The 68198-nt window shown below is 51.8% G+C and overlaps 1 protein-coding gene and 1 long non-coding RNA gene across 3 annotated transcripts in view; one reads left to right on the plus strand and one right to left on the minus strand.

Annotated features, from left to right (window-relative positions):
- LOC116955042 (uncharacterized) overlaps positions 1-9975 on the minus strand; it is a 15472-nt gene extending 5497 nt beyond the window's left edge. Inside the window, exons 1-3 of the long non-coding RNA XR_012929727.1 lie at positions 8762-9975; positions 8241-8443; positions 1699-1860 (exon numbers count right to left, since the gene is read on the minus strand). This is a non-coding gene — a long non-coding RNA (uncharacterized LOC116955042). The remainder of the gene's footprint in view (positions 1-1698; positions 1861-8240; positions 8444-8761) is intronic.
- Positions 9976-32227: 22252 nt separating this feature from the next.
- Positions 32228-53791, plus strand: LOC116955053 (uncharacterized). 2 transcript variants are annotated; one of them, XM_032976002.2, is made up of 8 exons: positions 32228-32654; positions 34875-34965; positions 36617-36696; positions 37856-37961; positions 39406-39961; positions 40812-42684; positions 43564-43710; positions 45730-53791. In XM_032976002.2, the coding sequence occupies exons 2-8, from the start codon at positions 34916-34918 to the stop codon at positions 45816-45818; spliced, it is 2901 nt and encodes a 966-aa protein (XP_032831893.2). In that variant the 5' UTR covers positions 32228-32654; positions 34875-34915; the 3' UTR covers positions 45819-53791. The 2 variants fall into 2 exon arrangements, with proteins under 2 accessions (XP_032831893.2, XP_032831894.2); XM_032976003.2 differs by having other exon boundaries at positions 32228-32599.
- Positions 53792-68198: the final 14407 nt, after the last annotated feature.

The following is a 68198-nucleotide window of genomic DNA, read 5'->3' on the forward strand; positions in this document are numbered from 1 at the left end:
TCATCGTCATCATCACCACCCTCATCATCGTCGTCACGATCACCTTCATCATCGTCATCATCACCACCTTCATCATCGTCATCATCATCACCCTCATCATCGTCGTCATGATCACCTTCATCATCGTCGTCATCATCACCACTACCCTCATCATCGTCATCACCACCCTTATTAACGTCGTCATCATCACCACCCTCATCGTCGTTATCATCACCACCCTCATCATCATCATCATCACCACCCTCGTCGTCGTCATCACCACCCTCATCGTCGTCGTCATCATCACCACCTTCGTCATCATCATCATCACCCTCATCATCGTTATCATCACCACCCTCATCATCGTCTTCATCATCACCACCCTCATCGTCGTCGTCATCATCATTACCACCATCATCATCATCATCACCCTCATCATCATCACCACCCTCATCATCGTCGTTATCATCACCACCCTCATCATCGTCGTCATCATCGCCACCCTCATCGTCGTCATCATCACCACCCTCACCATCGTCGTCACCACTCCTATGCTCACGGACGCGACACATCAAGTAAACAGCTGATGCAATCGAATGCATCAAAAGCGACGTTCCGCCGTGTAGCCTGTCACAGACTGTAGGGGCAAGTGCTGTTAGCGAGTAGCAGCACCTATGAAGGCCGGCACGGCACACGAGGGGCTGGGTGGCCAGCACCACGCCCGGCCGCCTTTGTCTCCCCAGTGGCGATGTTTACACGCCTCACCACGTACTCATGTAAGGCTGAGTCGACCTAGGGGAAGCCCAGGACCGGTTCAGATAATCGTCACTGGTGCTTGTGTGTGTGCGTGTGTGTGCCTGTGTGAGTGTGTGTGGGGAGCGGTAGTGTAGTGGTTGGTGCGCTGTGAACCCCGGATTCCCGAGTTCGATTCCCGGGGGTGTGAGTGGCACCTCACCAGGGTGGGTGTCACGGGGGTCTGGGTGGCACCTCACCAGGGTGGGTGTCACGAGGGTGTGGGTGGCACCTCACCAGGCTGGGTGTCACGGGGTGTGGGTGGCACCTCACCAGGGTGGATTTCACGGGGTGTGGGTGGCACCTCACCAGGCTGGGTGTCACGTGGTGTGGGTGGCACCTCACCAGGGTGGGTGTCACGGGGGTCTGGGTGGCACCTCACCAGGGTGGGTGTCACGAGGGTGTGGGTGGCACCTCACCAGGCTGGGTGTCACGTGGTGTGGGTGGCACCTCACCAGGCTGGGTGTCACGGGGTGTGGGTGGCACCTCACCAGGCTGGGTGTCACGTGGTGTGGGTGGCACCTCACCAGGCTGGGTGTCACGGGGTGTGGGTGGCACCTCACCAGGCTGGGTGTCACGTGGTGTGGGTGGCACCTCACCAGGCTGGGTGTCACGGGGGTCTGGGTGGCACCTCACCAGGCTGGGTGTCACGAGGTGTGGGTGGCACCTCACCAGGCTGAGTGTCACGGGGTCTGGGTGGCACCTCACCAGGGTGGGTGTCACGTGGTGTGGGTGGCACCTCACCAGGGTGGGTGTCACGGGGGTCTGTGTGGCACCTCACCAGGCTGAGTGTCACGGGGTGTGGGTGGCACCTCACCATGGTGGGTGTCACGGGGGTCTGGGTGGCACCTCACCAGGGTGGGTGTCACGTGGTGTGGGTGGCACCTCACCAGGGTGGATGTCCCGGGGGTGTGGGTGGCACCTCACCAGGCTGGGTGTCACGAGGGAGCTCATGGTGTCGAGTCGTCTCTTTATCACTTTCATATTTCGAGTGCCGCCCCGAGGGGGCCCCGGGTAGCCCGCACTTGTCACGAGGTGGTGGGCGTCACATGCTCTGCCCTGGCTGCGCGATGTCTCACAATGAGCCTCCTGTGTGACACGAATGGAGTTGGCTGTGGTGATGAACCATCCGCCAACCAACCCAAACACCCCCCCCCCCCAACTCATACGAGGGGTGGCAGTGCGGTTTACACCACAACAAGCAACAACAATCGCTCCTTCTATTCCCTTTGTGTGTCGGGGGCTGCCACGTGGGGCGATGCGCGAGTGACGGTAACGTGAAGGGGAACACAGCGGTGGAAAGCGAACGGAGTGGGGGCGGACGGGGGAACGGGGGCAGAGATGCCACTGCTAGGAGGCGAGCGGTGAACGGGAGCGGTCGAGAAATTTTGTTGAAACTTTTAATTGTATTTCACCAGGCGTCAGGCCCCCACTCAGCTGCTACGTGGCTCTTTTGCAGGAGCGACCCTGGCTATCGCAAATGATGGCTCGGCGAAGTGGGCTCATCGTCATCATCACCACTATCGCCGTCACGTGGGGATGTATAGCAGCAGACAAATACTCTAAACGCCGCGTCTGTAAATGTGGAGGGGGAAAACCGGAGGGCTCGGAGAAAAATCCACGCGATCACGGGGAGATAGAGAGAGAGACACGCAAACTCCAAATATACAGCAGCGGGCGTCAGGGTCAGGATAGAACCCACGACCTCCTACATACCGGGCGAGGTAGTCAACATCTCATAGCCACGGTAGCGCCCCTGACTCTGACCCAAAAGGTCGAGAGGCTACAATAGCAGGAAGGAGACCCCCCCCCCCCCCCCCCAGCGATTGTAATGAGTTTGAGTCGCGATGGATTTGCAATCTGGAGGTCGCCGGTTCGACACGATGGGGGGGGGGGGGGTGTAGATGTTAACTACCTCGCCTGCTATACAGGAGGTCGTGGGTTCGATCCCGACCCTGACGATCCCTGCTGCTATATATTTGGAGTGTGCGTGTCTCTCTCTCTCATCATCATCACGGTGGCTAGGAGATGTTAACTACCTCGCCTGGTATGCAGGAGGTCGTGGGTTTGATCCCGACCCTGACGATGCCTGCTGCTGCTGCTGTATATTTGGAGTGTGCGTGTCTCGCTCTCTCTTACACGGTGGTCGTGTGGATTTGTCTCCGGGTCCTCCGGTATTTCTCCCTCCACATTTAGAATCAACATCACCACACGTTTAGGGTATTTTGCAGCAGTAAATTTCCACACGACGATGATAAGCCACTTTGTAGAGCTACCATTTGTGGCCAGGTCGCTTCTGAAAAAGAGCTATACAGCTCAGTGGGCCTTACCTGGTAAAATAAAAATAGTTGAGTGTATTTTGAACATCCTTCGCACCGTACTAATAAAACTGTGCTAATCGGAGGTGCTATTAACTTTTAAACTATTAATAGTGTCATCGGTTTTAAGATATCCATCCAATACCAGCAGCTGTACAAATGGCTACATTCGCACCGTCGATTAGCACGGTTGGCTACGTACGGTGCGAAAGAAGTTCAACACGCGCACAAGACACTGATATGGGCCATACACGATTTGTGTTGTAAAAGTCGCGTTCAAATAAATAGATAAAGCGGCATGCGAGCGACACGTGTGTGTGTACCTGTGTGCATGTGTGTGCGTGTGTGCATGTGTGCGTGTGTGTGCTGGTGTGTGTGTGTGTGTGCGCGTGTGTGTGTGCGTGTGTGTGTGCGGGTGTGTGTGTGTGTGCGCGTGTGTGTGTATGTGCGCCTTCATAGGTGCTCGCTAACAGCACTTGCCCCTACAGTCTGTTACAGGCTATATGGGGGATCTTTGTCTCTTTGTATGTGCGTGTGCGTGCGTGTGTGTGTGTGTGCGTGCGTGTGTGTGTGCTCGGGGCTCCTCCAGAAACAACAAAAAAAGTACTATGGGTGGCAACATGGAATGTTCGAATGCTCATTGCAAAGGAGAGGCTGCCACTCCTCTGTCGGGAGCTGGACCGGTAACGTCTGGACCACTGTGGTATTCAAGAGGTCTGGTGGAGCGGCTCTGGCTCCTGCCACCATGAGGGGTGGACAGTCCTCTACTTGGGGCAGGAGACTGCCAAACAACAGGGTGTGGCTCTTCTTTTGAACAAAATAATGAAGGGGGCGTGGGAGCGTGGCGGAGAGGTGTGGGAAGCCCCAGGCTACTTTGGGCTCGCCTTCCCATCACCCAGACACGAGGAGTGGTGGTCGTGGTTACTTATGCCCTCACCGAAGACGAACATTCGTGGAGGGATGCAGGCAAGGCCGATGAGTCAGATGCCTTATATGACCTCCTGTCACAGGTGCTAGCTAAAGTGGCCCCTCGGGGCAGAGTCATCTTGTTGGGTGACTTCAAGGCCCGAGTTGGTCATGATGCTGGCACCTGGTCTGGAGTGATTGGAAGGGATGGGCCAGATCAGCTCAATAACAACGGCTGGAGGCTGCTAGATTTTTGTACAGTCCATGGGCTTGTAATTACCAAAATGCTGTTCCGGCATCGGCGCATCCACACGAACATCATGGATACATGCCGGGTCCAAGCAAGAACATCTGCTGCACTACATAGTGATAGAACAGCGGATGCAGGCCCATGTACTTGACACCAGGACCTGCTGTGGAGCTGATCTGCCACCTGACCATCGACTTGTCATCTGTAAGATGCGCCTGCTATTATTCCACTCCAGTGGTGGGTGTACACCAAGGACCCCATTCAAACCCATAGTGGCATGGTCTCAGCTAGCTGATAACAGTTGCAGGCGAGAATTTCATTATCGCTTGCGGCTGGGGTTGGCATCGTCCCCCACTCCTCCTGATGTCGAGGGTAAATGAGAGAGGTTTAGGACTGTGGCTAATGCAGCTGCAATGGCTGCTTTGGGTACATGGTACAGACCTCTCCAGAGACCCTGGCTGACAGAGGTGTTCAGGCTGGCTCAGGAAAAGCGACAGGCCCACTGTCATCGTCTACAGCATCTCACGTCAGAGAATGAGGAGGCTTACCACAGCCTTCGCTCGGCGGGTCGGAGAGCCGTGAGGTGCTGCAAGGATGGGTGGTGGTCGCGAGTTGCTGAGGAGATGGAGTCTGCCTCAATGGCCCCCGATCGCAAATCTCTATTTAACTCCATGAAAAAAGTCACCTGCGGCGCCACATCTATTACCATCATTAGGGGAAAAAACGGTGATCCAATTTCCGACCCCCAGGAACAGGTTTACAGATTTGCTGAGCATTTATGTGAGGTCCTGGGGGAGGCAAAATCCCTCAGCCTGGAAAAACTTCGTGGGACAAAGTGGGGATGACCCTGCTGAGGCTGCGGTGTCTCAAATATTGGAAGAAGAAGTCACCCCCTGTGAGTGGCTGGCTGAGGTGCCATCTGTTGAGGAAGTACTGAAGGCGATCCAGAGTCTGAGACCAGGAAAGGCACCGGGCAGAGATGACCTCCCAAGCGAAATGCTGAAGGAGGATGGCGTTTGTACACAGACTGCCTTACATGACATAATAACAACAGTCTGGACCACTGTATGGGTTCCACAGTATTTGAAGGATGCCCTGGTGGTCCCCCTGTAGTTGTTACAGTCTGTGCGGTCCCCCTCTTTAAGAAGTAGTACTTGTTACAGTCTGTGCGGTCCCCCTCTTTAAGAAAGGGGACCGCACAGACTGTAACAACTACAGGGGCATCTCACTCCTCAGTGTGCCAGAAAAGGTCCTGGCAAGGATTATTCAACATTGCCTTGCCAGGCAGGCTGAGGAGAGGCTTGCGGAGTCCCAGTGCGGTTTCAGGAAAGGGCGGTCCTGCACAGATGCCATATTTTCTGTCCGTCTGCTACAGCAGAGGTGTAGGGAATGCAAACAAGACCAACATCTCGGCTTTATTGACCTAGTCAAGGCCTATGATACCATCAGTAGGCCTGGGCTTTGGGTTGTTCTTCGTTCTTTCGGAGTCCCTGACCCTCTGCTCACAATCATTAAGGACCTTCTTGATGGTGAGCAGGCCCGGGTAAAACTACGTGGCCGGGAGTCCGAGCCATTCCCTGTACACCTTGGGGTGCGACAGGGATGTCCTCTGGCTCCCACAGTATTCAACATCTATTTCGAAAATGTATTTCGTGAAGCCTTCAGTAGCTGTACCAGAGGAATTTCCATCTGGTACAGATACAATGGGAGGCTGATCGATGCCCGCGTGCGGTCAAGCGATGTCTCCCTATTGCTCAACCATGTTATGTTTGCCGATGATTTGGTAATTGCTGCTCACTCAGAGGAGGAGTTGGAGGCGCTTCTGCTGAACCTGAAGCTTGCCACTAAGAGGTGGGGCCTGACCATCAGCCCCACCAAAACTAAGCACCTGCCTGGGTATTTTGTACCATCGGACACTCCACCCCCACAACTCCCAATTGGTGATACGGCAGTTGTGGAGAAAGTGGAAAGTTTCCCATACCTGGGCAGTGTGCTCATGACCGGCTCCGGTTTAACAGCAGAGGTCTCACTCCGAATCAGTCGAGCGGCATTGTCTTTTCATCGGTTGCGTAACGCTGTGTGGAAGCTACCTGGTCTGTCGCTCCGCAGGAAGCTTCAGGTCTTCTCGGCCACGGTCATTTCCTCCCTTCTCTACGCTTGCGATACGTGGACCCCCCTAATGGAGCATCTTCGCCTGTTAGAAACATTTAGGCTGGCCTGCCTACGATCCATCCTGGGTTTAACCAGGCTGTATTGTGTGAGGAGCTCACAAATCCTTGAAAGATCTGGGCAAGGTCCCATCGGTGAGCTCCTCCGGCGGGGAAGGCTGCGTTGGCTGGACCATGTAGCCCGCATGCCCAGCCACCGCATGCCGAAACAGCTTTTGTTCGGCCGGATCGAGGGGGATAAACGGGCGCGGCACGGACTAGAGAAGAGATGAAGTGATGTGGTACAGGAGGACGTGGAGCTGAGTGAACTTGCCGATGACTGGTACCAGCAGTGTCATGATCGGCCTCAGTGGAGGAGGCTCGTGAAGGACGCTACTGGGCAGTTGGAGGGAGTCGCCCTCCAACAACAACGGAGGGCGGAGGAGCGACGCTCACAACAACGAGCGGAGCGCCGGGTGGCTAAAGCACAGCAAGCTGTCACAGTAGGGGGCACAGGTGGTGCATCAGCCAGTCATCTCAGTCATCTCAGTCAGTCGACCTGTGGCACCTGGGTCTTCTCCGTGACCTCCTGCCAGCTGGCGTTCGACACTTCACGTAGCCTCAAGGTGCACATGGCCTGGCACAAGCGTCGTGGTGACGTCCCCGCCACTTAGTGGCGAATGGCGGTTGTTGTTGTTGTGTGTGTGTCCCTGTGTGCGTGTGTGTGTACGTGTGTGTGTTTGCGTGTGACCTGTATTTCGAAACGCTCAAACTGCTTATATACACACACAGATATACACGCGTGTGTGTGTTTGTGATTAGAGTGCTCAATTTCTATCGCAGCTAACCTACTTGCTGCATTGCCCTACATCTGACAGCCATGCGACAACACGGACTGGCCGACAACGGTGAAGCCGTCATACCCCCGGGGGCGAAGTTCCAACTCACCGTCTATGAGATGGGAGTGCTCAATTTGCATCTACTTGCTGTGCTACCAATTCGCCGGTTTTCTTTCACCCGCCGGCTATGCGCAGATCCGACACGGCCATCGCGAGCCCCCTTGAAAAGAGGCTACGAAGCCCAGTGGTGACAATTCCACGTTCCTCTGGCAGGATCCGATCACTGTGGAATTTCTGCACCAGTTTAGCAAAAGGAATTTACCCACCCAGAGAGACCATTGAAGATCATGGCTTTGGCAAATCAGACCGGTGTTCGTTTTGCGCAGGCCATAGAGAACATGATGATGGTGTATAGAGCAACTTTAAAGCGCTTATCAGCTGTTTAATAATTACTACACACAAATAGCGCACTCTCTCGATTACAAGGTTCTCTGGAAAGTAAGACGCACCCCCCTCCTCCCGGAGTCAGCAAGGTTGTGTAGATGTCGTCACACGCGCACACAACACGCACACCGATCGCATTGCCCCAAACGTCCCGAGACACCTTTCGCTTGGAGTACAGAGGGGGTGAAAACAGAGCGTCTTGTAACACGGTATTAAGTGTCGTAACGATTGCAAAGATGATAAGCAGTTATATTGCTAGATCCATCATCATCATCATCATCTCTCTTGGGGGGGGGGGGTAAAATAAGTACCGCCTGATTGGTAACATCATCATCATCATCGGCTATCTCGTGGTATAAAAGTGCCACCTCATCATAATCTCTAGGGGTGGTTAAAGCGAGCGCCAGCTGACTCAATAATACGGCTGAAAAGTTCGGAATCAGCATCATGAAACTTTATGAATCCTGCAGGAGAAATCCGATGAGCTGTAAAGCTCTTTCTCTCTCTCACACATGTCCAGTAAGGGGCACTGGGCTCAGGAATGGCAGTGGGTGCGGCAACTCACCTCGTTGAGCCGTTTCGCACGGAGGTCGGTCGGAGCCACGCGGAGCCACGCGAAGCCACGCGGTCGTCAGAAGCCACGTGGTCTGGGACGGGATCCCCTTTGTATTCGACAAAGACAACCGCGTGGGTGTGCGGTGAGACGGAGGGGGCTGACGGAGCTGTCCACCGCAAGGTGAAGAGCAAAGCGCCTCGCATCGCCGTTCGCTTGGCACGGCGGTGGGGGAGAGGGGGGGGGTAAAAAACACAAAGAGTCAAACCTCACAATCACTGGAGGCGCTAAAATTTTAATAAATACTTTGGTTGTAATTGATAGGATAAAGAGGGTAAGTTTAAATCTTACTGAAAAGACTCAAGAAATATACACGCACATATAGAGACGAATGTCACCTGTTTGTACGAATGAAACCGACTGCACACTTAAAATAGACTTTTTCTTTTTTGAAACATTGGTTGTCATTTTGATGAGATGGATGGTAAAGAATGGAAGTGCATTGTGCGCTGTGCCCATGAGTTCAGTAGCACCTCGTGTCGTGTCAAGAAGGCAGGTGGCGAATTGACAAAATCACACACACACACGGGTCTGCCATCACCACACTCTGTCTCTCTCTCCATCACACACTGATCTCTCTCTCCATCCCACACTACTATCTATCTCTTTCTCTCCATCACCCACTTCTATCTCTCTCTCCATCAAACAATACTATCTCTCTCCATCACACACTACTATCTCTCTCCATCCCACACTACTATCTCTCTCTTCATCAAACAATACTATCTCTCTCCATCAAACAATCCTATCTCTCTCCATCCCACACTACTATCTCTCTCTTTCTCTTCATCACCCACTTCTATCTCTCTCTCCATCAAACAATACTATCTCTCTCCATCCCACACTACTATCTCTCTCCATCACACACTACTTTCTCTCCATCCCACACTGATCTCTCTCTCCATCACACACTAATATCTCTCTCCATCAAACAATACTATCTATCTCCATCCCACACTAATATCTCTCTCTCCATCCCACACTACTATCTCTCTCTCCATCAAACAATACTATCTCTCTCCATCACACACTACTATCTCTCTCCATCCCACACTGATCTCTCTCTCCATCCCACACTGATCTCCCTCTCCATCACCCACTACTATCTCTCTCCATCAAACAATCCCATCTCTCTCCATCACACACTACTACCTCTCTCCATCACACACTAATATCTCTCTCTCCATCACACACTACTATCTCTCTCCATCAAACAATCCCATCTCTCTCCATCACACACTACTATCTCTATCTTTCTCTCCATCACCCACTACTATCTCTCTCCATCCCACACTGATCTCTCTCCATCCCACACTGATCTCCCTCTCCATCACACACTACTATCTCTCTCTCCATCACACACTACTATCTCTCTCCATCACACACTAATCTCTCTCCATCACCCACTACTATCTCTCTCCATCCCACACTGATCTCTCTCCATCCCACACTGATCTCCCTCTCCATCACACACTACTATCTCTCTCTCCATCACACACTACTATCTCTCTCCATCACACACTAATCTCTCTCCATCACACACTAACATCTCTCTCCATCACACACTACTATCTCTCTCTCCATCACACACTACTATCTCTCTCCATCACACACTAATCTCTCTCCATCACACACTAACATCTCTCTCCATCACACACTACTATCTCTCTCTCCATCCCACCCTCTCGTCAGTCGCTCTTTTAAACAAAATCCCGGCTCCCTGAGCCCCCACCCCACGCAGCCCGCCCCGCCCACCCGCCCTCCACACAACAGCTCCGTCAAAGACAAAGATGCCCCGTAAAGCCTCAAACAGACTGTTGGGGCAAGTGCTGTTAGCGAGCACCTATGAAGGCCGGCATTGCACGCGAGGGGGTGGGTGGCCAGCACCACGCCCGGCCGCCTTTGTCTCCCCAGTGGCGATGTTTACACGCCGCACCAGGTACTCATTCGAGGCTGAGTCGACCTAGGGGAGGCCCCGGACCGGTTCAGATAATCGTCACTGATGTTGGTGGCCGTGAGCGGAAATTGAACTTGGGCGGTCGGGTTCGTAGCGCAGAGCGCTAAGCGCTACACTGGAGCACCCTCAGCAAACACACCCCACAATCGCACACACACACTGACATGAACACACACACACACACTGACATGAACACACACACACACACTGACATTAACTCTCACACACACACACTGACATGAACACACACACACTCACATGAACACACACACACACTGACATGAACACACACACACACTGACATGAACACACACACACACACTGACATGAACACACACACACTGACATGAACACACACACACACTGACATGAACACACTCACATGAACACACACACACACTCACATGAACACACACACACACTGACATGAACTCACACACACAATGACAGTAACTCTCACACACACAAACACTGACACTAACTCTCACACACACACACTGACACTAACTCTCACACACACACACTGACATGAACTCACACACACACTGACACTAACTCTCACACACACACACTGAAACTAACTCACACACACACTGACACTAACTCTCACACACACACTGTCATCAACCATCAAACACACTGACCCTCGCAAACACACACACTGACATGAACTCACATAGAGATACACATACACCCACACACACCACCACAATCGCACACACACACTGACTAGAACGGACACACAGACACACAGACACAATTTCACCCCACCAAACTCACTCACACTCACCCCACCAAACTCACTCACACTCACCCCATCAAACTCACTCACACGACCCACCAAACTCACACTCACTCCACCAAACTCACACTCACGCCACCAAACTCACACACTCACCCCACCGAAGTCACTCACACTCACCCCACCAAACTCACTCACACCCACCCCACCAAACTCACTCACACTCACCCCACCAAACTCACTCACACTCACCCCACCACACTCACTCACACTCACCCCACCAAACTCACTCACACTCACCCCACCAAACTCACTCACACTCACCCCACCAAACTCACTCACACTCATCCCACCAAAGTCACTCACACTCACCAAACTCACTCACACTCACCCCACCAAACTCACTCACACTCATCCCACCAAAGTAACTCACACTCACCCCACCAAACTCACTCACACTCACCCCACCACACTCACACTCAACCCACCAAACTCACTCACACTCATCCCACCAAACTCACTCACACTCACCACACCAAACTCACTCACACTCACCACACCAAACTCACACTCACCCCACCAAACTCACTCACAATCACCCCACAAAACTCACACTCACCCCACCAAACTTACTCACACTCACCACACCAAACTCACACTCACCCCACCAAACTCACTCACACTCACCCCACAAAACTCACTCAAACTCACCACACCAAACTCACACTCACCCCACCAAACTCACTCACACTCACCCCACCAAACTCACTCACACTCACCCCACCAAACGCACTCACACTCGCCCCACCAAACTCACTCACACTCACCAAACTCACTCACACTCACCCCACCCCACTCACTCACACTCACCCCACCAAACTCACTCACACTCACCACACCAAACTCACTCACACTCACCCCACCAAACTCACTCACACTCACCCCACCAAACGCACTCACACTCGCCCCACCAAACTCACTCACACTCACCACACCAAACTCACTCACACTCAGCAAACTCACTCACACTCACCCCACCAAACTCACTCACATTCACCCCACCAAACTCACTCACACTCACCACACCAAACTCACTCACACTCAGCAAACTCACTCACACTCACCCCACCAAACTCACTCACACTCACCACACCAAACTCACACTCACCCCACCAAACTCACTCATACTCACCCCACCAAACTCACTCACACTCACCCACCAAACTCACTCACACTCACCCACCAAAGTCACTCACACTCACATCACCAATCTCACTCACCCAACACTCACCCAACACTCACCCTACACTCACCCTACACTCACACAAAGTCACCCCCCACCAAACTCAGCCAGAGGCACCCTGAGGCCCTGTTCGTCACGTGATGGCAACTCGCTGATGCGCTCCCTAAATCGCTCTAATTAATTTGCACGTATTGATCTTCCGTGACGCTGTGTTGAGCATCCAGCGTGACCCCGGGGGCTCTGAGAACGGTGGGAGGTGAGGGGCATGAGGCATTAGGACGTCATTGGCGGTTCGCACAGTCAGTTTGTTCAGACTAGCTTGGTGATATTTCGTTGAGCCACTTTGTTGAGCGGCTGTTCTGTGTGGTATCCAAGTCGCTTCTGAAAAAGTAGTTAACACCTCAGTGCGCTTTTCTAGGATGGGATGGTTTAGTGTTGTAGTGTAGCTGTTAGCGCGCTGCGCTATGAACCTGGGGACGCGGGTTCGATTCCCGCTCACGGCCAACACCCAGTGACGATTATCTAAACCGGTCCTGGACCTCCCCTAGGTCGACTCAGCCTGAAATGAGTACCTGGTGTGGTGTGTAAACATCGCCACTGTGTATGTGCGTGTGTATGCGGAGCCCCAATGCGGTTTCAGGAAACGGTGGTCCTGCACAGATGCCATATTTTCTGTCCGTCTGCTACAGCAGAGGTGTAGGGAATTCCAACAAGACCTACATCTCTGCTTTATTGACCTGGTCAAGGCCTATGATACCATCAGTAGGCCTGGGCTCTGGGTTGTTCTTCGTGCTTTTGGAGTACCTGACCCTCTGCTCAAGATCATTAAGGACCTTCATGATGGTGAGCGGGCCCGGGTAAAACTACGTGGCCGGGAGTCAGAGCCATTCCCTGTACACCTTGGGGTGCGAAAGGGATGTTCTCTGGCTCCCACATTTTTTTACATCTATTTTGACCACGTAGTTCGTGAAGCCTTCAATAGCTGTACCGGGGGAATCTCCATATGGTACAGATATAATGGGAGGCTGATCGATGCCCGGGTGCGGTCAAGGGATGGCTCCCTATTGCTCAACCACGTTATGTATGCTGATGATTTGGTAATAGCTGCTCATTCAGAGGAGGAGTTGGAGACGCTGCTGCTGAGACTGGAGCGTGCCACTAATAGATGGGGCCTTACCATCAGCCCCACCAAAACTAAGCACCTGCCTGGGTATTTTGTACCATCGGACACTCCACCCCCACAACTCCCAATCGGTGATGGGGCAGTTGTGGAGAGAGTGGAGAGTTTCCCATACCTGGGCAGTGTGCTTATGACTGGCTCCAGTTTAACAGCAGAGGTCTCACTCCGAATCAGTCGAGCGGCAATATCTTTTCATCGGCTGCGTAATGCTGTGTGGAAGCTACCTGGTCTGTCGCTCCGCACTGAGCTTCAGGTCTTCTCGGCCACAGTCATTCCATCCCTTCTCTACGCTCGCGAAATGTGGACCCCCCAAATGGAACATCTTCACCGGTTAGAAACATTTAGGCTGGCCTGCCTACGATCCATCCTGGGTTTAACCAGGCTGGATTGTGTGAGGAGCTCACAAATCCTTGAAAGATCTGGGCAAGGTCCCATTGGTGAGCTCACTCCGGCGGGGAAGGCTGCGATGGCTGGGTCATGTAGCCCGGATGCCCAGCCACCGCATGCCGAAACAGCTTTTGTTCGGCCGGATTGAGGGGGCTAAGCGGGCGCGGCACGGGCTAGAGAAGAGATGGAGTGATGTGGTACAGGAGGACGTGGAGTTGAGTGGACTTGCCGATGACTGGTACCAGCGGTGTCAAGATCGGCCTCTGTGGAGGAGGCTCGTGAAGGACGCTACTGGGCAGTTGGAGGCAGTCGCCCTCCAACAACAACGGAGGGCGGAGGAACGAAGCTCAGAACAACGAGCAGAGCGCCGGGTGGCTAAAGCACAGCGGGTTGGCACAGTAAGGGGCACAGGTGGTACATCAGCCAGTCATCTCAGTCAGTCGACCCGTGGCACCTGGGTCTGCCCCGTGACCTCCTGCCAGCGGGCGTTCGACACTTCACGTGGCCTCAGGGTGCACATAGCCTGGCACAAGCGTCGTGGTGATGTCACCGCCACTTAGTGGCGAATGGCGGTTGTTGTTGTTGAATGTATGTCTGTGACCACCACAGTGGCTAAACGGGGGCTCTGGATGGGTGCAAGGGGCTGGTAACCCCTCCACCTTCAACTAATTACCACTAAACTACGACTAAAATATGTAACTAATAAGCTTGTGCCGGAGGCCCCGGGGGGACAGGCGTCTATGACGTCTCCTGGCCAAACCCCAATTGGCGGAGCCCTTGGGGCTCCTCCAGAAAAAACGAAAAGCCACTATGGATGGCCACGTGGAATGGTCGAACGCTCACTGCGGAGGAGAGGCTGCCACTCCTCTGTCGAGAGCTTGACCGGTACCGCCTGGATCTCTGTGGCATTCAGGAGGTCCGGTGGACCGGTTCTGGCTCCTGCCACCATGAGGGGTGGACAGTCCTCTACTCGGGGAAGCAGGCCGGCAAACAACAGGGTGTGGCTCTTCTTTTGAACAAAATAATGAAGGGGGCGTGGGAGCGTGGCGGTGAGGTGTGGGAAGCTGTAAGCCCCAGGCTACTTTGGGCTCACGTTCCCATAAACCGGAGGCGAGGAGTGGTGGTCGTGGTTACTTATGTCCCCACCGAAGACGAACATCCGTGGAGGGATGCAGGCAAAGCCGACGAGTCAGATGCCTTCTATGACCTCCTGCCACAGGTGCTGGCTGAAATGGCCCCTCGGAATAGTCATCTTGTTGGGTGACTTCAATGCCCGAGTTGGTCATGATGCTGGCACCTGGTCTGGAGTGATTGGATGGCATGGGCCAGATCAGCTCAATAACAACGGTAGGAGGCTGCTAGATTTTTGTGCAGCCCATGGGCTTGTAATTACCAACACGCTGTTCCGGCATCGACGCATCCACACAACATCATGGATGCATGCCGGGTCCAAGCAAGAACATCTGCTGGACTACATAGTGATGGACCAGCGGATGCGAGCCCATGTGCTTGACACCAGGACCTATCGTGGAGCTGATCTGCCCTCTGACCATCGACTAGTCATCTGTAAGATGCGCCTGCCATTCTTCCACTCCGGTGGTGGGTGTACACCCAGGACCCCATTCCAACCTAAAGTGGCCTGGTCTCAGTTATCTGATGAAATTTGCAAGCGAGAATTTCATCATCGCTTGCGGCTAGGGTTGACATCGTCCCCCACTCCTCCTGATGTCAAGGGTAAATGGGCGAGGTTTAGGACTGCGACTCATGCAGCTGCAATGGCTGCTTTGGGTACGCGGTCCAGACCTCCCCAGAGACCCTGGCTGACAGAGGAGGTGTTCAGGATGGGTGAGAAAAAGCGACGGGCCCACTGTCATCTGCTACAGAATCCCACGTCAGAGAATGAGGAGGCTTATAGCAGCCTTCGCTCGGAGGTTCGGAGAGCCATGAGGCGCTGCAAGGATGGGTGGTGGTTGCGGGTTGCTGAGGAGATGGAGTCTGCCTCAGTGGCCCGTGATCACAAATCTCTATTTAACTCCATCAAAAAAGTAACCTTCAGCGCCATACCTATTACCATCATTAGGGGAAAAAACTGTGATCCAATCTCCGACCCCCAGGAACAGGTTTGCAGATTTGCTGAGCATTTCAGTGAGTTCCTGTGGGAGGGGAAATCCCTCAGCCAGGAAAACATCGTGGCACAAAGTGGGGATGACCCTGCTGAGGCTGCAGTGCCTCAAATATTGGAAGAAGTCACCCCCTGTGAGTGGCTGGCTGAGGTGTCATCTGTTGAGTAAGTACTGAAGGCGATCCGGAGTCTGAGACCAGGAAAGGCACCGGGTAGAGACAATCTCCCGAGCGAAATACTGGGAGAGGGCGGCGTTTGTGCACAGACTGCCCTATATGACATCATAACAACAATCTGGACCACTGGACGGGTTCCGCAGGATTGGAAGGATGCCCTGGTGGTCTCCCTCTTTAAGAAGGGGGACCGCACAGACTGTAACAACTACAGGGAAATCTCACTCCTCAGTGTGCCGGGAAAGGTCCTGGCAAGGATTATTCAACATCGCCTTGCCAGGCACGCTGAGGAGAAGCTTGCAGAGCCCCAATGCGGTTTCAGGAAAGGGCGGTCCTGCACAGATGCCATATTTTCTGTCCGTCTGCTACAGCAGAGGTGTAGGGAATTCCAACAAGACCTACATCTCTGCTTTATTGACCTGGTCAAGGCCTTTGATACCATCAGTAGGCCTGGGCTCTGGGTTGTTCTTCGTGCTTTTGGAGTACCTGACCCTCTGCTCAAAATCATTAAGGACCTTCATGATGGTGAGCGGGCCCGGGTAAAACTACGTGGCCGGGAGTCAGAGCCATTCCCTGTACACCTTGGGGTGCGACAGGGATGTCCTCTGGCTCCCACATTATTTAACATCTATTTTGACCACGTAGTTCGCGAAGCCTTCAATAGCTGTACCGGGGGAATCTCCATTTGGTACAGATATAATGAGAGGCTGATCGATGCCCGGGTGCGGTCAAGGGATGGCATCCTATTGCTCAACCACGTTATGTATGCCGATGATTTGGTAATAGCTGCTCATTCAGAGGCGGAGTTTGAGACGCTGCTGCTGAGACTGGAGCGTGTCCTAATAGATGGGGTCTTACCATCAGCCCCACCAAAACTAAGCACCTGCCTGGGTATTTTGTACCATCGGACACTCCACCCCCACAACTCCCAATCGGTGATGGTGCAGTTGTGGAGAGAGTGGAGAGTTTCCCATACCTGAGCAGTGTGCTTATGACTGGCTCCAGTTTAACAGCAGTGGTCTCACTCCGAATCAGTCGAGCGGCAATATATTTTCATCGGTTGCATAACGCTGTGTGGAAGCTACCTGGTCTGTCGCTCTGCACGAAGCTTCAGGTCTTCTCGGCCACGGTCATTCCCTCCTTCTCTACGCTCGCGAAACGTGGACCCTCTTAATGGAGCATCTTCGCCGGTTGGAAACATTTAGGCTGGCCTGCCTACGATCCATCCTGGGTTTAACCAGGCTGGATTGTGTGAGGAGCTCACAAATCCTTGAAAGATCTGGGCAAGGTCCCATCGGTGAGCTCCTCCGGCAGGCAAGGCTGCGTTGGCTGGGTCATGTAGCCCGCATGCCCAGCCACCGCATGCCGAAACAGCTTTTGTTCGGCCGGATCGAGGGGGCTAATCGGGCGCGGCACAGGCTAGAGAAGAGATGGAGTGATGTGGTACAGGAGGACGTGGAGCTGAGTGGACTTGATGGTGAGCGGGCCCGGGTAATGTCACGATTGGCCTCTGTGGAGGAGGCTCGTGAAGGACGCTATTGGGCAGTTGAAGGCAGTCGCCCTCCAACAACAACGGAGGGCGGAGGAGCCACGCTCACAACAACGAGCGGAGCGCCGGCTGGCTAAAGCACAGCAGATTGGCACAGTAGGGGGCACAGGTGGTGCACCAGCCAGTCATCTCAGTCAGTCGACCCGTGGCACCTGGGTCTGCCCCGTGACCTCCTGCCCGCGGGCGTTCGACACTTCACGTGGCCTCAAGGTGCACATGGCCTGGCACAAGCGTCGTGGTGACGTCACCGCCACTTAGTGGCGAATGGCGGTTGTTGTTGTATGTGTGTATGTGTATATGTGAATGTATGTATGTGTATGTGTGTATGTATGTGTATGTATGTGTATGTATGTACGTGTGTATGTGTGTGTGTATGTGTGTGTATGTGTGGGGAGCGATAGTGTAGCGGTTAGTGCGCTGCGCTATGAACCTGGCGACCCGGGTTCGATTCCCGCTCACGGCCAACACCAGTGACGATTATCTGAACCGGTCCCGGGCCTCCTCTAGGTCGACTCAGCCCAAATGAGTACTTGGTGCGGTGTGAAAACGTTGCCACTAGGGAGACAAAGGCGGTCGGGCGTGGTGCTGGCCACCCACCCCCTTGTGTACCGTTCCAGCCTTCATAGGTGCTCGCTAACAGCACTTGCCCTACAGTCTGTTGAGGCTATACGGGGATCTTTATCTTTATGTGTGTTTATGTGAATGTATTTATGTGAGTGTGTGTGTGATTTGTTTACCTTTCTTGTACTTTGCACTCTGATCGTGTTTTTGTGTCACTCTTTGCTGTTGTAACGTTCCTACCTCATGCCCCCTACTGGACATTTGTGAAAAAGAGCTTCATAGCTCATCGGATTCCTCAAGAATAAATAAATATTCTGATTCCGATATAAAAAAAACAATCTAAATTTTCGCAATAATTTTTTATTTGCCGCGATTCGCAACCCCGGGTCAGAAAATCTTCCGGGGTTGGTGGTGGTGGTGGCGGTGGTGGTGGCGGTGGTGGTGACGGTGGTGGTGGCGGTGGTGGTGGCGGTGGTGGTGGTAGCGCTGGCGGCGGTGGCGGCGGTGGTGGTGGCTGTGGCGGTGGCGGTGGTGGTGGCGGTGGTGGTGGTGGCCGTGGCGGCGGTGGTGGTGGTGGCGGTGGTGGCGGCGGTGGTGGTGGTGGTGGTGGCGGTGGTGGCGGCGCGTCAAAACTCAGTTCTCGTGATGTCGAAGCGGCTCGGGTGACGGAGCGACTGCACGAGCGGCTGACCCACGACGAAGCTTCACGCAGTCCCTCGCCGTAGAGCGGCGACCCGACCTCGATGGCGAGTGGCTCGCTCCGTGTGACAAAGGCATAAAAATTTGTCCTCGTGTGCTAAGACTTGGTCGGACGGTTGCCTCGATTCAACGCAACCCCAAATCAACGGCCAATATGAACATTTTTTTTTCTTCATATTTTATCAAGTGAATAAACTTTCGAACAGCGTCAGACTCGGCGACAGGGTCAATGACAGACTGATGAACAGATTTTTCTGATTCGAACTTCGACTTATTTTTCCCCACTTGCTTCATCGGTACCGGTGCGTTTTGATGCTGCACCGGTGTACTGCAGGTCCATCCCTACTCCAGGGAGTGCGTGACGGTGGCTCGCAATGGGAAGGGTTTGAGAGTTCACATCCCTGCTCTTGTTGGGGGGGGTGGGAGGGGGGTCAACTCGGCCCATCAACCCTCCCCCTCCGATGTCGATTCAACGGGGTCCCGCTTCATGGAGATGTCTCCAGTGGCCGTTGCCCTCTGGCGAGACCTCGTCCCTGTCATAGGAATGTGGAATTTGTACCACCGGGCAACTAACCGCTTGTTGATGTTGTGTTTCAGTTTGTTGTCCTTCCTCCGCATCTCCGATTAGCCACGGTTGACTTCGTCCGGTGCGAAATAAGTATCCTCACACACATACATACGATAATGATGGTGGTGGTGCGGCATGCCTGCAGTCCAGAACTTCCCAGGGAAGAATTATTCTTCCAATTAACATTTCTATCAGGGTCATTTTCATCGATGATTCACTCTTACTTATCTGGCCATGAAGAAGAGCCATCACCCGAAACGTCATCCGATATATATGTTCCTCTTTAGGGCAGCATGATTGACAGACGATGGGTTTTTGTTTTCTGTGGTTGTGTGCCAGTGCCAGGCGCTGGTGGCTATGCACGTGGCCTGCAGCTGAGGCTATGAGATGTTAACTACCTCGCCTGGTATACAGGAGGTCGTGGGTTCGATCCCGACCCTGACGCCTGCTGCTGTATATTTGGAGTTTGTGTGTATCTCTCTCTCATCATCATCACAGTGGCTAGATGTTAACTACTTCGCCTGGTATACAGGAGGTCGTGGGTTCGATCCCCAACGCTGACGCCTGCTACTGTATATTTGGAGTTTGCGTCTCTCTCTCTCATCATCATCACAGTGGCTAGTAGATGTTATCTACCTCGCCTGGTATACAGGAGGTCGTGGGTTCGATCTCGACCCTGACGCCTGCTGCTGTATATTTGGAGTTTGCGTGTCTCTCTCTCATCATCATCATCACGGTGGCTAGGAGATGTTATCTACCTCGCCTGGTATACAGGAGGTCGTGGCTTCGATCCCGACCCTGACGCCTACTGCTGTATATTTGGAGTTTGTGTGTCTCTCTCTCACTCCCCGCGGTCACGTGGATTTTTCTCCAGGTCCTCCGGTTGTCCCTCCACATTTAGAGTCGACGTGCATTTCGAGTATTTGGCTGCTACTATAAATATCCACAGGATGACGATAAGTCAACTTCGTCGAGCTCTCAATTGTGATAGCCAGGTCGCTTCGAAAAAAAGAGCTGTATAGGTGAGCGGGCCTTATACCTTATAAAATAAAAACAAGGTCCAGCACGGTATAGTTTAGATCTGGTGTGTCTATTTTATCCCATCAGACACCAGAAAGTCTGGCGTCTAAAGACTTCGCACGTGCAGAAAGTGAATTCGAGAATTTAGGGAAAATTAACGCAGAACTTTTCAGGGCCAAACAAAAAAGGCCTCCATCATCTCCCCTGATGTTTACCACCGCCCCGGTCACCAACGTCGTTTGCCGCGGGAGAATGTGACAGAGCCCCATTTAGACATCGATAATTCCTTTCCTTGGGGCACACGAGCATCGTGACATAAAGCCAATATTTTTTTTTAGCTATTGGGTGAAACTGAAAAATAAAGTCGATAACAGGCGCGCCGGGAAATGTGACGCAGACCACGCGGATTTTTTTTTTGTCTTCGGCGTGCAATTTATTTTATTTTATTTCAACCAACCGACGACCAATATGAAACCGATATATATAATTGAGTGAATCGGTAACGGTCAGATAGGCAATCGCAGACGGAATTCAACAAAGTAACATTTTTTAAATCGGGATGCGAGAATTAACGCCAAGGGAATGTTCGTCCATCGAAGACGGACCACCGTGATTGCGATCTTCATTCCCGAACGACGCGCTGTGCCACGTGGGGTTCCGTGGGGAGGCAGGAAGAGGAGGACGCGGGGATTGGAGGACACGACCCAGGTTTAAAACCACATCGCTCCAACTGTAAAGTGTAAGTTAGCGGGGCAACATGGGACATTTTTTGCCAGTATCAAAGTATTGAAAAAAAATGATTATAAGCTTTCGTGACTGCAGGAATTACTATATGGTTCTTTCGGCAAAGTCACGGAGAAAGAAAATAAATAGATATTTTTATTTATAATAGAAAATAAAGCAATACATATTTTTCTTTATTTTCTTTCTCCGTGACTTTACTGAAATAACCAAAGAGTATTAAACAAATAAATAGGGTTTACCCTTTCTGGCACTCAAACAGGAGGTGTTAAGATATTCAAACACCAAATATAAACCTCTTGCAAGGAACCAAGACTGCATCGACCGCACACGTTCGACTTGTGGTGACCATACAAACAAAATATGCTCTGATAACACTTTCTAACACACTTTTTGTTCTTAGGTACTAAGTGTTATTTTGTAATTGCTTATGCCTAAAAAGTATAGAAAATGGCTATTATTCCCCACAAACTTTGCTTTTGTGGCCAGGACAGTGATATTTTGAAATTTAACCATTTTTAATGAGAAAACGTGTGTATTCGTGTCTTTTCGTTCACATAAAGTCAGAAAAAACAACATATGAATCAAAATTAACACATTTCGGATTCGCTTCCGTGGCCGTCTGGAACGCTTCTTCCTTCCGATATTAGGAGCTATGCCACTTTTAAATCATCTTCTAGATTGACAAACTCATTTCTTTAGAACTGCTTTTGCGTTTATTTTGTTGTCCTTCCCCCCACACCTCCGATTAGCGCGGTTGGCTACGTAGGGTGCGAAGAAGTTCAACATGCAAGGACTTATCTACTTACGAATATTCGACTTATAAACCCGTCCGTATGTCCAGTTGCCTGTTCGGACCGAGAGTCGAAAGCATCTACATCTGCAGAACGTGAAGAACCAGTGGCATCTACATCTGCAGAACATGAAAAACAAGTGGCATCTACATCTGCACAACATGATGAACCAGTGTTATATACATCTCCAGAACGTGAAGAACCAGTGGAATCTACATCTGCAGAACGTGAAGAACCAGTGGCATCTACATCTGTAGAACATGAAGAACCAGTAGCATCTACATCTGCAAAACATGAAGAACCAGTGGCATCTACATCTGTAGAACATGAAGAACCAGTAGCATCTACATCTGCAGAACATGAAGAACCAGTGGCATCTACATCTGCATAACATGAAGAACCAGTGGCATCTACATCTGCAGAACATGAAGAACCAGTGGCATCTACATCTACAGAACATGAAGAACCAGTGGCATCTACATCTGCAGAACGCGAAGAACCAGTGCCATCTACATCTACAGAACATGAAGAACCAGCGGCATCTACATCTGCAGAACGTGAAGAACCAGCGGCATCTACATCTACAGAACGTGAAGAACGAGTGGCATCTACATCTATAGAACGCGAAGAACCAGTGCCATCTACATCTACAGAACATGAAGAACCAGCGGCATCTACATCTGCAGAACGTGAAGAACCGGCGGCATCTACATCTGCAGAACGTGAAGAACCAGCGGCATCTACATCTGCAGAACATGAAGAACCAGTGGCATCTACATCTGCAGAACGCGAAGAACCAGTGCCATCTACAGAACATGAAGAACCAGCAGCATCTACATCTGCAGAACGTGAAGAACCGGCGGCATCTACATCTGCAGAACGTGAAGAACCAGTGCCATCTACATCTACAGAACATGAAGAACCAGCGGCATCTACATCTGCAGAACGTGAAGAACCGGCGGCATCTACATCTGCAGAACGTGAAGAACCAGCGGCATCTACATCTATAGAACGTGAAGAACCCGTGGCATCTACATCTGCAGGAGATTATTCAACTTTTAAAGCCACTCCCCGTGTTTAGTGTACATGCCGTGCAACGTGTTTGGAATCAAAGGGAATAAAGTTGGGACTTACGAACTAATCGACTTACGAACAGACCTCTGTCACCTAACTCGTTCGTAAGTAGAGGAGCCCCTGTACGCACAGCGCAGATGGAGTGACGAAATTAGCTCGGGTGCAAGCGCTCGGTGGATTATTATTGCAGAACTGCGAGAGATGCCGACGGTTGAGGGGGGAGGGGGGATGAAGCTTCCATCCAGCAGTGGATTTATCGTGGCTGAAAACAAAGAGTCCATGTAAAAATTACTTTTGGCGACTTGTAAAAAGGCGTTTTGAAGTGCAGACCAAAGGCTCTCACCTCCGAGACTTAAACCGTCGGGGTTGTCTCTCGCACGCTACGGAGCGATGTGGGGAAGTGCTGCTCCCTCGCTTTACGCGTGGGTCAGAGGTCACCTGAGGGCGTCTCAGAGGTGGCTCTGTGACATCCGCGTCCGTGGGCCATTCCCCATCGCGGAGGGCCGCGCGCTGCCCTGCGGAGAGTTCCGCGCCGATTGTTCGTCTCGTGGCGTCCCGCCGAGGGCGTAAATTGGCAAATGAAAGTGGTGAGGCGGAGGTGGTGATGGTGGAGGGAGGTGGTGGTGGTGAGGCGGAGGGGGTGGTGGTGAGGCGGAGGTGGTGGTGGTGGGAGGTGGTGGTGGTGAGGCGGAGGTGGTGGTGGTGGTGGTGGAGGGAGGTGGTGGAGGGAGGTGGTGGTGGTGAGGCGGAGGTGGTGGTGGTGGTGGAGGGAGGTGGTGGTGGTGGAGGGAGGTGGTGGTGGTGAGGCGGAGGTGGTGGTGGTGGTGGAGGGAGGTGGTGGTGGTGGAGGGAGGTGGGGGTGGTGAGGCGGAGGCTTTGGTGGTGGAGGGAGGTGGGGGTGGTGAGGCGGAGGTGGTGGTGGAGGGAGGTGGTGGTGGTGAGGCGGAGGTGGTGGTGGTGGTGGAGGGAGGTGGGGCGGATTATTTATTTATTTAAAATCGAATTAAACCACAACGACCTCTCTCTGCCGCGTTCAACTTGATCCCAAACGAGTAAAAAAAACACTCTGCTCCAAAACGGCCGGCGAGTGTTCCACTAAGCCCCATCAACACCCCCCCCCCCTAATGGCTCGTCGTGAAGGCTGTCAATAGCAGGCTCCGGGATGTCCCCCCCCGCCCGCCCTTCACAGGGGATACTCGCTCGGGGGTGTGGTGGTGGTGGGAGGGGGCAAGCCAAGGTCATCGTCTCCCGCCGTGTGCGCGTGACAATAAATGAGCTCCCGTGGCAAGGTCGCCGCCGCCGTCATCATCCCGCACGCGCCCCACCGAGCCACTCAGCCGACGACAGATCTCGAACTTTCAGCGTCGAATTCTTCGACGTTGTTGATGGGGGGCGGTGGGTGGGGGGGGGTCAACGGCGGTGCCGGGGCCGCTGTTTCGTTCACAACCGCCGGGAAAAGTTGCCGAGGTAGAAGTCGGAGCGGTGGTAGAGGGGGGGGGGGGTTTCGGTTGCGGGTGGGGGGACAATGGTGGGCGGTGGGGGGTGGTGGGGGGGGCGCGGTTTGGCGGTGGGGGTGGCATTCGATTCCCAACTTGACGACTGACATCAGCGCAGCGGGGTCACGCGGGTTGGGGTGCTCTGGGAAACTGTGGGGCGACTCGTGGGGCGACTCGTGGGGCGACTCGTGGGGCGACTCGTGGGGCCTCTTCTTCTCCAAATATCCACCCCAACGCTTGCGCCTTCTGCAGACTCACAAACTTGTGTCATGACACCGAGTCCTACAATTATGGGGCCTCTGTGAGTCTGTGAGTCTATGTGTAAGTCTATGGGGGATTTTTGAGTCTGTGAGTCTATGTGTAAGTCTATGGGGGCTTTGTGAGTCTGTGAGTCTATGTGTAAGTCTATGGGGGCTTTGTGCGTCTGTGAGTCTATGTGTAAGTCTATGGGGGCTTTGTGAGTCTGTGAGTCTATATGTATGTGTAAGTCTATGGGGGCATTTGTGAGTCTGTGGGTCTCTGTCTAAGTCTATGGGTCCTTTGTCAGTCTATGGGTCCTTTGTGAGGCTATGGATCGCTATGTATGTGGGTCATTTGTGAGTCTGTGGGTCTATGGCTAAGTCTGTGGGACTTTTGGAACTCTATGGGTCGCTATGTAAGTTTATGGGTCCCTTGTGAGTCTATGGGTCCCTTGTGAGTCTATGGGTCTCTTATGTAAGTCTGAGTCCTGTGTGAGTCTGTGAACGTGCCGCCTGCTTCACAGTGAACGCTATATGCCCCGTGACGTCATGGGCATGAGTAGGCCGTTGCGTGCTGGCGTCTTGGTCCAAATTTGTCAATTTGAAAAAAAAATACAATGATAGTGTCATGAGTAGTAATCAAGCAAAATACCTAAAATGCAGTGTGATCACTCGTGCAATGAGACAAGAATAATCTCTTCAGTGCTAAACCTGTTAAACAAAGTCGAAGCTTATTTTGTTTAAAGTGGTGAGAACTCACGACACTCTAAACCAGGTGAGAACTCACTACACTTTAAACCAGGTGAAAACTCACGACACTCTAAACCAGGTGAGAACTCACTACACTCTAAACCAGGTGAGTACTCACTGCACTCTAAACCAGGTGAGAACTCAGTACATTCTAAACCACGTGAGAACTCACTACACTCTAAACCAGGTGAGCACTCACTACACTCTAAACCAGGTGAGAACTCACTACACTCTAAACCAGGTGAGCACTCACTACACTCTAAGCCAGGTGAGAACTCACTGCACTCTAAACCAGGTGAGAACTCAGTACATTCTAAACCACGTGATAACTCACTACACTCTAAACCAGGTGAGCACTCACTACACTCTAAACCAGGTGAGAACTCACTACACTCTAAACCAGGTGAGAACTCACTACACTCCAAACCAGGTGAGAACTCACTACACTCTAAACCAGGTGAGAACTCACTACACTCGAAACCAGGTGAGCACTCACTACACTCTAAACCAGGTGAGCACTCACTACACTCTAAACCAGGTGAGAACTCACTACACTCTAAACCAGGTGAGGACTCACTACACTCTAAACCAGGTGAGAACTGACTACACTCTAAACCAGGTGATGACTCACTACACTCTAAACCAGATGAGAACTCACTACATTCTAAACCACATGAGAACTCACTACACTCTAAACCAGGTGAACACTCACTACACTCTAAACCAGGTGAGAACTCACTACACTCCAAACCAGGTGAGAACTCACTACACTCTAAACCAGGTGAGAACTCACTACACTCTAAACCAGGTGAGCACTCACTACACTTTAAACCAGGTGCGCATTCACTACACTCTAAACCAGGCGAGAACTCCCTACACTCGAAACCAGGTGAGCACTCACTACACTCTAAACCAGGTGAGCACTCACTACACTCTAAACCAGGTGAGAACTCACTACACTCTAAAGCAGGTGAGAACTCACTACACTCTAAACTAGGTCAGCACTCACTACACTCTAAACCAGGTGAGAACTCACTGCACTCTAAACCAGGTGAGAACTCACTACACTCTAAACCAGGTGAGGACTCACTACACTCTAAACCAGGTGAGAACTGACTACACTCTAAACCAGGTGAGGACTCACTACACTCTAAACCAGGTGAGAACTCACTACATTCTAAACCACGTGAGAACTCACTACACTCTAAACCAGGTGAGAACTCACTACACTCTAAACCAAGTGAGAACTCACTACACTCTAAACCAGGTAAGAACTCACTACACTCTAAACCAGGTGAGAACTCACTACACTTTAAACCAGGTGAGAACTCACTACACTCTAAACCAGGTGAGAATTCGCTACACTCTAAACCAGGTGAGAACTCACTACACTCTAAACCAGGTGAGAACTCACTACACTCTAAACTAGGTGAGAACTCACTACATTCTAAACCACGTGAGAACTCACTACACTCTAAACTAGGTGAGAACTCACTACACTCTAAACCAGGTGAGAACTCACTCCACTCTAAACCAGGTGAGAACTCACTGGACCCTAAACCAAGTGAGAACTCAATACACCAGGTTAGAACTATTCCTGAAACTATTCCCCGGAGATAAATTGTTTTGTATGATTAACAATTAATGTATTATCTTACAACACCGGATTAAAATCTCCCGGATTGCTTTGAATCGTCACCGGGAGACCGATGCCAATTCCGCTCGAGTCTCCTGGCCAATCCGGGAGGGTTGGCAACCCTAGACCGGGATCAGCGTGGGAAGAGGAGGCCAAAAACACCAGTCTAGAGCGGGTCTCTATATCGCAGCGGCCTCTAGTGGAGGGACAACCCCCGCTCCCTTGTCCGCCCATCCGCCAGCAGTGGTGCGAGTGAGCAATTTGCACGCAGTTGGCCACCCTTTGCCTTTATACGAACACAGCAGTGCACGGGATGATTTATTACGAGTTCGTTCATGTGCCCGACTGTCTAGGGAAGGAGGCATTCGTCGTCCAGCAGTGGATTGACCGTGGACTGGCGATGCAAGACTTACGAGAGAGCAACATTTTTTAAATAGTTCACGTTTCCCCATCACGCACACATACGTAAAATGCAAATCAATTTATAACATTTTTGACATGCGTTTTTTCTGGATTTCTTTGTTGTTATTGTCTCTCACTGTTCAAATAAACCTACCATTAAAATTATAAACTGATCATTTCTTTGTCAGTGGGCAAACGTACAAAATCAGCGGGGGATCAAATACTTTTTTCCCTCACTGTACCTGTCAACCCATACGGTTTATCCCCGTATTCTTATACAGAGAAAATTACTTTTCAGGTCCATACGGCGTACAGCCGTTGCAATACGGGCAAACATTTTTTTGTCTATTTGTTTGTGTTTCTCCCTTGTGATTGGACTTTGTAGGATGAACTTTGAGATTTATAAGGGCACAGGGTGACCAATAAGGTCTGAATTGGTCTGTTATAAGGTAGGCACTGATAAGAGGTTGATAGGTATGGTAGTTCATATTCTTAGTTTTTTCGGTAAAGTCACGTTGAAGAGAAACAACAAAAGAATAAAATATATATAAAAAACAATAATATATATTTTATTATTTTGTTGTTTCTCTTCAACGTGACTTTACCGAAAAAACTAAGAATATGAATTACTGCAGTCACGAAAGCTTTAAATCAAAAAAAGGTATGGTAGTGTTACACTATTACAGAGACATTGGCTGTGAGACACTGGTACAGCGACACTGGGTAGTGCATACCTGTCAACCCATACGGTTTACCCGTATTCTTGAACATGGAAATTGAGTTTTTAGGTCCATACGGCATACCGCCGTTTCAATACGGGCAAAAAAGTATATGTTTTGTGTTTCTCCCTTGTGATGGGACTTTGTAGGATGAACGTTGAGATTTAAAAGTGGCACAGGTCAGGCACTGATAAGAGGTTGACAGGTTATTCGGAACACGCGTACAGGGTTTACAACAATTGCGTAGTGCGCACTGTGTGGGAATGTACATCTAAAAATCCATGTTCTTTGGTTCTTTTGGTAAAGTCACGGAGATAGAATAAAAAAAACCCACGACCTTTTGATCTCAACACAAGCGGTCGTCATCAGGAATAGGGGGTTAGCCTCTAAAGGCAAACTGTTTATAATGGTTTAGAGATGGGCATAGCCCAAATGTGTCAGCAGCATGGGCGGGGCAGCTAATGTTAATGTTACCCAAGTGTGTCAGCAGCATGGGTGGGACAGCTAATGTTAATGTTGCCCAAGTGTGTCGGCGGCATGGGCGGGGCAGCTTATGTTAATGTCGCCCAAGTGTGTCGGTGGCATGGGCGGGGCAGCTAATGTTAATGTTGGAGAAAACAACGACAGCAGCAGTGGGTCTCCACCAATCAAATGGCCGCCAGGCAATCATTGCACCTCGCTCCACACACCCACATTGCTGACGGCGGAGGTTGACAAGAAAACACAAATCAAGTCATGACCCAAAGTGGTTGATGACATATTTCCAATGATTGCTGTGTTTATAACCATCCTCTCGGTTGAAATTGTGTCTGTGTCTGTATATATGGATTCATGAACAAATCTTTGTTGATAGCCAGGCGGCTTGCAAAGTACCATCGTCTTAGAGAAAAAAATTTCGCGTGAGCCAGCCACATTAAAATAATGATCAGCCACGGCGGAAGTATTGGTCCTACTGTGTTTCAAATCTGCCTTATGCTCACGAACACGGTCCGAGACATGCCGCTTAGTTTCCCCAATGTAACTGCTGCCACAGATACAGCTTAGTTTGTAGACGCCGGGATATAGCATGTCAGGAATCTTGCCCTTCACAGATGGGATCAGATCACAAATTTTACGTAGTGTTAAATCGGAGCTGGATCTTGTCTTTGTTCATGATTTTGGAAATATTTTAGGTTACCCCTGCTATGTATGGCAAGGTGATAGTTTTGATTGGATACTCAGATGGCTCCTTCCTCACGGTTGGGGTGATGGCTTTGCGGATTGCGTAGTCAGAATATCCATTCGCCTTGAGAGCTTGGTGTACGTGTTTGAGTTCGCTGGTTAGGTGTTCATGGTCGGAGATACATTGAGCGCTATGGTGTAGAGCTGGGATGGGGAACCTTTTTCTGCCAAGGGCCATTTGGATATTTATTACATCATTCACGGGCCATACAAAATCTCTTATCTGAACCAATTTCTCAACCACATCAATTCCATCCACCCAACCATCAAATTCACCATGGAGGTAGAATAAGATGGCATGCTAACTTTCTTGGATGTCTTAATCAAAGAGACCAGATGGCTTAATGAGCCATTCTGTCTACAGGAAAGTAACCCATACTGACGCCTACCTAAAACCTGATTCCCACCACCATCCATCCCAGAAAAATTCCCTTATCAAAACTCTACACCAGGGGTGGGGAACGTCCGGCCCGCTGGCCGTATGAGGCCCGCAAAATCATTTGGTGTGGCCCTGCCAAGGCAACCGCAGGCGGGACTCGAAATTCAATCAATTGAGAAGCAAACCTGGATAAGCAGTTGCGAGCAGCAACATCATCAATACCAGCTAACATCATCACACGCCTCACCAAAGAGAAGCAGTTCCAGCCATCCCATTAGGGGTGAGTTAATTAAATGTATGACCAAATATGACAGGTTAATTTTTAAGTTGATAATTTTGTATGGCCCGCGAATGATGTTATAAATATCCAAATGGCCCTTTGCAGAAAAAAGGTTCCCCACCCCTGCTCTACATCATAGAGCTCAATGTATCTCTGACCATGAACACCTAACCAGTGAACTCAAACACGTACACCAAGCTCTCAAGGCAAATGGATATTCTGACTACACAATCTGCAAAGCCATCACCCAACCGTGAGGAAGGAACCATCTGAGTATCCAATCAAAACCATCACCTTGCCATACATAGCAGGGGTAACCTAAAATATTTCCAAAATCATGAACAAAGACAAGATCCAGCTCCGATTTAACACTACGTAAAATTCGTGATCTGATCCCATCTGTGAAGGACAAGATTCCTGACATGCAATATCCCGGCATCTACAAACTAAGCTGTGTCTGTGGCAGCAGTTACATTGGGGAAACTAAGCGGCATGTCTCGGACCGTGTTCGTGAGCATAAGGCAGATTTGAAACACGGTAGGACCAATACTTCTGCCGTGGCTGATCATTATTTTAATGAGGCTGGCTCACACGACATTGATTTCTGTAAGACGATGGTACTTTGCAAGCCGCCTGGCTATCAACAAAGATTTGTTCATGAAGCCATCCATATCTACAGACACAATTTCAACCGAGAGGATGGTTATAAACGCAGCAATCATTGGAAAGATGTCATTAACCACTTTGGGTCATGACTTGATTTGTGTTTTCTTGTCAACCTCCACCGTCAGCAGTGTGGGTGTGTGGAGCGAGGTGCAATGATTGCCTGGCGGCCCTTTGATTGGTGGAGACCCACTGCCGGTGTCGTTGTTTTCTCCAACATTAACATTAGCTGCCCCGCCCATGCTACTGACACACTTGGGCCACATTAACATAAGCTGCCCCGCCCATGCTGCTGACACACTTGGGCAACATTAACATAAGCTGCCCCGCCCATGCTGCTGACACACTTGGGCCACATTAACATTAGCTGCCCCGCCCATGCCGCTGACACACTTGGGCTACATTAACATAAGCTGCCCCGCCCATGCTGCCGACACACTTGGGCTACATTAACATAAGCTGCCCCGCCCATGCTGCGGACACACTTGGGCTACGCCCATCTGTAAACCGTAATAAACAGTTTGCCTTTAGAGGCTAACCCCCTATTCCTGATGACGACCACTTGTGTTGAGATCGAAACGTCGTGTTTCTTTTATATATTTTTGTATTCTATCTCCGTGACTTTACCGAAAGAAGCAAAGAATATGAATTCCTGCAGTCACGAAAGTTTTAAGTCATAATCTAAAAATCCAGGCGCGTATAAAAAACACCACGCGTTGGTCTATCTACTACGACTGCACCATTGTTGACGGTTTTAGCGCGTTTAACAAAATAAATCGCAAAGGAGCTACGCGTTTGCATTTCGTAGCACGCATAGGAATCTGGCGCGTCACATATCCCAGAGCGCATAAACACGCGTTTGCATTTCGTAGCACGCACAGGGATCGGGCGAGCCACATATCCCAGAGCGCATAAACACGCGTTTGCATTTCGTAGCACGCACAGGGATCGGGCGCTTCACATATCCCAGAGCGCATAAACACGCGCTCGAAATTACCACCGCAGAAGCGCGAAGGGCGCCCTTGCGCGCCGCCGCGTTATTCTGTCGTGCGCGCGCCCTCCCGTGTGAGAACCCGGCTCTCACATGCCTCTCCCTCGCATCAACGCGCGGCGTTTGCGTAACCGCCGCCACCCCCCAACAGAGCGGCCCTCGACCGCAACCACCAACACGTCCCGGACGCGTCGGGCCACGGCGCCTTTTACATTTGCCACCACCGATGGGGCGGCGGCGCCCTCGGATTGGCCGCGACGGGGCCCCACGTCCCGCCAACAAGCCGCGCCCCCATTGGCGCGCGGCGCGAGCGCGCGCCAATGGGGTCGCGCGTGGGCGCGCCGCTATGCGCGTCCGCGCTACGGATTGCAAACGGCTCGCCTGGGCCCAGGCGAGGCGTCGTCTTGGTGGGAGCCGCCGTGAGCAGGAGACGACCACCACCCCCCAACTCCCACACCCGCACACGAATTATAACGAGACGACAACAACAACATTTTTGTTGTTTTTTTTACAAAGTCGCGATTCGCACTCGTGAGGTGGTGGCGGTGGTGGTGGGTGGGTGGGCAGGGGGTTAAAGCCTTCGCGCCGTCCCGCGGTTGGCGAAGGAGACGCGGCGGGGGTGGCGGCGGCGGCGGCGGCGGCGTTCCGAGTCGGGGCGCGCTGCAAGGCGACGCGGCGGGGCCCGAGGCCCGGGATTTGGGCCTAGCGAGAGGGGAGCGGTGGACGTACGGCGCTGCATTTTTTTTCCCCTCAATACCCCCAGAGCGATCGACTTGCACTGTAATTATTTACAAACTCTCGATTCTTTAACGATGTCGGCGGCGCGCGCGCGTATGTGTGTGTGTGTATAATTGACAAGTAACAAATAGTCGTAATTACGCGAATGCAAATAAGGCGGTGGTGGTTCTGGCGCTGTGCTTTCAGGCGGCCGGTGAACGGGGATTTTGGTGATGGACGTGAGTTTATAAGATACAAAGGAGGTTGTTTTTTTTTTTTAAAAAAAAATTCGGCTTATTTGAGACGTTACACATTATAATCACGTGGCAGTGCTCCGCGTGGTGTTGTGTCCTCGTTCGTTAACGATGTAATTCGCAGATCGCTAAAATAGTTGCGGTCATTTTGGCGATGCAGATTGTTCGTCGTATTCGCGTGGTTTGCCGAGGCCTTCGATGAGGTCATGTGGTGATCAACATTTCGATTCTAATTAGTTGGTTTCGTCGCTAATACTGCAAGTGAATAATTGTGATTTCTGTTTGTACTGCCGTATTAGCATTAATGTGGCGACGTGAGGTGAGGTTTCATTCTCGCATTGCGAATCCGACTGATTTCGTTGTGGTAATGTAGTAATTCTCATTTTACTACAGCAGTAGCATTGACGCGGCTTTGAAAACGGATGCTAATTGCAATTACTACATGCATTATTGTTGATGATTGCCTATCGACAATGGATTTGTTAGAACTGCATTGTTTAGTATTAATAATTGTCATCTTTAGTATAAACAGTATTCATGGGTCTTGAAATTTCAACCGAAGATTCGATCGTGTTCCCTTCTTACTACTAATTTGTCATAGCTGTGTTATTGTGTTATGTAATTGCTACACTATCAATCATATTACAATTTAACATTAATTACTATTTAAGTGTCAAGTTTTGGTTTTGCTTAAATATATACTTATATTACACATACTACAGTATATATGTTCATATAACCCCTATTTGGCACATTGTGAACATTATTGATTAGTATATATTGCATGTTTATGTAATGCGCACATTACATATATTACGCAGGAAGCCCGGTATCTCTTTAATTTTGATACACGATTTTTTTGTATTACACGTACGAATAATTGTTTTGCTAACAAAATTGTCTTCTAATTTTTTTTGTCTTGGTTCCAGTGCAGGAATGTGCTGTGTGATTTTATGCACTGCGTGTGCCGTATACATTCCTTCCACATTTCTAGTGGACAGCACCCTGGCATTTTTTATACCAAAGATAATGTTTCACTCCACCTTGAGCTCTCTCTCTCTCACCTGGATACAGACAAACACAGTCCACATAACAAATACTCAACACATTGGACAATAACAAGTGCCATAAAAGATATTTAAGTGACATTTCGAGAAATGCCCCCGTCTTCATAGCACATGCATGTTACGAAGTAGGATTATTTTACGTATGCTTTATAAAGTCCCATGTACTTTATACATTTTGAGAGCCAACCGTGCCCAGTGAGTCAATTATCCAAGCTGTATTGCCTCTTTAATGCACTTTCTAAATGTAATTTGTCAGTTTCACTTATAGCAAATAATTATTAATATGTACGATGTACATTAAAACGAACATCTCAACGTTACGTTTACAAAGCATGTCTGTAACAATCGCTCTTTATCCATAAAAAAGCGTCATTGAGTTGTGCAGTGCCATAAGCCTGTCCAGCATTGGGATAGATTGCAATTTCAAAATAAAGGCATTTAAAAAAAAAATTGGATGCATGAAGAAAAAGAAGCAATTGGATAAAATCCACCATGCCTATGAGGGAGATAACACAAATCCCAACTATTTGGACCGAAACCCACTTGCTGTGCTACCACATTGACGTGTTGGATGTTGGTGGGTTTGTCGTGCAGCGGTTAGCACACTGTGCTACCAAACCGGCGTCCCGGGTTCTCGCTCGCGGTCAACACCAATGACGGTTATCTGAGACGGTCCTGGGCCTTCCCCTAGGTCGACTCGGCTTCAAATGAGTACCTGCTGCGCTGTGTAAACTTTGCCACAATGGTGTCAAGGGCGGCAGGGTGTTGTTGCTGTTCACCCAGCCCAACTACCGTGTGTGCCGTGCCGGCCTTCATAGGCACTCGCTAACAGCATTTGCCCCGGCGGTCTGTTAAGGCTAGGGGGGGGGGGGGGTATCTTTGTCTTTATAGCGGCACACAAAGATATGAGCTGTGGATTATGTAAAAGCGCTTGTTGTCTTTGTCTCGTTCTCCCTTTCCAGCTGTGGGTGCTCGGTAAAGAAGATGGAGTGATGTGGTCGTGATGAACACTTCCCTAATGTCCGTGCCTCTCTTCCAGCAAGCATTCAACCGGTGGGGGCATCGATACCCAATATTGCAAATAACAAAAACAACAACAATACCACACAGTGCATGTTTTGGTGTTGCAACAGACTTTGGGTTCCACTGTTTGAATGGGGTAACCAACAGTATGAATGTATAACATCGGGCGAGCCCAGGGGTCGGCAACCTGCGGCTCTGGAGCCACGTGCGGCTCTTTTAAGGAGGACCGCTTCGTGACGTTATTTATTAAGGAACCATCGTCTTGTATTCACGTGCATTGCGGCTCTTTAAATATTTCGTTTTTTTTTGGCTCTTGTTGTTGTGGTTGCTGACACCTGGGCTAAGCCGGTCAAGGGTCAAAACGTCTCCCTGCTCAAACGAGCCAGGGGGTCAGTGATCATCTCCACGGTGGCGAGATGTGAACTACCTTGCCTGATATACAGGAGGTTTGTGGGTTCAATCCCAACCCAGACGCCTGCTGCTGTATATTTGGAGTTTGCATGTTCTTCCCGTGATCACGTCGATTTTTCTCTGGGGCCTCCGGTTTTTCCCTCCACATTCAGAATCGACGTACGTTTAGAGCATTTGGCTGCTGTAAATTTCCACATGATGGTAAGCCGCTTTGTTGGGTCATCATTTGTGGCCAGGTCTCTTCTGAAAAAGAGCTATATAGTTCAGTGGGCCTTACCTGGTGAAATAAAAATTGTTTAGTACTTGCTCTGAGCCATTGGGGTAAATTCCACTATGCTATGGTCACTGCATTCAAAGCAGGAGGATTACTGTTGACTTCCCACAACGTTATTTTCATTGTATCGACCTCGGAGGCATGACGATGATTGTGGGCTGAGTTGACCTGTGAGTGAAGCTCTCCTATGCGCAACACCAACTGGGTAGTGAATTTGAAAACTTCATCTACGACATTTAACAAGCGATAACCTTGCTGATGACTCTTGGTGAGATATTAAACGGTCCAAAGATTCCGCATTTAATTCACAAATGCTACTGAGGAACACCGGTCCAGGAAGCCCATTAGTAGATGAAAGTGAAGTTAAGGTTATTTAATTTGGGTGATTAAGCAAAATATTTTTTTCATTTCACGTGGCTGAGTGGCTTGGTGGAAAAGGAGCTTTGTGATGGCTGAGTAATAGCACCGACTGGGTTCCTATCTAAAGCCTAACCATGAGTATTGACGGAGTTCAATTTGGTAATTATTGTGAATGCACTGATATCTGCTTTTGACGAACGCTTGTGTTGCGATCGAAACGTCGTAGTTTTTTGTTATTTACTTTGAACCTATTTGTTTTCAACGTGTTTAAGAGTTTGTATTTTTACCTCTAAAATTTATGCGAGATGGTAGAGGCTAATGACGAAGAGTCGGATAAAAATGTAGTATATCCCAGAGGACATCCACCATGGAGACGAAGCAATGAAATATAATCCTGTGCAGGCGCTAAGTAGTTGGTTTTATTTTGAGACTGTGAGAGACGACTCAAAGGTAGTGTCGGACGGCCAAGTTACAAAGCAACGGTGTGCATCTTCAAAACAAGAACATTCTACTTTGGTTTGCTGGTGCCTCGCTACCTATAAAGTAATGTTTTTTTTTATTCAGGTTCAATTTTGTAACGTCATAATAGCCGGAGAGGGTTTAAGTTTCTCGTGTTTGGTGCATTTTGTCTGACAGTGATGGCCTCCAGGAGTTGCCTGCTGGTAAAATGGAGCATGTGGAAACTCACCACCCTCCAGAAACCCAGTCCTTGCCAGGTAATGATGAAATAAAGATAAGTACTACTGTTGTGTAGGTTTTTTCACGGTTGTGCTGCACAGCTGGCCAAAGTGTTTTCAGGTTATTGCCGCGTGTTGTTCGGTGTTGTGTCCGACATTTCGTTTCGCCTGCCTGCGAGCTCCTTTTGAGAACCGATAAATGTTGTTCGCCTTTGGTGGCTAACGTTGCACTCGGCTCGCTGGGAGCTTCATTTGTGTGTGCGGTGCAAACCCAAAAACACATCTGTGACCTATGAATAACAATAAAAAAAAATCACATCATCAATAATTGCAATGCTCTTCTAAAGAACGCTCAAAGCACTTTGCAGTATACCTGTCTAGCAGATTTATTCCGCACCTCGCTCAACAGTCGTACACATTCACATGAGCTGTGTTGAGGCTGTGGGTTCGTGTTGAGACTGTGGGTTCCTGTTGAGGCTGTGGTTTCGTGTCGAGGCTGTGGGTTCGTGTTGAGGTTGTGGGTTCGTGTTGAGGCTGTGGGTTCGTGTTGAGGTTGTGGGTCGGTATTTAGGCTTTGGGTTGGTGTTGAGGCTGTGGGTTCGTGTTGAGACTGTGGGTTCGTGTTGAGACTGTGGGTTCGTGTTGAGACTGTGGGTTCGTGTCGAGGCTGTGGGTTCGTGTTGAGACTGTGGGTTCGTGTAGAGGTCGTGGGTTCGTGTCGAGGCTGTGGGTTCGTGTTGAGACTGTGGGTTCGTGTTGAGACTGTGGGTTCGTGTTGAGACTGTGGGTTCGTGTCGAGGCTGTGGGTTCGTGTTGAGACTGTGGGTTCGTGTCGAGGCTGTGGGTTCGTGTCGAGGCTGTGGGTTCGTGTTGAGACTGTGGGTTCGTGTCGAGGCTGTGGGTTCGTGTCGAGGCTGTGGGTTCGTGTTGAGACTGTGGGTTCGTGTCGAGGTTGTGGGTTCGTGTCGAGGCTGTGGGTTCGTGTCGAGGCTGTGGGTTCGTGTCGAGGCTGTGGGTTCGTGTCGAGGCTGTGGGTTCGTGTTGAGACTGTGGGTTCGTGTTGAGACTGTGGGTTCATGTTAAGGCTGTGGGTTCATGTGGGTGTAGGTGACTGCTTAGGTTATGGGTTCGTGTTGAGAATGTGGGTTTGTGACCATCTCGGGCGTACCTCTCCAGTTGCTCTTCTCACACCACACAGGCAAACAGTTCTACTGTTCGATGGAAGGGTGCGAGGAGGTTTTGGACAGCATGCATGTTCTCGTGAAGCACATGCGCGTGCACCACAAGCCGCTCCGCTACTACAAGTAAGTGTGTGCCTACCTGTAGCCTGTGAGATGGTGGTTGAGGCTGTATGTTAGTCTTGAGGCCGTGGGTTAGTGTTGAGGCTGTGGGTTTTTGTTGAGACCTTTTTTTGAGGCACGGTGGGTTAGTATTGAGGCTGTGGGTTGTTTTTGAGACTGTTGTTGGGGCACGGTGGATTAGTGTTGAGCCTGTGGGTTGTTGTTGAGCCTGTGGATTGTTGTTGAGGCTGTAGGTTGTTGTTGAGGTTGTGAAGGGCATAAATTCACGTAAATAGTACGATGGTAATTTTAAAAGTGTTTATTACGTGTAAATATTAAATTGTAAATACAGGCGGTCTCCTGGTTTACGATCACGATTTACTACGCTCCACATTTACGACGTTTATATGACACCAACACGGGTCGATGTGAGATGCAGAAACTTGGTTTACGAATGCGTCCTCCGACACGACTGTGGAACGCATTCGAATCGAGTCGCTCATGTTTCCGACGCGAGTCGGGAGTGTCACCTTTTTGTTATTCTTGAGTGATGCATTTTTTCCTGTGGATTTTTTTTTTACCTCTTAAGAAACCCCGTTGAAATACGAATGACGAAACGGGAAAACACATTGGCAAGTGATGTTTCTAAGGTTTCTACTGTCTATGGGGAGGAAATAAGGGGGTCCGGTTCACGACGATTCGACGATTTACATCGAATTCGTTTCCAGGAACGCATTGTATTGTCACAGAAGCAGGGAACCGCCTGTGTTTCATATTAAGTGTAAACTCTGTGCTTTAGCTCAGTGTTCTTCACTAATTTTCAAAGGGAGGCAGTGCCACTTTCGCCGATGAGACGTCATCAAATTTCGATTTAAAGCTTTCGTGACTGCAAGGATTCATCTTCTTTGGTTCTTTCGGTAAAGTCACGTAGAATGAGAATAAAATAATAAATTGATCAAATAAAATAACACAATAAAATTCTCACGACGTTTGTGTTGTGGCCGAAACGTCGTGAGAATTTTATTGTGTTATTTTATTTTATCAATTTATTATTTTATTCTCATTCTACGTGACTTTACCGAAAGAACCAAAGAAGAAGACGTTATCAGTGGGAGTTTGACAGGAGGACGATGATGAGGGGTGTTTTCACCCTTTGTGTATTGTCGTGGGGGGGGAGGGGGGGCAGCACGTCAGGGGCCGCACTAAATGCCACCAGGAGGCCACCAGTGGCCCGTGAGGCCTTGCAACGAAGAACACTGCCTGCTCTAGGTGTAAATTCCATGTGGGCGCCATTAAAATAAAACGAACGGATTTATGATTTCATTAAAATATAACACCTATACGTCTGCTGGCCAGGGTATGTGAACAGTTTGTTGCATCTGGTATGCGGAGATGGGGCGGGCGGGGGGGGGGGGGGGGCGATTACGCGACAAGCAAAACGTCGGTAAACCACTGCGGCCTCCCGCAGGTGCGAGAATTGCGGCGCTCGCTTCCGCACGCACCGCGTCGTGTGCAAGCACCTGCAGCTGTGCCTGGCAGACAGCGCCCTCAAGCTGGCGCTCAACCCCCGGCCCGGCAAGCTACAGCAGCAGCAACAGCAGCAGCAGCAACAGCAGTCGGCCGATGGCAGCTATGCCGCTCTGCCTGGCGGGGAGACGGTCGGAGGTGGCAGCTGGCAGCAGCACAACGCGCTGAAGGAGCTCCTTTCGTCGTCGGTGTACAGCAGCGCCCATCATCATCATCCTCATCATCATCACCCGCTGCCAGCGTCTTCGTCGTCGACGTCCTCGTCGTCGAGCTTATCGTCCTCGTCGGTAACGGCGGCCTTCCGGCAGAATTTCGGCGGGGGATCGGCGCGGCATTCGCAGTCGTTTGCCGGGGCCAGGGCCGGCCACGGGGGCGGCGGCGTGGTCAGGCAGCAGCAGCAGCAACAACAGATGTCGTTCACGAACAGCCGACGGCAGCAACACCAGCAACACCAGCAACAGCATCAGCAGCAGTCGGTGAACACTTCAGCTCATCAGGTGAAGTTTTAACGGCAGTAACGGAATAAAACGTGAAGGTGGGACTGTTTGCAGTTGTGCACGTCAGCAAAGAGAACACGTAACTCTCTGTTGTAGACATGTACACAACGGCCCTTTCGTTCGACTGGATAATGTTAGATTTTTCTTGTAAAGATGTTTTCGCCTGGCAGTCTATTCACATTGGTAATATTATTATCATCACTTTTTTTTTCCACCTAGGATGGCCTTACTGAGTCTTAAGACTCTTCTCTTCAGTAGGGTCCTGCCTACTTTTCACTGTAGGAAGTGCTGTTGCTACTTGTAATCGGAATCGAGGGATTTAAAGTTACATTTTATAATTGGGAAATATTACCAATACCGGTTACACTTGGGTAATTTGATTGTGCCATATTATCATTGAGGGGACGACCGTGCGTGTTGTTGTCTTGGTGTGTTCTGGGACTTTTTCGTTGTTGTTTTGCTGCCTTGCCCGAAGCTTGCATTTAATTTTGAAAGATCTGCAGGAATTTGTGCACTTATGCAATTTGTATTTCGATGCTTTATTTATATTCGTCTATTTACTTTTTGGTGACTTGTTTACCTTTTCTCTCTCTTGTCCATTCTTATTGCTTTATTTTGTTCTTGTAACTTGCTGACCCCGTGCCCCTACTGCACATCTGAGATAAAGAGCTTCATAGCCCATCGGATTCCTCCTCCAGTCGAAATAAAGATTCTGATTCCGAACTCGCTCCTTACCGTAGTTACTGTAACTTCTCGACTGAGTTGCCTGCATCTGCTTTTTGATGACAATCCCTCGCCCATCTCTTCCTCCACACCTCCTCTTCCCTGCGGTCCCCCTCCACCTCCCCAGGTCCAGCCGCACCCTGCAGCCTCCGCCGTCTCCGTGCTGCAGCGAGCACCGACGGCGTCGCGAACCCGGACGTCCCCGGCGCCGGCCCCGCCACCCACCCCGCCGGCGGCTTACCCTCCTGTGACCTTCGCTTACGCTCAGTCGGCGGGGGGCGGCACCATCGTGTCCAACCCGCAGGCGTATGCCGTGCCCCAGCAGCAGCAGCAACAGCAGCACCAGCAACATCACCAACAGCAACATCACCAGCAGCAACATCACCAGCAGCAACATCACCAGCAGCAACATCACCAACAACAGCAGCAACACCACCAGCACCACGCGATGGTGTCAGACGGCGGCGCCGCCGCTTACCAGCACGTCTCCTCGGCGCCGCCGCCGTCGTCCTCGTCGTCGTCTTCGTCGTCGTCGGCGACGCTGTCGGCGGCCACCGCCTCGTGCATCGTGCCCAACGCGCACGCCGCCTTCCCCGAGGCCGACGGCGCCTACGGGAAGGCCTACGCCAAGGCCTACGCGGCCGTCGGTTCCTCTTCGGCCCGCGAGGCCGCCGCAGCGGCGGCGGCGGCGGCGGCGACCCAGCAGTACACCTACTCCAAGCCGATCCCGCAGCTCATCTCGGACGCGGCTCACGGCACCCGCGACGCCAGCTACGCCAAGCACGCGCAGCCGTACGTCACGGCCGCGGCTGTGTCTCCACTGTCGCACGCCCAGCAGCAGCAACAGCAGCAGCAGCAACAGCAGCAGCAGCAACAGCAGCAGAGTTACAGCAATGACAGCAGCAATGGTGGCGGCACGGGCAACAACGGAGACCCAAATTCGCCGCGCTCCACCGAAGCGTTTGGCTCTCCGGGCCCCATGCCACGGCTGGTTCCGGTTGGACCGAACGGGCGCAGCAATGGCAGCCAGGTTTCCGGAGGGAACGCGGCACAGCAGTCTGTTAACTACGGTGGTGGTGGCGGAGGTTCTGGTGGTGGTGGCGGCGGCGGCGTGCGCAGCAAGGCAGCGTCGTTCCGGCAGGAGGTGGGCGGCACAGAGCCCCCACGGGACTCGCCGGCGCTGTTTTCGTACGCGCAGAGCGTGGTGGAGCAGGTTTACTCGTACAACGCACAAGCAGGTAACGGCACCCACCACCAGCAGCAGCAACAGCAGCAGCAACAACAGCAGCAGCAACAACAGCAGCAGCAACAACAGCAACAACAACAGCAGCAGCAGCACAGGAGATCGGGACACCACCACCACCATCACCAGCAGCAGCAGCAGCAGCAAAGGCGATCTGGGCATCACCACCAGCAGCAGCAGCAGCAGGAACTCAGCCCCACCACCTCCCAGAGCGACGGCTCCCCAGAGGGCCAGCTCGCAGCACAGCACAACGAGCGCACCAGCTTCCAGTCTCCGTCGTCGGCGGGCACGGCCGCCCGTGCCAAGCCGTACTCGGCGGCGGGGGCGGCGAGCGCCGGCGTGATCGTGCCGCAGCGCGCGTACGTCCCCCAGGCGCCGTCGTCCTCCTCCTCCTCGTCGTCCTCCTCCTCCTCGTGCTCCTCGTCGTCCCTTGCGACGATGGCGGCGTCGGCCGAGCCCCAGACGTTCGGGGCCCTGGCGCAGGCGCTGCCGCCGCTGCTCAACATGGCGGCGCAGTTCTCGGCGGCGGCGCACCTCTCGTTCGGCACGGCGGTCGCCCCGCAGCAGCAGCACCACCAGCAGCAGGCGCAGCACCAGCCGCAGCACCAGCCGCAGCACCAGCAGTCGGTGCAATTCCCCTACGGCGGCGCCTACACGCTGCCCCCGTTCCAGCCCGTGTTCCGGCCGCAGGCGAATCTGTTCGCTCACCCGCACTGCCTCCCGTCGTACGCCAGCACGCACTGGCTCGTCAACGCGGGTACGTGCGCCACGGGAAGGTCCCCGGCAAAGCTGGCGCGGCGGAGTTGCCGGGGGTTAGGGCGGGGGGGGTCTAGCTTAAAGAGTTGCTGGTGTGCGGTGGTTCTGTGAAAAGTGAGGTGGTCCACGAGTCTGGAGAGGTTGGGTACCATCTGTAATAGACAATAGGAATAACTCGGTCTCAATGTTTTTCGGTTGGAAGTCCTTTGGTTCGGCAATTATCAACTTCATATACGGACACCTCGCAGTTCGAGGTTTAACTGCAGTGTTAGGTACGGTCGCATTCTGAAACTGCGCGCACGCGTTCAGGGGAGCGGTAGTGTAGCGGTTAGCGTGCTGCGCTACGCGCACCCGGTTACCGGGGTTTTTTTCCCCCGCTCACGGTCAACATCGGTAATGATTATCTGAACCAGTCCTGGACCTCCCCTGGGGACGACTCAGCCTCAAATGAGTACCTGGTGCGGTGCGTAGCAAACATCTCCGCTCGGGAGACAAAGGCGGCCGGACGTGGTGCTGGCCACCCGCCCCCTCGTGTGCCAAGCCAGCCTTCGTAGGTGCTCGCTAGCAGCACTTGCCCCAACAGTCTGTTACAGGCTAAACCGGAGATCTTTGTCAAGGGAGCAGTAGTGTAGCAGTTAGCATGCTGTGCTACGGACCAGATTACCCGGGTTCGATTCCCACTCACGGTCAGCACCCAGTGACGGTTATCTGAATTAGTCCTTGGCATCCCCTGGGGCCAACTCGGCCTCAAATGAGTACCTCGTGTGGTGAGTAAACATCACCACTAGGAAGACAAAGGCAGACGGGTGTGGTGCTCGCTAACAGCACTTGCTCCTGCTATCTGTTTAAGGCTATATGGGTGATCTTTGTCCCTGTTCAGGCCAGTCAAGCAGCGGCATTCCAGTCTGGCAGCAGCCAAGCCACCCGTACAGCTTTCCTCAGGCCCCCTATCCCAGCATGCCACGTGAAGAGCCGAGTCTCCAGCGCCACTTGAAGCTGCCCGACTCGGCGGTGCGACACGACGCAGGTGAGGAAGTGCGCACCCTGCATCCTGCATCCACACGGCACAGCAGTCGATAACCCCATCTCAATGGGCGGCACGGCTGCGGTGGTGGTGCAGTGTTAACTCTCGCGGCTCGGAGCAAAAACTACATCTATTTATTTTACCAGGTAAAGTCCACTGAGCTGTACGGCTCTTTTTCAGAAGCAACCTGGCTATCACAAATGATAGTTCAGCAAAGTAGCTTATCATGTGGAAATTTATAGCGGGAAAATACTCTAATCGCATATTTCTAAATGCGGAGAGAAAAATTCCGAGACCACGAGGAGAACATGCAAACTCCAGATATACCGGTGTCAGGATTGGGGTCGAACTCATGACCCCCAGTATACCAGGCGAGGTAGTTAACATCTTACCACTCGTGCCTCAGAGCAAGACCTTTTTGGGTTGCATTCCCAACTCGGGTGCCTCTGCGTGGAGTTTGTAGGTTCTCCCCCTGTGCTGCAGAGTGCTCGTGTGCGAGTTCAAGTTTCATGGCTATCACCGGCGACGATTATCCCACCCAGTCCGGGGCCTCCCTTTGCTAGACTCGGCCTCACATCAGGTTCCCTCCAATAGAAGTGTGCGTACTTAAGTTGGTTAAACGTCAGTTACTCGCGTTAAGAATATCGGGCTTGGCTGTCGTGCAACAAACCTCGCTCAGGTGACGTCAGACCAGAGATCTCGGAGGTAGCTCGGTGATATCTGCTTCTGCGGACCGTTCTCGAACACGAAGGCTCACCGCTGCTTTGCGGGAGATCCGAATTGGTTGTTAGTCTCATGATGCCGATGGCATAACTGGGATATAATTGTCAGAAAAATTATAAATATAAAAAAAATGTTTTTAAGCGTTAATTGCAGTCACCCACTTCTCTTGTGCTGCGTGTTCTTTCAAACAAGCACTTCGCGCATCACCGATGGATAGCTGGACTCCCATCGCTGCCCTTATCCGTAGTTTTTTAAACGCTTCGATGTCGACAGAGACTGGAGCGGCGGCACGGGAAACGCCGGTCGAGAACCGTGGCTGACTCGTCGCAAGGAACGTCGGGGCCTATCCTGCCGTTGTCCCACGAGTTATCGCCGCCGCTTTACGACGCAAAAATTAAACGGCCGCATTCCTGTCCGCGCACGTTGTCAACTTGGCGAGCAAATCGTCGCTTGAAAGTCAAAAGTCAGTCTCCGTTTGTGAGCACGAACCCAACCGGCTTGCGAAACTGCGCATGACTAGTCGCAGACTCCACCTGTAAGCAAGCAACCCTGCGTCAATCAAGGTTGCGTGCAACTGATCGCTCGGGTGTGGCTCTCTGAAAAAAAAACCAGCGCGCAGAAGAGAGGGTAATATCGTGGGAGAACCACCGAACTGCACAGTAGTCCAGAAGCATGCAATACAAGCTTCGTGTAAAAAAAAACAACGCTCATTTCTAGGAACCATCGGGTACAGTATGGGCCCGAAAGGCATCCGTCAACAAGTCCGCGCAATATAGTTGCGGAGAGACGTCCGCATGCAAGCGATCCTCAGCTCCGTGCAATCGAGTTGAGTTTTGCCGGGGCATTTGAAGCGTCCCATAAAAGAGGCATGCAAACACAAGCTTCGTAAGGAAATAAATGTGCTCGTAAAGTAACAATAAGTGTTACAGTTTTCATCATTTTTTCGGAACTACTAGTTCGCTCGGTGCACTTGCAGAGACGTCCACAGAACCAGAACATGTATTGATACTGGAGGAATCCTATCAGCTGTAAGCTCTTTTTCACAGATGTCCAGTAGGGGCGGATACGAGCATTACAACAACAAACAATACAAACATGATAGTGCGAAGTACAGGAAAGGTAAGAAAAAATCACCCAAACACATACAAATACAACGATAAACCATCCCCATCCTACCAGGCAAGCAATTCTCAATTGCGTGCAACCTATTTGAGCTTTGCCACGCCATCCGAAGCGTCCCCGAGCGAGGAAAACCATGTACGTACCGTGTCCTCACCTCGTCTCTTCTCCGTTCTGCAGATTTCGCCGCCGGCGTCATCGGTTACCACACGGGCGCGAACCTGGTGCCAACACCGTACACGCAGCACAGGGACTTCCCCCCGCAGTGACACTTGCCCCCCCCCCTGTCCACCCCCAAGCGCCCCCTTCCCGCCATCATACTTTCTCCCTTTGATTTCTCCGCCTCCCCCCCCCTGTCCCACTCGGTGGTTGCGCTCTGCTTGTTGACATCGGCTTCAAGAAGGCGGCCCGCTGGATATTCACTGCCGGAAACCCCCCTCCCCCCCCCCCCCCCCCCCCCCCCGTCGAATTCGGTGGATTACCACGATCGGCCGTTTGCGATTTAATTGGAATAGCCGTGGAGTGGTGTTGGCGGGGCGGGGTGAAGAAAACAAAACTAACGGCACGAGCAACGGTGCGCCCACTCGCAGAGCCGCACGAAGGCAAACCGACTCCCCATCGATGCGCTCGCGTGCAGGCGGTCCCGCGTGACCACCCTTGCTTCGCGGAAAAAAAAAGAATCTGTCGCGCTCAAACCTCGTCGAGACCACCGCCTCAAAAAAGGGGGGCTTGAGAGCATGGCCGCGTTTATGTCGTTTCGACCGACAAACTCAGAGGTTCGAGGTGCAGCCGTCCCCTTGTTGGTTTCTTTGTCCGCGGCAACGCTGCCGAGAGTCCCGCGGGCGGTGCGACCTGTGAGAGCCCATCGCAGTGTAAACCCAGGGGACGGAAGTCGTAGATTTGGTTGCGCTTGCGATTTGATTCGCCGAATTTTAGAATCGTTTTAATCCGAGAATCATAACAAAAAAACGCTACTGGTGCGCATCCTGCGATCATCGCTCTTGTGTTCGGAGCGCGCACGGTTGCCCAAAGGTGATATCGCAAAAATTACATCTCAAGCCGATCGGTGTGGACTTCCTCACCCAATGCTACCCGGCGCTATCCCACACAACCCGTCATGGCTCTATGGGTGGCGTTTTGTCATGTGACACACAACAAACCATATCAGGTTTTGTTTTATTTTTGTTTAGTGGCCTTGGGGCTACCAGCTCACCACGCTTGAGAGAACCCTGGTTTAATCACAGCTGTATCCGGAAACCTTATTCAAACCCAGGGTCACTAGGTGGTTCTGGCTCATTGACTTCTTGAGCTACATGGGCCACGTTTCAAGTTAGCCAGATATGTACAGTAGACTCTCGATTATTTGCGTGTGCGGCTTATCCGATTTGCAGATTAACCGTGCAGGTGAGCTTTTGACGTAAATTAATAACTTGTGGATTTTCCCTTCAAGGCCAAATTCATAAACTAAAAACAGTTATACATTGTGATTCTTGGAAATGTTCGTTTCAGGCAACGTGCTTAAACAGAACAAATGTGTTGCTCCGGTTAATCCGGAATCCACGTGATCTCCTCTGCAGTGCAGTAGTTGCATATCTTTACAACGGTGGGCGGATTTTGATTTGCGTGGCTCTGCGATCCACTTAGTAGGCCGACTCTTCTGCCCATCGAAATCCGTGGAAAATGTTTTTTTTTTATTACCCGCGATTTTGAATTATCCGCGGCCGACCTCCCCGTCATGATCGAGAGTCGACTGTATTTGGAACCCCAGATTATTCAAGAGAGCCGGACCCAGGCACTACGACATTTCTTATATTTTTTTTACAGATAACAGCAGGCATTTGAAAACTGAGAATAGGTTTTACCCTTTTTCTTCATACTTTGATACTGGCAAAAAAAGAAAGGTCCCATGATATAGCGGATATTTACTTTCAAAGTAATGCACACTGGCAGTGTTGGGGAGTAATGTTACTGTAATCGGATCACAAAGTCTATTTGCTGGTAATATACTATATTACTGTTGGTTTTACTTTGAAATCGAACCAGGGTGGTAGTGGTAGAGAGAGAGGGGGGGGGGAGGGTGCTCACGAGCGTAAGGTTTTGCGAATTCGAACTTTGGGTTTCTGGGGGTTTCACTCAGTCCATCCTTCTGCAGGGTCAGTATCACTTTGCGTGCGGAGGTCAACGGTGATTGGTCTAAGTTCGTCCCCGTCGTAGAGTCATAGCGCGGTGCTGCTCTTGCTGTGGCTTCGAGGAACACTTTTTGAAGTGTCCAAGCTCTGCCGGTAGGGGGGTTGCCCCCCCCCCCCGCTACGCTGGAGAGTGCGCACGCGCTGTTGCGTTACGGGGCGCAATTTTAATGCGAAGTATTGTTAAAGATTGTCAATTTGATGAAAGTAAGGGTGCAGGTATTACGGTGAGTCGAGTTTTAAAATTCCACCTGGGATTACATTAAGTTACTTCTACACCAAGGTTAATGTTAGCTTGTGACTGATTACTAAAGCCACCCTCTTTTGACACTGCGCAGTGCTGTATTTTGATTTCAACTTTGTTTAGGAAAGTTTAAGAGGTAAATAAGATTGTGAGAGGCAATGTTTCACGTTGGGAGACTTAAAAAAAAAACGTGACTCCGCGTCATCATTCATACTGTGTCAACGAAATGTCTGCAAAACAGGCTTACGTGTTGGACATTAGCCCTCCGAAGCATTTATTTGCAACGTTAGCCCATTGCTTCTCTGTAGCAACTGACTGATGAGCTGATTGAAATACTGCAATCGATTTGATCAACCACGCTTTGACGGCACAGGTTTTCCCTCGCTCTGCGCAGGTTCGTTTTGCGCGATTTCTCGCACGTGCGGCTAAACCCTGCCTACCCAAAATTCACGATTGTCATGCGGTTTGAATTCACGCGTACGCGGCTATGCGTTCGAGAATGGGACAACGTTGCGTGTGCGTATGCCGTGTGCGCTTCTGCTCTGTTTCTGGAATGCATCTACTACTTACAACTACGAACGCACAAAGCGAGGAAAACCATGTACGTATCGTGAGCCTAGGATTCACGGTGGCGAATCGTAACACCCGTAGCGATGAGTGCAGTGATATTTACCGGGCTGATGGTGAACTGCTGTCCGTGTATATATGTGCTGTGGTTATTAAGGGATATTTTGCTTCCTTTACACTAAAGCAGACATTGGGTACTGTAGGTTATATTTGTCTTCGTTTTACGGTGGGTTTTACGACAGGGAATAGGCCCTGGGATGTATCCGAATGTTGGGCTTCGATGCGGTATTAAGATAATTTTTAACACATGGGTGAGAATGAATAGGAGAAAAACACGTCTCAAACCTGCTGCTCTGTGACTGTTTTCGAGGTGCGGATGATGACTTTTTTTTTGTTTTTACCGTCGGAAAGAGGCCAGTAAGAGTCAGAAGACACCGTGGACGTTCATTGAATCAGTTGACGGCGGTAAACTTCCCACGGTATGGCTGTGTGCGGTGGCGTAAAGGGAGATGCAACTCAAACAAAATATGTTTAGCCTTTTTGTCGATCAACAAAAAATAACCACTTGGGCTCTGTGTCCCCCTCTCTGTCCGTCGGTGGGTTGGAATTTATTGAAAATTCGAGAGTTGTCGCGGCTCTCAGGGGCACCGCTACAGGCGCGCCTTTGTTTGGCGTCGGTCACGCTGCAGTCTCAATTTGCTTAACCAAAATGATCCGTCGATTTTAGCGTTTTATTTTAATTAACGATGACTTGATGCCCTCCAAAGAAGAAATTGATCCCGACGATGACGATGTGAAGGAACCCAAGTTTGAATGAATACTCGCGCTTAGATCATTTAGTCGCGCTATTTTAGACCGCAGTGCATTGAGATAGATTTTTTTTAAAAAAATATGATCATTGGCGATATGCGTAGAGTATATGAAAAGATTAACGGAGTTCACCAGTTGACTGACGGGAAAATCCTGTGAGGGTGGAATTGCACTGTTCCCTCTAAAGCGTGGACTAACCGTTTGACTGCTTTAATATTTGACAGCTGCGAATGACTTAACAGACAACAACAACATTATTTAAATGAACACTGTCAAGGCGGAGCCCTGTGACCTGCATGCTGGGAGATGCTCAATGTCAGCCTACGGGAGAGCAGGCGGGGGGCGGGGGTGATTTGAAACCCGTTAAGCCGACAGACTCCTCCATTAGCCAGATTTGAGAGGTCACCAAGCGGCGATTCGTATTCACAAGGAGATTTCACTTGAAGCGTCGTCGCAAACTAACGTTATTTTGAAGGAGTAAAAAATCCGCAATCGTTTTTTGCTTGGGTTGCATCCGAATGCGAAATCGTTTACCCGCTGGCAGGTCGGCTTTTGCAGATTTCCGATCCGCTGTTTTGTGTGTGATTGGCAACGTCATGAACTGGCCAAATGTGTGCCGCTCATGACCCTTGCAGCACCCGACACAAGCCAAACGTCGAATTGCCTCGTGCGCGATCATTTCACGCGCCGTTTATTCATCCTTTCGGCTCGCTCACGATGGAAAATTGAATCGCGGTTCTCGCAACCAAAAGTTTGCATTTAGTTAACGACGTTTCGCTTGACTACGCACGCCAAGCATCTCACAGCATACATTTAGCCAGATGTGTTGTGGCCTGCGGAAACACTCGTTTACAAATCTTTGTTTTTCCTTAAAATACTGAGGAACCAAGAGGTCCAGTTTCATTTTGGTTGAGTGCTTTTCCCTAGGTGTCGCCGGTTGTAAGGGGGTATTGCCAAAGCAACTACAATGCCGTACCTTTAAACCATTGCCATTCTTTTATGCAAACGGTCAAGGTCTTGCTCGTAACTCAATGCCGAGCCCTCGCTTCATCCAATTATGTTTGATTGCAAATTATCTCTACAAATTCGAAGTACGTGAGCGGCATTAATGAACTAATCATATTTCGCTGGGCAGTGACCCATGATTCGAGCTTTAAGACTGTTGCACGATTGTTATTTCGCTTCTCAGTATCGACCGTACGTGGATGTCATTGTTATTACTGTGTACAGGTAATCTTGGGGGGGGGGGGGGGGGGTTTCGATTAAATAAGAATTGATAGTCATAAAAAATAAAATTCTAACCGATGCTCTTTGGGTTAGATTCCCAACATTTTTGGAACTTTGACAGAACCTCAACGTTCACAAAAATGGTTGCAATCGACCGATTTTTTTTTTTTACCTTCGATAGGTGACCATAGAATCAAAACATTTCGAACTTCATTGTTGACCGCCTTTTTAAGCCGGGTGTTTACGTTCACGTTCACCCTCGTGTGCCCTCGTCATCGTGGTGGATATACGCAGCCCGTGGATCTCCGTCGACGATCTCACCGTTTACCCACACCGCCCTGCCACAAAGAGGTGGGGGGATCTCAATATTCCTCATCCGCTCGTAAACGAAGACGGCAATTTGGTCGAGCGCAACACTTTTGGGGAAACGAGGTTCGGGGAAGGTCGACCTGCCTCCTCCATGCGACCTTTAGTCGCACGACTCCGATGTGACGATAGTAACGTCATTTGTGCGGAAAACCCTCACCGAATCTCACAAGGCGTTTTCAAGAGGGGAGGGGATCCTGCTTATGTGGATGTATGGCCGATTCTTGGAGTAGGTTTTTACGATGGACCATTGTCTGATTGATGTCCCTCGTGTAGTAGCATTTGGGTAGTTGCTTACCATTTGATCGCCCCGAGCCGATGTTGGAAATTTCACGTTTCTATGACGGGGCCCGGCTCGATTGGATGACCACTGTCCTTGGCTGCCCACAAAGTGGTACTGATTTTATGAAGCCCACAGGAATGATGATGATGATAAACAGCCGAGTTAACCCAAGACTGGCATTTTAACTTGTGACATTGCAAGTGGAGCCCAAGAAAACCGTGACACTTGGCTGAATTTGTAACGGGAGTTAAAGCTTTTCTGAAAGACAATTGCGCTAAATCGGATTTTTTTTTTTAAATCACGTAATCTTTGTCACCGGCATGTCGGATTTTGCCACGACCTGCCTACCGGTGAGAGTTTATTTTTAACGGAATGACAACGTCAAGCGAGCAACATAAGAAAGACCCGCTTGCCGTTTGCGTGTTTGAGGACCCGGCGTGTTACATTCAGACGATGTGACACTCCTGCCTGGTCCGTATGTAAGTGGTGATGAATGGGGATTCTTGAGAATGCCAATTCTCACAGCGGGGATCCGAAGGAAAGCTTTTCAGTTGTTGCGTGTCGGGTCAACGAACGTTACCACGGTCACATTTGAGAGAGAGAGCCAACATGGCACTTTATAAAAAATAAAATAAAAAAATAGGAAGTCTGCTATAAATATGTATGGGACTTTTTTTTAAGGAAGACAGAAACAAAACTTGGTGGTTTGTTGATAGCTTTGATGAGAAGTGTATATACTTGTGAAATTAATGTACAAATACATATACCGTTGTCTAGATTTGTATGTCGCTGTGCGTTTCACACCGAAATATAGTTTGGAAACAAAAAAAAGTAAATGTACATTCGTTGCACAGGCATTTTGGTTTAAAAAAAATGTTTAAAGCCTTAATTATGCTATTTCCTGATAATGTAATTATAAGACAAAAACACACATTTAAGGTTTAACACTTATGAAATAATTCGCTTTCAGATTGAATTCGTATACCGACAGGTTTAGACTTATTTAAGACAAAACTATTCAATTGCTTGTGAACGTTTGGTTGTATACTATTCGCCGACGTTCAGGATTGTGTTGTGGGGTGTTTCTTTTTTGTTTGGCTCTATGAAAATGAGAGAGAGAGCACCACCCACCCCCATTGTAAATACCACTTTGACCAAAACAATTTTTTAAAAAAATACAAACGCCCGTTGCATTTTAAAAACATCCTTCCGTGAGAGATTAAAACGAAATCACGCGCTCACCGTTATCGTTTCATTTCCAGTGTAAAAAAAATAATAACTGTACTGGCACAAATAATATATGAGTCGTATTCACAATAAGGAGCATACTCTTTGTCGGGTTTTTTTCTGCTTCTAAGTGACCACTAAAATGGGTTGATTGTGGTAATTTAATTTTTAATTCAAGCATGGTATTTTTCGGAGAGGGTTCATAAAATAGAGAGAAATAAACCTTCAAATATCACCTTTACATTTTTGTTGCTTATTTTCGCCACCGATCGACAGGAGAAATGTAGCAACACGTGTGCACATCTTAATTGCACCTTAAATTTGCGTTACGTTTGTCATTTTCATTCTGGCTTTCGTTCCTTGCATGTTTCAAAAATAAAACTAAAAAAAGCAACAGCACGCACGTATATAAAAGAAAAGGCGTACAGAAGCATTGCCTTTGCCGGGTGTGTTTTTGCTGTTGTTGCAAGGTTGTTACCGTGAAATAATGACACGTGTGGGCTCTGTTTTTCAAACCGAAAAGCTTTACCACCGGAGCTTTTGGTGTCCATCCGTAAACCCATTAGGCCTTCTCCAAACGTTGTTTCACAGTGGGAATCTTTAAAACGAGGTTGGTTTGCCCTCCGCTTAACAACAATGGTCCAGGAGATGCAACGTAACTTTAATTGTCCCTTATTTTTGTTTTAATCGGTGATGAAACGGAAATGTCGTGCTCCCAACTCTGAAGACAAATCACGTGTTCTCACCCCCCCCCCCCCTCCACATTAAGCAGTCACCTCCGCTCACTAAGTTTTAACTTTTTGTTCCTTAGCTCATCCCAACGGCTCCCCCCTTAATTCCCCCCTCATTAGCACCACCCTCCTAATAGTCTCATTATGCGGCTCTCATTAACCACGTTCGTTCAATCCATCATCATTCGCCGTCATCAATTTCGCATTAACCGAATTCACGCATCGTCACAGATTCGCCCCCCCCCCCCCCCATTGCTTTCCCCGCTCATCCATTTCGTTCACCTCATCTCCACCATTGCATTCGTATCTTGTGCACCGTTAGTTATTTCTAAACCGCCTTTTAATGAAGACGCGATATACATATTCCGTGCAGATTTAAAGATGTTTGGCTCTTTTCGGTGAACGCGAGATGACGTTTTGGGGACGACCTTGATGACATCACGGGGCTGGTCAAGGCGGTCGCCATCACCGACGGGCGGCTGCGTAAACATTTTGTAAGGTTGGAATCACAATGCGCCTGATGTATAGGTTTTTTTGTTATATTTATAACATGTAAAAGTGTTTGCAATATAAAAGGCAAGTTAATTTTTTTTAAAATTGACACCTCTCGTAGTCTTGTCTTGTCTTTACTATTGCACGGTAATAGTTGATTTTAAAAAAATTAAAATTCAATCGCTCTTTCGGTTTACTGTTCGCTGGGGGTTTTCCCGGCAAAGAAGCGGAGAGATAACTTGTCTGTGACGAAAAGTCACGATCCTGTGCATTTAGAGGCCCCCCTCCTAAAGAGAGAGAGAGAGATCTTGGCAAGAGGTGAAAGGAACACCCACACTTTACCCCACCACATGCAACCTGCCTGGCGAATATATGTGGTGTACTCAATTATATTGTTTGAAAATATAAGCACATCTAAATGTTTAGTTTTAAGTGGGGTATATTTAAAGGACGAATATTTTTTTTTTCTATCCCACCAATTTACAAATACCTTTCACTAATAAATGACACCTATTTGATTCTGAAAGCCAATTTGACACCCAGCGTGTGTATGTGTGTTTAATCAATGGTTGTGTATATTGTAAAATAATAATTATAGTAATCTACAACACTCTGTCCGTTACTGGATGAAGCATCCCCCCCCCCCCCCCACATCGTGAGGGTTGTTTAACCATACTTCACCACGCTGGTCAATGCGGGTTGGTCAAAAGGGTGTTCTGGAACTACTGTTTCAAATATCACTTGCCACCGAAGTTAGCCATAGCCAGGAATCAAACCATGTCCGTCCGGTGCTCGCTCAGCTGCATTGGCTTCCGGTTGCCGAACGAATACATCAGAAGGTCGCACTCGTTACACACAACAACAACAACAAAGTGCTTGCCACAGATGAACCACAATACCTTGCCGATCTCGTCAAGAAGCATAAGCCATCGTCGCGGCAACTCCGGTCATCCTCGCAGCAGCGGATTTTGACTAACCATCGAACAAAGACGGTCCCACTGCATCGTGCGCAGGCAGATGCGCTTCTGCGGCCGTTTGGAACACTCCTGATATCAGAAGCCACTGGGAGCTTTGTACTTTTAATAATCTAGATTGAAAACTCATTTATTTATAACTACTTTTTGTGTTTAGTTTGTTGTCCTTCCCCTGCACCTCCGATTAACACGGTTAGCACCTCTTGATTGGTTACAGATGGTGCGAAAGTTCAACAGCGCTGTGCGCTAACGTAGCTCCATAAGCACTCCATCCCGTATAAGTGTGTATGTTACATTACAGTGAGGGGGAAAAAAGTATTTGATCCCCCGCTGATTTTGTACGTTTGCCCACTGACAAAGAAATGATCAGTCTATAATTTTAATGGTAGGTTTATTTGAACAGTGAGAGACAATAACAACAAAAATCTGGGAAAACGCATGTCAAAAATGTTATAAATTGATTTGCATTTTAATGAGGGAAGTAAGTATTTGACCCCCTCAATCAGAAAGATTTCTGGCTCCCAGGTGTCTTTTATACAGGTAACGAGCTGAGATTAGGAGCACACTCTTAAAGGGAGTGCTCCTAATCTCAGCTTGTTACCCGTATAAAAGACACCTGTCCACAGAAGCAATCAATCAGATTCCAAACTCTCCACCATGGCCAAGAGCAAAGAGCTCTCCAAGGATGTCAGGGACAAGATTGTAGACCTACACAAGGCTGGAATGGGCTACAAGACCATTGCCAAGCAGCTTGGTGAGAAGGTGATTACAGTTGGTGCGATTATTCGCAAATGGAAGAAACACAAAAGAACTGTCAATCTCCCTCGGCCTGGGGCCCCATGCAAGATCTCACCTCGTGGAGTTGCAATGATCATGAGAACGGTGAGGAATCAGCCCAGAACTACACGGGAGGATCTTGTCAATGATCTCAAGGCAGCTGGGACCATAGTCACCAAGAAAACAATTGGTAACACACTATGCCGTGAAGGACTGAAATCCTGCAGCGCCCGCAAGGTCCCCCTGTTCAAGAAAGCACATATACATGCCCGTCTAAAGTTTGCCAATGAACATCTGAATGATTCACAGGACAACTGGGTGAAAGTGTTGTGGTCAGATGAGACCAAAATGGAGCTCTTTGGCATCAACTCAACTCGCCGTGTTTGGAGAAGGAGGAATGCTGCCTATGACCCCAAGAACACCATCCCCACCGTCAAACATGGAGGTGGAAACATTATGCTTTGGGGGTGTTTTTTTTCTGCTAAGGGGACAGGACAACTTCACTGCATCAAAGGGACGGTGGACGGGGCCATGTACCGTCAAATCTTGGGTGAAAACCTCCTTCCCTCAGCCAGGGCATTGAAAATGGGTCGTTGATGGGTATTGCAGAATGACAATGATCCACAACACACGGCCAAGGCAACAAAGGAGTGGCTCAAGAAGAAGCACATTAAGGTCCTGGAGTGGCCTAGCCAGTCTCCAGACCTTAATCCCATAGAAAATCTGTGGAGGGAGCTGGAGGTTCGAGTTGCCAAACGTCAGCCTCGTAACCTTAATGACTTGCAGAAGATCTGCAAAGAGGAGTGGGACAAAATCCCTCCTAAGATGTGTGCAAACCTGGTGGCCAACTACAAGAAACGTCTGACCTCTGTGATTGCCAACAAGGGTTTTGCCACCAAGTACTAAGTCATGTTTTGCAGAAGGGTCGAATACTTATTTCCCTTATTAAAATACAAATCAATTTAGAACATTTTTGACATGCGTTTTTCTGGATGTTGTTGTTATTCTGTCTCTCACTGTTCAAATAAACCTACCATTAAAATTATAGACTGATCATTTCTTTGTCAGTGGGCAAACGTACAAAATCAGCAGGGGATCAAATACTTTTTTTCCCTCGCTGTATACAGGGTAGCCCAAAAGTCAGGACATGGATTATAATATTTCTTTTAACACTGGGATGAAAACATTGCAATTGTGTATTAATGAAATTTAATATTTCGTATATTGTTAATATCTATTTTTAATATTTTCAGATGACATTTAAAAATGGAAGGAAAATCTACTGAATTGAGGGCCTTCGTAACGGCAAAGCTGCTGGGGTCGATGAGATTCGCCCAGAGTTGAAAGCGCTGGACAGTGTATGAGTGTCGTGGATAACACGCCTCATCAATGTTGCATGGAACGCGGGAACAGTACCTCTGGATTAGTAAATTGGGGTTGTGGTTCCCATTTTTAAGAAAAGGGACAGAGGGTGTACTCCAATTACAGAGGAATCACACTCCTCAGTGTCCCAGGTAAAACGTATTACAAAGAGCTGGACTGGAGGAGGCTCCGTCCCAGTGGTCGAGCCTCACATTCAGGAGGAAAAATGCGGATTCCGCCACGGTCGTGGAACGGTGCACCAGTTCTTTTCCCTCACGTATATGAGGGGTCATGGGAGTGTTTCTCCAGTCTACTTCTGCTCTGTAGACTTGGAGAAAGCATATGTCCGTGTTCCCCGCAATGTTCTGTGGGAGGTGCTGCGAGGGAGAACGATGGACCGGTGCCACTCTTGTGTGCGATCCATTGCTTCTATTCCCAGAGCAACAGCTGTGTCCGTATCATTGGTGTTAAATCAAAGTCGTTCACTGTGGGTGTTGGACTCCGTCAAGGGTGCATCGCGTCTCCATTCCTGCTTGTGATTTTCACGGACGGGATATTCAAGGCGCAGCCCCAGGTATGGAGAGTCTTCGATACGGGGGCATGGAGGTGGCGTCGCTGCTTTTTGCGGGCGACGTTGTCCTCTGTCTCGTCAGTCTGGGATCTCAGCGTGCACTCAGGACGCTTTGATGCCGAGTGTGAAGCGGCTGGGATGAGGATCAGCAACTCCAAATCTGAGGTCGTGGTTCACTCCCGGGAGATTGTGGATCATTCTCTCCAGGTGAGGGGGGAACAGCTGCCCTTGGTGGAGGAGTTCCAGTACCTCGAGGTCTCTTCCGCGAGTGGTGGTAAGGGGGAGCGGGAGACCGGCCGGCGGATCGGTGCGTTGCAGGCGCTGCACCGTTCCGCGGTAGGGAAGCGGGAGCTGAGTTTTCAAACAATGCTCTCGGTTTACAGATCGATCAGCATTCTCCCACCCTCACCGATGGTCATGAGCTTTTGGTAATGACCGAAAGGATGAGATCGCGGGTACAAGGGGCCGAGATGAGGTTTCTCCGCAGGGTTGCCGGGTTCACTCTCCGTGATCGGGCGAGGAGCTCGGTAATCAGGGAGAGTCTCAGAGTCGAGTCGCTGCTCCTCCAGATCGAGAAGAGCCAGTCGAGGTGATTCGGGCACCCGGTAAGGATGCCCCCTGGCAGACTCCCCCTGGAACTGTACCGGGCAGCACGGCCCACTGGGAGAAGACCCCAGGGCTGGCCCACGACACGCTGCTCGTGGTGGGACTCTGTCGCTCGGCTGGCCTCGGAACGCCTGGGAATTCCCCCAGGAAGAGCGAGAGTCTGTGTATAGTAGTGTATAGTGTAGTGTTAAGTAGTGTAGTGTATAGTGTTGTGTATAAGAGTGTATAGTGTAGTGTATAGTGTATAGTAGTTGTGGCCGAATCGTCGTGAGAATTTTATTGTGTTCTTTTATTTTATCAATTTATTATTTTATTCTCATTCTACGTGACTTTACCGAAAGAACCAAAGAAAAAGTGTATAGTAGTGTATAGTGTAGTGTATAGGAGTGTATAGTGTATTGTATAGTAGTGTAGTGTACAGTAGTGTGTAGTAGTGTAGTGTATAGTAGTGTATAGTGTAGTAGTGTAGTGTATAGTGTAGTAGTGTAGTGTATAGTAGTGTATAGTGTAGTGTATAGTATTTTTAGTGTAGTAGTGTATAGTAGTGTAGTGTATAGTAGTGTATAGTGTAGTGTATAGTAGTGTATAGTGTAGTGTATAGTACTGTATAGTAGTGTTTAGTGTAGTGTATAGTAGTGTTTAGTAATTTAGTGCTGGAGTCTGTCTCCAGGGAAAGGAAGGTCTGGATTGCCACGACTCAACACGCAGTCAGTTTAAACATCTATTAAAATAAATTAAATAACCCCGTGTCCTAACCTTTGGGCCACCCTGTATTACGTTTGTGACCTTTTGTTTAATGTGGGTGCTTGTATGCAATATGTACTGCATATGTTACGTGTAATGATTCAGGTGTATATCCAATGTATGTTCATACGTGTGAGTATCTTTAATAGGGGCTCACAGGCAGATGTCCCTGTGTGATTGTTTGAATGTGTGCTTCTGTTAGTGTAGAGAGCGGTAGTGTGGCGGTTAGCGCGCTACGCTACGAACCCGGCGACCTGGATTCGATTCCGGTCCTGGGCCACCCCTAGGTCGACTCAGCCTCAAATGAGTACCCGGTGCGGTGCGTAAACATCGCCATTAGGGAGACAAAGGCGGCCGGACGTGGTGTTGACCACCCACCCCCTCATGTGCCCCGTGCCGGCCTTCATAGGTGTGTTAGGGTCGCCGGCCCCCGGGATCTCCCCTGCCTGCGACCCTGTCCGCGAAGTACCGACGCTCCCAGACTCTCCACTAGTGTGGGAGCTGCCGCCGCCGCACTCCTCCCCTGGCGGGGAAAGGTCGTCGCGCTCCTGTTCCCCCCCCTGTGCCGTCCCCCCCCGAGTCCGGGACTCCTGCCGGTGGGGCATCCCACTCGACCTCCCTGGGACCCGCTAGCGCTTCGCCGGCACCCAAACGCGACGCTCCCCGCCCGCGCAGTCCCACGCACCAATCACACGCGGGTAACAGGGGGGTCAAAGGTCGGAGGGTAAGCGACGTCGTTCGTGCTCACTCCGACGCTTGGGGGGATTGGTTTAAACGGGTTTAAAGGGCTATGCGATGGGCATGCGTGCGAGACGGGTATCCGCTCGCAACGCAGGAGTCCGCAGCCGACGGTTCGAAGCGCACACAATCCACGCGGCGCCGCTCCACACACGCGGCGACCACCGAGAACAGCAAGCGAACCCCCGCTTCCACTCTCTTTCCACACCCTCGCAAAAACCACCACACCAGTCTGTTATGTAACGACCACCGCGACAGCAAGCGCACCCACGCTTCCGCAATAACCACACCAGTCTGTTATGTAACGACCACCGCGACAGCAAGCGCACCCACGCTTCCACAAAAACCACACCAGTCCGTTATGTAACCGCCGACGATTTATTCCACCGCGTCGGCGAGCCCTTATTTAACCGAGTCAGTCGGGATCAGCGGGGCAGGACCGATCTATCTCTCGATAGTCGGCACTACACTCTACCTGTCCTTCTCCCCTTTACCCTCTCCGGTTTTGCTCTTAAGCTAAGTCCCAACTCCCTCCCTCTCTCTCTTACTCACGGTTCGTCGTCACTGCTGTCTGGTCCTCGCGGCGCGTCGATACGTCCCACGGACGTTCGCGCGGCTGGACTCGGGAGTTGACGGGCCTGGGGTTGACTCGAGTAGCCAGAGCCCTTTTTCCTTCGCCCTGACCCGCTTTATTCTTTCTACATCAAAGGGGCTACCTGGTGCCGACTCGCGGGCCAATCAGCTCGCTGGGATCACCCGCCAATCGGTAGGCCCATCTGTATCCCAGCATCCCCCGGGCCGTTGCTTTCAGCGACGTCCGCATCTAAATTTACCTGCTCAGCGACCCTCCAGCCAGAGGGCGACCCTGCTTTCCCGCCGCTCGTGGCTCTGCCCTCCTACCTGCCTGCTGACCCGTGTGTGTTGTGTGTGCTGTCTACCCGCGGTGGCTCGGCAGCCCCGTCGTGACCATGTAATTACAACCAAAGTCACGGCGCCGCGGTGGGTGTTAGCGTCGGGGGAGACCGTCCAATTCCCTGGCTGCAGGAAACCGTGAAGATTATCCCTTTACGAGGGCTTCTGGGTGAAAACCTGTCGGCCAGGGTGTCTCCCCACGCGCTCTAATGGTGGGGGCGAGTGCGTGCGTGTGTGTTCCGGTGGGGGGGGGGGTGGGGAGGTGGTGGGGTGGGGCAATGTCGGCCTCGCCGCTCGGAGCGGCGAGATCGCAGGTGGGCCACCCGCCGATCGGCTCCGTGGCGGCGGCATCACATAGCCCCCCGAGGTGCCAGTCCCCGTCCCGGGTTGACTGGAGCACCTCGCCTGGGCCGCGCCCACGAGGTAGCGCTGCGGGGTCCGGGGGATCCGCCCGGATCTTGTGGCTGGCCTCGGGGGAGGTGGCTCCGTCCTCGGGGTTTCCTGCAGCGGTCTCCTTCTCCACTCCAGTGGCTCCTCCGATCCCTCGGCACCTGGGGGCTGGGGGACAAACTCCGCGGCAGCGGGGTTTAAGGGGCGGCGTCCCCGCCGTCCTCTGGCGGGGCCGGGACGCCTCGGGGCTGGGGGCACGGCGGGGCCCATGTAGTGCGCGAGGCCCCCGAGCACGGGTGGCGCAGGGGCACCGGGATTTCGCGGTACTCGGGCAGCGAGGTTCTCCCCCGCCGGGGCTGCCCTCCATGGTTTTAAGCGGCGGACGTTAACCACCGTTTCTCGGCCCCTCTCTCCACCCTGGATTAGTACCGTCCAGGGAGAGATCTGCCGTACCACGGTCCAGGGTCCCCGCCAGTAGGTGGTCAGCTTCCCCACCTGTCCGGCCCCGACGCGAGGGGTGTGTAGCCACACCTTGGTACCTGTCAAGAAAAGGGGGGGCTCCACGCGGGGTCGGGTGCTCTGTTCCTGTCGCCGATGCGCGGCCTCCCCTTGCGGGTAGGCCCGGTCCCGGACCCCTCGTAGGGTCTCCATCAGATGTTCCACGGGGCGACTCCCTTCCTCCGTTTGGGGTGGAGGAATGCCGAACAGCAAGTCTGCGGGTAGACGAGACTCACGACCAAACATCATTAGGAACGGGGTTTGGCCCGTCGATGTGTGCACCGTGGTGGCGTAGGCGAACAGGGCGTAGGGGAGGTGTTCGTCCCAATCCCGTTGGTTTGCGGCCGCCATACGCTTGAGCTTTCCGGCCAGAGTCTGATTCATACGTTCAACCATACCGTTCGCCTGGGGGTGGTACGCCGTGGTTCGGTCTTTCTGGATCCCGAACTCCCGGCACAGCGCCTGAAACAACTCGGCCTCGAACTCGCTACCCTGGTCGGTAAGGACTCGCTCCGGGATCCCGTGCTTAAGTACATAGTGCTCCACGAACGCCCGGGCTACTACCAGGGCCGTTTTATCGGGGATGGCCACCGCCACGGGGTAGCGGGTGAAGTATTCCACCGCTACGAGGATATAGCGGTTGCCCCGGTGGGATCGTGGGAATGGCCCCTGGAGATCGATGCCGACCAGCTGGTTAGTCCGACTGACGCGGAACGGCCTTAGGGGTACTTGGTATCGTGCCGGTTTCGGCCCGCACTGCTGACAAGCGCGGCAGCCCTGTACCCAGGCGGCCACATCTTGCGTCAATTTGGGCCAGAGATACTGGCGACGTAGAGTCTCCCGAGTGCGCCGTTCCCCGTCATGGCCCCCGAGCGGGTGGTCGTGTACCAGCCGTAGCAGCTGGGGTCGCACCTGGGCGGGAACACAGATGCACCCCGGCTGGCCGGCCTCGGTTAACTCCCGTACCACCCCGTTCTGCACACACAACCGGGCATACAAACCGCTCCAGGGCCCTGGTAGGGTGCTTTTCCCCTCCCGCAGGGCCGCTTCCACCGCCGCCAGATCCGGATCCCGCTGCTGGGTCTGCCTCAGCTGCTCGTCGCTCAGGCCCGGGAAGGCGCAGCCGACGTCCTCCTGGATCCGTCCGATCGGGGCGGGGTGGTCCACGGGGTCCCGAGTCGTGGGCCCTGCGCTCGCCGGGCGGCCGACTGGGTCCGCGCCTCCACCTGTGGGGGTCTCTGTGGCGCATACCGCACTCTCTCTCGCCGGGGGGGGGTTAGGTTCAGCGGGTTCCCGGGGGTCCGTTGCCTGTCGGCAACGTCCCCCCATGAAGCACGGGCAGGCCTCCTCCGCCCTCGTCTCGGCACACACCGCGGGTCGCCGTGATAATGCGTCCGCGTTTGCATGCGTCCGCCCCGCCCGGTATTCGATCTGCAGGTTGTACTCCTGCAGCTGCGCCAGCCATCGGGCCATCTGCCCCCGCGGTTCCTTGAAGGTGAGGAGGAACTGCAGAGCATAATGGTCCGTGCGCACTCGACATTTCCTGCCGTATAAATACGGCCGGAACTGTTTACACGCGAAGATCACAGCGTACAATTCCTGACGGGTCACGCAGTAGTTCAGCTCGGCCCCGCTCAGGGTCCGGCTGGCGTACGCAATCACCCGTTCCACCCCTTCCTGCACCTGCGACAACACCGCACCCAGCCCGCTGCTGCAGGCGTCGGTGTCCAAAATAAAGTCGGTGGTAAAATCGGGGAAAGCCAGTGTGGGGGTGTGTGTGAGGTGGTCTTTGAGGGTGGTGAAGGCCGTCTGGCAGGCCTCCGTCCACTGATAGGGGTTCTTGGGGGAAGTGAGTTGGGTGAGGGGGCGTGCAATCTCGCTGAATCCCTTTACAAATCGACGGTAATAGGTGGCGAGCCCCAAGAATGACCTTATCTCCGACAGGTTTCTTGGCTGTGGCCAATCCACTACGGCGCGTACCTTGTCCGGATCGGTGCGCACCCCCGCCTCGCTGACGCGATGTCCGAGGTACCCCACCTCGCGCTGTGCGATGTAACACTTACGCGGCTTGAGCTTGAGATGAGCCGCTCGCAGTCGCTGGAACACCTCCCGTAACCTGGACCAGTGCTCAGACAGAGATCTACTGAACACGATCACATCATCCAGGTAAATCAGGCATTGCTCCCACTGCAAGCCCCGCATCACCAACTCCATCAGCCGCTGGAACGTCGCGGGCGCGTTGGTGAGCCCGAACGGGAGTACTCGAAACTCGAATAGCCCCATCGGGGTGGTGAATGCGGTTTTTGGCCGATCCTCCTCCGTCATCTCCACCTGCCAGTACCCGGACGCGAGATCGAGGGTGGAAAAATACCGCGCTCCGGCGAGGCTGTCAAAGGTGTCGTCGATGCGCGGTATGGGGAAGGCGTCGCCGAGGGTGACTGCGTTTAGTTTGCGGTAATCGACGCAAAACCGGGTTGACCCGTCCTTTTTTGTTACTAGCACCACCGGGGCAGACCAGGGGCTCGCCGAGGGCTGAATTATGTTATCGCGGAGCATGTCCCTGACCGCCTCTTTGATCTGGGCGCGTTCGGGTGCGCCCACGCGGTACGCGGGGAGTTTTATGGGTCGGGCGGCCCCGGTGTCGATTTGGTGCTTAACGAGATCTGTGCGACCCACGTCTGAATCGTGTTCGCTGAACACGTCGGCGTACTCCCGCAGTAACCCGCGTAGCTGATCGGCCTCTCCCTTGGGTAAATCTGCCCAAGGTACGTGTACCGCGTCAAGAAGGGGGACGACCTCGGCGTGGGGAGTCGGGCCGACTCGCCAGGCCAGGTCTTGTTGGTCCTCGGGGCGACCGGGGTCCTCCGCCCAGAGTGCGAATACCGAGTCGCTGGAGTGGCGCGCGTGTAGGGGGTGCACGGTGGCTACTGTGGTGCGCCGTCGTAGTATTGCTGGGGTGCCGTGGGGGTTAAACACACGCATGAACAATCGGCCCCCATCGGCGTTTACCAACGTGGCTGACCCCACAACCCCGTATCGTTTTGCCAACTCCGGGTGAGGAGTCAGCATTACCTCCCCCGATGGTCGGTGCGCGGGGTCGGTGGAGGGTGTCGCCACAGGTACCAGCATCTCGGCGAGCGGCCCGATGGTGACGGCCGTCGTCAGGGTAGCGGCCACAGGTGTGAAGCGGGGGCGATTCGGCTCCCGTCCCAGGAATGGAATCCGTTCCCCGCTGCCTTCCACGGTGGCGCACCGCTGTCGGGGCTGCACGTTGAGCCCCAGCTTTTCCAGGAGGTCGGTACCTGCGATACACTCGTGGCACAGCACACTCGAGACGTAGAACTCCTGAGTGCACACCTGGTTTCCGAGACGGACCTCGAGGGAGATCCTTCCCAGCAACCCCATCCCGGCTCCGCTCGCTGTGTGCAGCGCGCAATCCGGGGCCGGCAGGCGGCTCACGTCAACCCCGAGCACGCTGCAGTGCGCGGCGCTCACGAGTGAGGCCACGGCCCCCGTGTCCAGTAGGATCCGGGTGCGCTGCCCGTTCACCTGTCCTTCCACCAGTGACGTGGCCCCCGTGATTCCTGCCACCAGCTCCCGTAGCCAGTCGCTCGTCCTCACCGCGTCCTTGGGTGTTGTGGCCGTGACCTGTGTGGGTGTCACTTGCTTACCATTATTATTATCGTCGTTTTGTTTCGGGACCTCGGTGATTGCACCCCTAGGTGGTCCACTCTCTAGGGGGCGTTGGCGTTTAACCCTTCGGTATATCTAGCGCGGGCGATCTGTGGGCAGTCTCTCATGAGATGCCCCTGACGGCCGCACATATAACACGCCCGGGGGGGGGTGGCGGCTCCATAGTGGGCACCCTGCCCGCTCCCTCTCCCCCCCGTGCGCCGCTGCCCAGACTCTGCTTCTAGTCGGGCTACCCTCCCAGCTAGCCCTCCCAACTCGGTCTGAATCATCTCTACCGTAGTCTGCAGCGTAGTCACATGTGCCCGTACTTGGGTTACGTTGTTGTCCACTTGGGTTACTTTGTTGTCGATCCCCCCGATGCCCGCCTGTATCCCCGCTACCCATCCCGGGGTGGTCTCGCGGGATACCGGAGGCCCCCTTTCCCGACCCCCTACCATCCTGGTGAGCTCCTGTTCCTCCTCTTCCTCCTCGGTGGACAGACTTGCGATGGTGCGCTCCCGTCCCAGTCCTCGGAGCTGTGCGCGTTCGCTAGAAATTCTTTCACATTTGCGCGTGCGCTCGACAAGGGCATCAAAGGAGAGGCGCGTACAGTTCACGTCTGGCTGCCACCACGCCGTGCGCATTAAGTATCGCTGGATTTTCTCTGTGGCCAGCTCCTCAATCGCTTCCGTGGTGTGCCTCGGGCGTGCGATCTTTGTTAGCTCACGCACATCCTCGGCATAATCGCGCAGGTCCTCGCCGGGTTGGCGACGGCGTGCCTCTAAGGCCGCTTTTGCCTCCTCCTCATCGCGCGTACCGAAGCGCAGATCAAGTCGGCGCATCAGCTCCTCTAGCTGTGTCTGCGCGCTTGCGGGTAGGGCTTCCACAAAATCGGCTGCCCGCCCATCCAGATTCATATTAAGTTGACGTAGCGTCTGCGCGTCCGTCCACCCATTAATTTCCTTAGCCCCTAGGACGTTGCGGGCAAATGCTCTCCACGAAGGTGTACCCCGGCCAGTGAATATATGCCTTATTTTCGCGTGGGGTAACGCGGGGGTTCATCCCACTTCTGACACCATATTGTTAGGGTCGCCGGCCCCCGGGATCTCCCCTGCCTGCGACCCTGTCCGCGAAGTACCGACGCTCCCAGACTCTCCACTAGTGTGGGAGCTGCCGCCGCCGCACTCCTCCCCTGGCGGGGAAAGGTCGTCGCGCTCCTGTTCCCCCCCCTGTGCCGTCCCCCCCCGAGTCCGGGACTCCTGCCGGTGGGGCATCCCACTCGACCTCCCTGGGACCCGCTAGCGCTTCGCCGGCACCCAAACGCGACGCTCCCCGCCCGCGCAGTCCCACGCACCAATCACACGCGGGTAACAGGGGGGTCAAAGGTCGGAGGGTAAGCGACGTCGTTCGTGCTCACTCCGACGCTTGGGGGGATTGGTTTAAACGGGTTTAAAGGGCTATGCGATGGGCATGCGTGCGAGACGGGTATCCGCTCGCAACGCAGGAGTCCGCAGCCGACGGTTCGAAGCGCACACAATCCACGCGGCGCCGCTCCACACACGCGGCGACCACCGAGAACAGCAAGCGAACCCCCGCTTCCACTCTCTTTCCACACCCTCGCAAAAACCACCACACCAGTCTGTTATGTAACGACCACCGCGACAGCAAGCGCACCCACGCTTCCGCAATAACCACACCAGTCTGTTATGTAACGACCACCGCGACAGCAAGCGCACCCACGCTTCCACAAAAACCACACCAGTCCGTTATGTAACCGCCGACGATTTATTCCACCGCGTCGGCGAGCCCTTATTTAACCGAGTCAGTCGGGATCAGCGGGGCAGGACCGATCTATCTCTCGATAGTCGGCACTACACTCTACCTGTCCTTCTCCCCTTTACCCTCTCCGGTTTTGCTCTTAAGCTAAGTCCCAACTCCCTCCCTCTCTCTCTTACTCACGGTTCGTCGTCACTGCTGTCTGGTCCTCGCGGCGCGTCGATACGTCCCACGGACGTTCGCGCGGCTGGACTCGGGAGTTGACGGGCCTGGGGTTGACTCGAGTAGCCAGAGCCCTTTTTCCTTCGCCCTGACCCGCTTTATTCTTTCTACATCAAAGGGGCTACCTGGTGCCGACTCGCGGGCCAATCAGCTCGCTGGGATCACCCGCCAATCGGTAGGCCCATCTGTATCCCAGCATCCCCCGGGCCGTTGCTTTCAGCGACGTCCGCATCTAAATTTACCTGCTCAGCGACCCTCCAGCCAGAGGGCGACCCTGCTTTCCCGCCGCTCGTGGCTCTGCCCTCCTACCTGCCTGCTGACCCGTGTGTGTTGTGTGTGCTGTCTACCCGCGGTGGCTCGGCAGCCCCGTCGTGACCATGTAATTACAACCAAAGTCACGGCGCCGCGGTGGGTGTTAGCGTCGGGGGAGACCGTCCAATTCCCTGGCTGCAGGAAACCGTGAAGATTATCCCTTTACGAGGGCTTCTGGGTGAAAACCTGTCGGCCAGGGTGTCTCCCCACGCGCTCTAATGGTGGGGGCGAGTGCGTGCGTGTGTGTTCCGGTGGGGGGGGGGGTGGGGAGGTGGTGGGGTGGGGCAATGTCGGCCTCGCCGCTCGGAGCGGCGAGATCGCAGGTGGGCCACCCGCCGATCGGCTCCGTGGCGGCGGCATCACAGGTGCTGCTCGCGAACAGCACTCGTCCCAACAGTCTGTTGCAGGCTATACGGGGGATCTTTGCCTTTGCTTCTGTCATTCACAAGAGGCTTGGTGAAGTCTTTAATTGGTGCTCTCAAAAAGCACTTGGCCCGACACTAACTTTAAACCAAACAGGAGAGGGTTTAAACAAACTCTTTACATGCCCGTGTGTGGGTGTGCATCTCACCCTGTCTTTGATAATTGGGGTAATTAAGACGAACACAGCCACTTACGGGTCAATCGCTTCGACGGCAGATGGTGCCTGCCGTGAATGCACCAGGATGCATTGCTGGAGAGAGCGAGAGAGCGACCTCTGATCGAACACGGCGCTCAGATGCTAATCCATTGTGAAGGCGGAGAGAGAGTGGTTGTGGTGGTAGCTGCGCTACGAACCCGGCTACCTGAGTTTGATTCCTGCTCATGGCCATCTGAATAGGTCCCGAGCCTCCCCTAGGTCGACTCGGCCTCAAATGAGTACCTGGTGCGATGTGTAAACATCGCTACTGGGGAGACGAAGGCGGCCGGGCGTTGTGCTGGCCACCCACCACCCCCTCGTGTGCCGTACCGGCCTTCATCGG

Source organism: Petromyzon marinus, chromosome 57, assembly GCF_048934315.1.
Source record: "Petromyzon marinus isolate PM22_M1 ecotype Great Lakes invasive population chromosome 57, UKy_Petmar_22M1.pri1.0, whole genome shotgun sequence".
Lineage (NCBI taxonomy): Eukaryota > Metazoa > Chordata > Hyperoartia > Petromyzontiformes > Petromyzontidae > Petromyzon > Petromyzon marinus.

Excerpts from the sequence above, each read along its gene's own strand:
- LOC116955053 (XM_032976002.2), top strand. The coding sequence starts at position 34,916 with ATGAACACTTCCCTAATGTCCGTGCCTCTCTTCCAGCAAGCATTCAAC. Across the intron at positions 34,966-36,616 it reads TTCCAGCAAGCATTCAACCG|TGATGGCCTCCAGGAGTTGC; the intron begins GTGGGGGCATCG and ends TTTGTCTGACAG. Across the intron at positions 39,962-40,811 it reads TGAACACTTCAGCTCATCAG|GTCCAGCCGCACCCTGCAGC; the intron begins GTGAAGTTTTAA and ends CCACCTCCCCAG.